Raw genomic sequence first — 72,089 nt, 5'->3', positions numbered from 1 at the left:
CCAAACATTGACTCAAGGGGGTGAATATTATGCAATCAATTATGTTCTGTTTTATATTTGTAATTAATTTAGAACAATTTGTAGATTTTATTTTTCACTTTGACATTAATTTGATTTGATATATATAATCAAATTGTGTGTCCAGGTAGTCCACTTCCCAAGTAACCAGCTGTGATTACACCGTGTAACAATTATTATTATTTATTTGTTTTTTGTTCCTGGGTAGTAAGTGTTATTTCCTAATTGCTTATGCCTCAAAAGTACAGAAAATGGCTATTATTCCCCACAAACTTTGCTTCTGTGACCAGGACAGGTACATTTCTAAATATCACTATTTCCAATGAGAAAATGGGCAAATTTGTGTCTTTTCGTTCACATAAAGTCAGAAAAAAACAACATATGAATCCAAATTAACATGTATTTATACTAAAGTAATACGAAAATGACTACAAAAGATTTAGAAGTGAGTAGTTTTTCAAGATTTACGATTATACTGTAAATTTACAATTACTCCAATGTGTGAGGAGTGGACTATTTCCATTATGCCTGATCTGAGTGAAGCTGGTATAAAAAAGCATTGGAAAAACATTGTTGCTTCTAGGGGTACTTGTTCTTTTGTGTCAGGCAACCACTGTAGGATCACTTTCTTTAATACCTGCAAGTCGATGTCTTGCTGTTGCTTTTTGTATGGCCTTCAACCTCTCGCTGGAGATAGGCAGGTAGTACACCATGTTAATGGACTCAAATTCAGTTTGTACTGGGCCTTTTTTGCTGCAGTCTGTGAGGTATGTCCTGTTTAGCCTATCTGCAAGTAATAAATGTCTTCCAGGGCAATATCTGAGTATTACATCATATCTTTGGGTGCACTCATTAGTGGCTTCTATATTATACTCTCTAGTGGCGTGTGATCTGACTATACCTCTACTGTGCGTCCATAGGTGAACTGATGGAATCTCTCCATTCCAAACAGCACTGCCACAGCTCTTTTTCTATCTGTGCATAACCCTTTCCTGCGTTTGTCAGGGCTCTGCTTGCAAATGCAATCGGTTGTCCAGAATGCATTACTGCTGCCCCCAATCCAGTTTCTGATGCATCACACTGTAGAACAAGCGACAATTTAATAGGAATAATTCAACAATTGATAATTTAAGAGTTTATTTGGGTTGATTAGTATATAAATATTTAATTGACGTGTTACAAAGATCAACGATTTACTATTAACACATACACACTGCATTCATGCGGCTAGCAGGGCAATTGAAATATGACATTGCCAATGTCCTCACACACAAAGCAGCAACTACAGCAGCCCAAGCAGGCTGTGACATAGCTAGTAACTTGCTCACACACACATACCTGCCCACCTACACACACAGCCTGAACTGAAATGATGCAATCAATCTTAGAATATATCACATTAAGCTTATTAATGGTATATAGATTAAGGATATGGCAAGTTTACAACAATATATACAACAATGTGAGTTAGATTAATTATAGTTACTTCATCAAGTTGCACTAAAAGTTATTTCATATGCAAAGTGTGCAAACTAAATAATTAACGGTTACATTCTATGTGAATGTGTTACAATTAATTAATTTAGTTCCATGAAATGCAACTGGAATTATACTCAATGGTTGGAAACGCAGTCTGTTGAAGTGTCCAGTACAAAAGGCTGTCCTCTCAGCAACAAAGTCTTCAATCCCACACTGGATCAAACTCTGCAACAATGCTTTCAATTCTTGATAGAATCAACAAACAGCTTAACAAAGTCTTCAGTCCTCTGTATAGGATCCACAACAGCACCCATCCACTCTGTCTTCTTCGCTGAATATTTTAGATACGCAGGTAACTTGGCACAGTTTCTTTTGTATACTGTGGTTTTAGGTGTACAGCAGACCCAAACTTATTTGTCTGATAACAGTTTTACGGCAGTCCTCCAATGGAGTCTCACTCTTGTTGCTTGTGGTATTGGCTTGCTTGTAGCTTCTTTTTTCTCTTCTTGGGCCTGTTTCCAGGCAGAGTCCAGTCTTGGGTCAATTTTTAGGTAGAGTCCTGTCTTGGGCCCAAAGTTTTGCTTGGATACTTATAGTCTTTTCTCTCTGCTGAGTAGCTACTTTCATGAGGTCACTTGTGTACCTCACCTTTTTATCTCACAGATCTTTGAGGTTTGTCTTTTGTCTGTCTTTTCTCAGCAGTTTCATTAATTAGTCCAGTTATATCCCTAATACACATTCAGGTATTAATACCATATTCAGGGAATATGTCCCACATATTTCAGCACTGGGGTTTCTACAATTGCCTCTTTAATTTTTTCAAAGGCCTCTTCATGTCTTTCAGTCCACTGCCACAGCACGTCTTTGTGTGTCAGCTGTCTCAGTGGTTCAAACATCTCTGACATGTGTTTACTTTCCCTGGATCCACTTTTAAACCTTTTGATGTCAAGAGATGCCCGATGCATGGAACTTCTTTCAGCCTGAGTTGAAATTTTACCGGGTTCAGCTTCACATTGTATTCTCTGCATCTTTCTAGGGACTTTCTAATTTTATCATCATGGCTGCGTGTAGCTGTTGAATCAATGTCTCCTTCCCCTACAATAAGTATATCATCTATATTGCTACATACAGCCTCTAATGGATATGCACTGCCTCTGTTGTGGTGTGTGTGTGTGTGTGTGTGTGTGTGTGTGTGTGTGTGTGTGTGTGTGTGTGTGTGTGTGTGTGTGTGTGTGTGTGTGTGTGTGTGTGTGTGTGTGTGTGTGTGTGTGTGTGAACTATTTACAGCCTCTAATGGATACGCACTGCCCCTGTTGTGGTGTTGGTGTGTGTGTGTGTGTGTGTGAACTATTTACAGCCTCTAATGGATATGCACTGTCCCCGTTCATAAGGAAAGTACGGTAAATAGCTGCAAATTACACTTTATATGACTTTTTTTAAGCCTTTTCAGTCATTTTGAGTGGTTCTAGGTTCAGTTGTTCCAAATTTGAGTTAGGGTTAGAAGTTCATTTTCACTTTTCGAAGCACTGTTTAAGAGACCAGCGTTTAAAGGTATGAAGTGAATTATCACTTTGCTTCACTACACTTCACGATGTTTAAACATGGTACAGGGGTAAATTGATTGGACTACTGCCAGCAGGTATACATCATCCAAATCACCTAAAACAGCAGGCCAGGATTATAAAAAAGAGAAGAGGTATGCATAAGATCCATGCAGGAGCTGTAGCTTACTAGAAATAGTTTCTAAAATAGCACATGATTGTTTAGTTGAGCATACTGTAGGTTGCTAATAGATCCTCCAGCTGGAAGAAAACCCAGTAAAGTGAATTCATATCTTACCCATAGGGGCTCCAAAAGTAGCACACAAGTTGGGGCACAGTTAGCTTGTGCTCCAGTTTTAGCATTCCCATTAGCAATGGATTCTAATTACATTGTACCACATGTATTTACCAAGGTCCTTAAAGTAGTGCAGGCCAATCCTTCAAATAAAATTTCAGACTTAGCTACAAAGAAATACTAAGAATGGTTCTTCCAGGCAATTCCTTTTATTTCAGCAGGGGAATAGAGATGTCGACCAGACAAGAGATCACTCAAACTGGTCTGTTCTCTTGAGTTTTTAACTCAATCCCACCTTGGTTCTGTATCCACGTTCCTAGTAACTATTACGACATAAAGTAAGTGACATTATGATGCAATGATATGCACAGTATGGTGGAACCCTTTTAGTCTGCACATCCATAACACCAGGTATGCTTGACTTCTACGTACAGTATAACACCAGGTATACTTGACTTCTACATAGAGTATAACACCAGGTATGCATAAGTTATAAACCCCCTACGGGCTGTGCGGTTCCCATGATATATAACACGCCTGGGGTTTCCTCAGCAACACAGTGTAACTGTACACAGGGAACATCCGAAAATAATGCCAGACAATATTTCAACATCAGATTTTTCGGAAACTGATAGGGAGATGGAATTTTTGTCCGAATCCGACTTTCCCACTCAACAGTGTGTAGATGATTGTGCATGCGTTGTGTCAGGAAATGCAAATGAAAACCAAATATGAGGGATGAAAAAATGCAGTGTTTATTTTTTTAGGTGGGATGATCCTCAAACATCTCATTCTGAAAGGAAATACATTGTTTCCGAATCTCATTTGCTAGTTTATTTGATACGTGTCCATTCTTCAAGTCTTTGGGGACATTCCCTTCATTAGTTGAAAATCAGAACAACTCTGTCTTTGTGTTATTTACCCCGCAACCACTTACACAGCACAGACGTTTTTTTTTTTTTTTTTTTTTATTGAATGCAACATTAATCATAATTATACATAAAAATACAGCATGTGAAGGAAACATGTATAGTGTGAAAGATGTCTACTACACAAAATGAAATCAGGTACAAGTTCCTTCCTTCTAGAAAATTATACGGACCATGTTTGTCACACACTAGTGTGTTTCCACACAGAGGTAATGTAGCTTATACAACGCTTCTTGGGCATGCGCTGGTACGTTTCAGAGCACATGTGAGGGTACATGAGGAAGTCATGTTTTTTGGCTCAGAAGAGATGCTCAAGAACAATGATTTTGGACATAGCAGTGGGCCATATGCAGATGTTTGGGTGCATACGGATTATTATACAATGACCAAATACATTTGGAAGAGCAAGGTGGGGTAGTTAATGTTTTACTTTTCATGTAGTGCTGATATACCCTTTAACCAATAAGAGGCTGTTATTTTTCCAAGCCGTGTATACATATAATAACCATTTTTATAGTGCTGAAAAATAATACATTTGTAACTAACCAGAGATTGTAAGAAAAAAAACAAAATTATGAATTGTTCAAAATTAACACTCAGCATCAAAAGGCCAGAATAAATTACACAACATACACGTTATGCAAAGAAATAAAGCAAGCCTGCGTTATTAAACAATCAACTAATTATCAGCACACTCCACCATATACAATTAGAAGAAGAATCTTTATTTTTTATAGCGCAATTCATACAGCACATCTCAAAGTGCTTTACAGTTTAAAACAATACACAGTGATATTAAAAATGGACATAAAGCAGGTTACACATTAAAACAAGGACACACAACAAGTTTAGCCCAGAAACAGAGGACACACAGCACCAGTACTGTACAACACATAAACAGCCAGCCCTACACAGACTCAAATAACATTTTAAAAAAATGTGTTTTTAGCTGCTTTTTAAAAATATCAACAGTATTTGAATCTTTTATTTTCTGTGGGAGAGCATTCCAGAGCTTGGGTGCATAGCAACTGAAGGCCCTCTCTCCCATAGACCGAAGCCTGGATTTTGGCACTGTTAATAGCCCAGCATCTGCAGATCTCAGATTTTGCACAGGAGAATATACAGTTAACAAATCAGAGATATAGCTAGAAGCCAGACCATTCAATTTCTTATATGTTAACAGTAGTAATTTAAACTCAATCCTGAACTTAACAAGAAGCCAATGCAGAGATGCCAGGACAGGTGTAATATGTACAAAAGATTTAGACCTAGTTAGAACTCGAGCAGCTGAGTTGTAAACATATTGTAGCCTATTAATAATACGTTTTAATAGGCTCCAGCAAACAATGCATTACAGTAGTCGAATCGGGAGGAGACAAAGGCATGCACGAGTCTCTCTGCATCAGGTAGAGAAAGAACAGGTCTTAAGCTGGTTATGTTATGCATTTCGAGCAATAGCTTCGAAAGTTAGACGAGGATCAAAAATAACACAGAGATTTCTCATTTCGGAACTTGCTCTAATTTCAAGCTTATCAATAACCCAGCTAAAGTTCCCCACATTACTCAATAAATTTGAGTGCCATCTGCATAAGAATGAAAAGTAACTCCATGGCCCCTGATTATCTGGCCAAGTGGCAGCATATAGATATTAAATAACAGAGGCCCTAAAATAGAGCCCTGTGGGACACCTGTGGAACCCGAACTGGAATAGGATGAGTATGTCCCAATCAAGACAGATTGCTTCCTGTCCGACAGATAAGACTTAAGCCACCACAGTGCAGTACCAGAGATACCAACAGAGGTCTCTAGGCGCCTAATAAAAATATCATGGCTGACTGTGTCAAATGCGGCACTAAGCTCAAGGAGTACCAAGATAAATAACGGTCCAGAATCTGCAGCAATGAACAGATCATTTACCACCTTGACCAACTGTTTCTGTACTGTGTAGTGATCTAAATCCAGATTGAAGGAGGTCATACAGAATATGTTGCAATAGGTGATTAGATAATTGGTTAGCCCCTGAACGTTCCAGAATGTTTGCCAAAAATGTCAGATTAGATATAGACCTATAATTACATAATATCTCTGGATCTAAGGTAGGCTTTTTTAGCAATGGTGTGACTGATGCAATGGTGTGACTGACTTAAACATAGAATTGTGCCAGTGCTTACAGACACATTGACGATCTTAGCCACAACGGAACTAACGGCTAGAAAATTAGCAGCAATAATAGATGTTGTAATAGGATCCAGAGAGCTGGTTGTAGGATTCATTTTAGTCATGGTTTTCATCAGGCATGGCATAACCTCAGCGAAGTCTGAGAAAAGAGGCCCCATAAATTCTGTTGTTACACACCAGGCATGGAAGAAGATACAAGCTCTTGTCTAATGTTGTCTATTTTAGTTTGGAAAAATTCCGGGAACTTATTACATTGCTCTATGGAGCCAGAGGGAGTGGACTGACAGTTTGGCTGCAGCATTCGATTTATTGTTGAAAAAAGATACCTAGGATTATCAGAGCCATCCTTGAGAAAGGCTGGAAAAAAGGATGATCATGCAGAATTTAAAGTAGCCTTATAACTGTGTTTATGCTGCCTCCAAGCCTACAGTTAAGCCAGTGTCCCTCCATCTGCGTTCAAGATTGCATCCTGCTGTTTTCATGGAACGTAACTGATCATTATACCAGGGGGAGCAGTGAGTATATGAGACCATGTGTGTTTTCTCTGGTGCTAAACTGTCAACAATGTTATGCATAGTAGTATTGTAAGAGGTTACGATGTCTTCCAATACGTCAGGTTGTTCAGTAAGCAGGGGAGTAATTAAAACAGCCTCAGTAAAGGCAGCTTGAGTGATTGACTTAATGTTAAGATACTTGACTGTACGCTTAGGTTTAATAAGACATTGGTAGCTCAAGTTCAAATAGTATAGCCTTATGGTCAGAAATAGCCAAATCAACAGCCTGCAGATTATCAACTAGCAGGCCAGAGGTAATGACCAGATCCAAGATATGACCCTGATTATGGGTTGGGACATTTACATGCTGAGTTAACCCAAAAAAATCCAAGAGAGACAATAACTCCCTGAACAAAGAACAGCTCTGGGAATCAACATGGATGTTGAAATCACCTAATATCAAAAGCTGGTTGTACTTTGAACACAGAAATGATAGTAAATCAAATAATGAATTGTATTTTTTGTATTGTATAACCACCACCACCAATGGTAATGTAGTAATTAACTGAACTCTCAAATTAGTTAAAATCTGGGAAGGATATGGAATTAACAGTAATATCCAATCGATGGACAATGGCCAGTCCACCACCACGACCTGACAAATGAGCCTTGTCTAAAAAGCCGTAGCCAGAAGAGATTACCTGGTTTAACCAGAACCAATCATTCTGTTGCTGCCACGTTTCTGTTAAGCATAAAAAATCAAGATTCTGATCTATGATAAGTTCACTCAATAGCAAAGGCTTATTTGCCATGGAGCGAGTATTAAATAATGCTACTTTGTCACCCGGTTACACTTAATGGCCGGTTATGTTCAAAATCACAAGTTGTTTTTGGGATACTACGTAGATTGTCATGATCGACACCGGAGCAACTAACAGGAGAACATCGCTTTTGGGACCAGATAGAGCATATGTTGTAATCAATGCAATCATTAACAGTAACTCCATGGCCGGAGCTCCTGTGTACATATTTTTGCCTAAGTAATATACCATAGTCCCAGCACATTTTACTTAGCCCATTCGACAGAGGAAAATGACTGTTACTTTGAAGGTGCAATAATTGAGAAATAGAGTAACGTAGAGGCATTACCGATAGTCCAAGAATAATCCAAAAAATAGTTCTCCTCCACCTCCAGCAGGTTAAAAAAGAGACCAATAGATGATCCTCACGGCGTTGATTTGGGTAGTCCCGCATAAACAACAGAAAGAATTCATGGCAATCAAGCCAGGTTGAACAGCACTCTGTGATATAACAAACCTGCAGGGACGCCTCACACAAGACCCGGTGTGCAGACCACAGTGGCACCTAACAAGACAGGCAGGAACCCCAGGAAGCATAGACCTCCAACAAGCACTCCCACAGTCGCAGACATCAGGCATAGGCCACGATGAGCTTCAGAAAGCAGACAGGTCAGAAGCCAGCGCAGTTGAAAAGGCAGTTGAATCCACGCATGGGCGGGAAAGCCCAGCAGCAAATAAGTCCGCTCGGAGACAGCAATAACTACATTGCCATATACTGGCAGGTAGTAAATCCACAGCGCTGCATAGACCAGCAGAAAACCCTCAGCTAACAGGCAGGTGAGTCCAACTACAGCAGGTCCGCACAAGACACAGCAGACAGCTGTATCGCCTTACAATGGCAGGTAGTACGTTCACAGATTAGCAACAGCAGATAAAGTTAATAGTGCATAAAACACATTTAGAGTAGTACAGTGGGCTACACATCCAAAAAACGACAGTATTTTAAAACTAATAAAAAGCAAACTAAAAATCAAATAAAAGCTGCTAGTAAAACAACAAACATACAATACATACAATAAACCCAACAAAATAAAGTCCAGAAAGTCTCTTATTAAACCCCCAGTTCAAACTCACAGCCCTTCTTTGCACCGTAACGATTTCCTGTAGACATCCAGAACTGTTCCAAGATAGAAAAGAAACAAAGTCCTCTCCATTGAATCAGAATCTATTATAACACCGTGTAACAGGGAGAGATCTGTGCTGACTCACTTCGTGTTCACGGGCTGCAGGAAGAGGGCGGCAGTCGTCCAACAACCGCCTGTGAGTCATGGCAGTGACACGGGGAGGTGGGAAAGTGGGTGTGTGGACTTTCCCCCTCTCTGAATGGCTGAGAGGCGCATCTTGGGAGATTGTTAGCCCTATAAATTAACGCTCTGTTGTTTCCTCAGATCTGCCCTTTTAAACGCATAGCGTGCGCGGAAACGCTGGTCCACGACTGAACGGAACGGAACGGAGGTTCAGAGTGAGACAGTGAGGGAGGGGAACCCTTGGGCAGACCCCTGAATAAGGATAGCCGAGTAGGCTAGGTAGCCGGCAGCGTAGGACGGTGATCCGGGTCGCGGCGACCAGGATATTGCTGCAGAGTGCAGCACCTTTTCTTTGTAGTTTTGTTACTGTTTTATTTTTCCTGTTTCTTTGTGACTTCGATTTTTATAGTATTGTTTTGAAGCACCTGCGAGTGTGCCTGAACTGTTTACCTTTGCTTGGTATTCCCGTGGTTCTGTTTACCATAGTTGGTAAGCAGACCATGGACCAACAGCGCTCTCTGCGGGCTAAAGAAACCCAACGCGCCCCTGAAATAAAACTGGGCACCTGTGTGGTGTTTTCAATTACACCTGTCTGTCTCCTGGTCAGTGAATTACACACACCCCTTCCACACACCGTGTAACAATTTTTTTTTTTTTTTTTTTTTTTTTTTTTTTTTTTTGGTTCCTGGGGTAGTAAGTGTTATTTCCTAACTGCTTATGCCTCAAAAGTGTAGAAAATGGCTATTATTCCCCACAAACTTTGCTTTTGTGACCAGGACAGTGATATTTTGAAATTTACCTATTTTCCAGAACATTCCAGATAGATTCAGTGCTGAGTAAACTTGGAGTAACTTCTAGAACTTTCCAGTAATATAAATAGTAGTATAAATACAGGGGCCTAAAGCCCACCAGTTCAGTTTAGTTCCAGCTGCCTAAGTGGATACATATCTGCATTTTTCTGAGATGGCATCAAGAGGCTGCAATGGTGGCATTCCTGATGGGTCTCCAAGGCGATTTTACCAAGTTTCCCAGCTATCTTTGCCTTTGGGACAGCAGGGACACCAAGGCGCACTACCACAGGTGGGACTGGCCACAGCGGACCGAGTTCTCTGTGGGGAGGAACAACGTCAAGTGGGAGCCACTGGTGGACCCCCGGAAGGTGCTGATGCCACCACTGCACATCAAATTGGACCTTATGAAACAATTTGTCAGAGCTCTAGATAAGGAGTCGGCAGCCTTCAAGTACCTTCAAGACTTCTTCCCTAAGCTGTCTGAGGCAAAGGTCAAAGCCGGTGTCTTCGTCAGACCACAGATAAAGAAGATTCTGGAGTGCAATGAATTCCCCAAGAAGCTCACTAGTAAGGAGAAAGTGGCTTGGAACAGCTTTGTCGCAGTGGTTCGGGGCTTCCTGGGCAATCACAAGGCCGAAAACTATGTGGAGCTGGTTGAGACTCTGGTGAAGAACTATGGCACAATGGGCTGTAGGATGTCCCTCAAAGTCCATATACTTGATGCTCATCTTGATAAATTCAAGGAGAACATGGGACCGTACTCGGAGGAGCAAGGCGAGCGCTTCCACCAGGATATACTGGACTTTGAACGCCACTACCAAGGACAGTATAACGAGAATATGATGGGAGACTACATTTGGGGGCTGATTTGTGAAAGTGATTTACAGTATAATCGTAAATCTCGAAAAACTACTCACTTCTAAATCTTTTGTAGTCATTTTTGTATTACTTTAGCAAAAATACATGTTAATTTGGATTCACATGTTGTTTTTTTCTGACTTTATGTGGACGAAAAGACACAAATTTGCCTGTTTTCTCATTGGAAATAGGTCAATTTAAAAATATCACTGTCCTGGTCACAAAAGCAAAGTTTGTGGGGAATAATAGCCATTTTCTATACTTTTGAGGCATAAGCAATTAGAAAATAACACTTACTACCCAGGAACAAAAATTGTGTTACATAGTGAAGGTTATCTTCACTCACTTCTGTTCTGTAACGTTCACTCTATTCTGTAACGTCCTCCTGATTCACCTAAAAGGGTTTGGTTTATAGACACCTGTTTTTGGTCATGTGCACCAATCCCGCCCGTGGTGAAGGGCGAAGATTAAACAAATCAGACTTGAGTGTGGGTGGTCTTTTAAATGTGGAGGGAAGTGAAATTGGGATGGCCGATCAGTGTTGCACACATGAGGGAGAGGATGTGTAACACAGCAGGGAGGGGGTTAATATCATCCCTGCATAAAACATGTGCATATGCACATTTTGGTTAATTATTTTATTGTTTAATTATCACCCGCACCTGGGGATCATTGCAAATTAGGACCAGGTGCAGGGTATAAATAGTCAGCAGCCAGTCTACTCAAGGAAACAGAAAGGGTGCTCTCTTTCCGAGCAGTCAGAAGGTAAGTTTTGTGTTTAACCTGTGTGGTTATTTTTATGTTGCAGGTAAACGGTGTAGCCATCCTGCGAGCTAGTCATGAACTTGCAACATATGTTTATTCAGTGCTTGTAAGAGCTAGGTGTTTGTTTTCGTTTGTTTCATTTTTGTTATTGTATATTAAATTAGCGTGCAAGCGCTTAAAAATCCATTTAGAGTGTCCTGGGTCTTGCATATTGGGCCAAACGAAAGGCCGTGAATGACGGTTGTTCTATTTATATATATATATATATATATATATATATATATATATATATATATATATATATATATATATATATATATATATGTGCAAATGTTTTAGGCAGGTGTGAAAAAATGCTGTAAAGTAAGAATGCTTTCAAAAATAGACATGTTAATAGATTATATTTATCAATTAACAAAATGCAAAGTGAGTGAACTGTAGAAAAATCTAAATCAAATCCATATTTGGTGTGACCACCCTTTGCCTTCAAAACAGCATCAATTCTTCTAGGTACACTTGCACACAGTTTCTGAAGGAATTTGGCAGGTAGGTTGGCCCAAACATGTTGGAGAACTAACCACAGTTCTTCTGTGGATTTAGGCAGCCCCAGTTGCTTCTCTCTCTTCATGTAATCCCAGACAGACTCGATGATATTGAGATCAGGGCTCTGTGGGGGCCATACCACAACACTTCCAGGACTTCTTGTTCTTCTTACACTGAAGATAGTTCTTAATGACTTTCGCTGTATGTTTGGGGTCGTTGTCATGCTGCAGAATAAATTTGGGGCCAATCAGATGCCTCCCTGATGGTATTGCATGATGGATAAGTGTCTGCCTGTACTTCTCAGCATTGAGGAGGCCATTAATTCTGACCAAATCCCCAACTCCATTTGCAGAAATGCAGCCCCAAACTTGCAAGGAACCTCCACCATGCTTCACTGTTGCCTGCAGACACTCATTCATGTACTGCTCTCCGGCCCTTCGGCGAACAAACTGCCTTCTGCTACAGCCAGATATTTCAAATTTTGACTCATCAGTCCAGAGCACCTGCTGCCATTTTTCTGCACCCCAGTTCCTGTATTGTTGTGCATAGTTGAGTCGCTTGGCTTTGTTTCCACGTCGGAGGTATGGCTTTTTGGCCACAAGTCTTCCATGAAGGCCACTTCTGATCAGACTTCTCCGGACAGTAGATGGGTGTACTAGGGTCCCACTGCTTTCTGCCAATTCTGAGCTGATGGTACTGCTGGACGTCTTCCGATTGTGAGGGAAAGTAAGCATGATGTGTCTTTCATCTGCTGCAGTAAGTTTCCTTGGCCGAGCACTGCGTCCACAGTCCTCAACGTTGCCCGTTTCTTTGTGCTTCTTCAAAAGAGCTTGGACAGCTTGAAATTTCTGCCTGGGAGAGACCTTGCTGAAACAGTATAACTACCTTGTGTCTTGTTGCTGTGCTCAGTCTTGCCATGGTGTATGACTATTGACAGTAAACTGTCTTCAGCAACCTCACCTTGTTAGCTGAGTTTGGCTGTTCCTCACCCAGTTTTATTCCTCCTACACAGCTGTTTCTGGTTCAGTTAATGATTGTGTTTCAACCTACATATTGAATTGATAATCACTACCACCTGTTTGGTATAATTGTTTAATCATACACCTGACTATATGCCTACTAAATCCCTGACTTTGTGCAAGTGTACCTAGAAGAATTGATGCTGTTTTGAAGGCAAAGGGTGGTCACACCAAATATGGATTTGATTTAGATTTTTCTTCTGTTCACTCACTTTGCATTTAGTTAATTGATAAATATAATCTATTAACATGTCTATTTTTGAAAGCATTCTTACTTTACAGCATTTTTTCACACCTGCCTAAAACTTTTGCACAGTACTGTATATATATATATATATATATATATATATATATATATATATATATATATATATATATATATATATATATATATAAAATATAACACGTGTGTTTGTGTGTGTGACTGTCTCCAATTAGTAAAAAATGTATCTATCTGCAGATGGTCGGATAGGTAAGTTTAACACCACCCATTTTGCCAAACAATTAACAATAATATAACAATAATACAACAAATAAATTATCTACCCTCTTCTACACAGTTATAGGGACTTGAAATTTTGTTTCTGAGCATGCTCAGTATAGCTCTTGCAGTCAGATATTTAATCTTGAGAAAAGGAATTGGTCTAATGACAAAAATTCCCATTTTCGTGAGGGTCTAATCTTATTTAGTCAGAAAAAAACTTTATTCATGAGGCGAATATTTTGTTTTCACTTTAAAAACAAACAAAAAAACTGTCTGGACATATCTTTAGTAAACCATGACATATCTGTATAAAATTGGGACTCCATACGATTGATTGTACCATTGTCTTTGCATTTTGTGAGTGGGAAATGTGTTTATTTTATCTTTTAAAATCTTTTTTCGCCACACATCTCAAAAAAAGGAATTGTTCTCACGAAAAAAGCAGCTGTCTCTTGTATTATCTGCAGAGCGTTGTATGTTGTTCATTTTAACTGATGATGACTGTGCGGTTGCTTGTGTTGCCCTGCCCCTTCCACTGCTTGTAAGGGGGTGGGAGGGAAAGCAGAGTTAGGGTTAAAAATACTAATATCATGTTTCCCTACTTTTGTCTTTTTAATATTAGCCCTAACTGATGCATTAAGTTTTTTGCAAAGTATATATATATATATTGTGGGCGGGTAGGTGCACACAAATCAAACAGGCAGTAGTTTCCAAAACAAAGCAAGTCTTTATTCCAGTATTCTATACAGCTGGCTCTTATATTGCAATGTCCAAAAGAAAATAAACAGTTCAAACAAGGTTTCAAACAAAAAAACCAAATCACCAAAGCAAAATTGCTGATGTAAACCAACCGGACCAATAACCCCGTCCAGTTGGTGAATAGGTAATTCCACCTGGGTTTTAGGTTTCTTCTTTAGGAACCCTTCTCCTACCCTTATTCCGCAGTCCAGTCCCTTTGCGAATCTCAGCAGCAGACAGGCCGTTCCTCATAGCCCCTGCAGAGAACAGGGAATTGCAGATGCAAAAGACCACCACGTTATCCCGTTCCGATCTTATTGTAGATAGTCCTCAGAAGTTCTCAGGCAGGCAAACCAAACAAACAACCCAACAGACTAGCGGCACATGCTCCCTTTTACCAGCCAGGCATTTGGCCGTTACAGGCTACAGGTGTGGGCCAATTAAGGCCAATGATAGTCTAACAATAGTCAAACCCTAATTGCCTACCTAACCACACCTGCAGCCTGTCGGTCCGTTAACTCCTTGACATCATGGCAGGCATGTATGCTGCCCACAGGTCCATCTGATCATTTCTGGCAACCTCTGTGGGCTCACACCAAACCTGCCATGAATGACTCCTGGTGGTAAACTTGTGAGCTGGCTCACATTCCCTCCCCCTATGCAGCTGCATATCCCTGGAAAAGAAAACAGAGTCATCATGCAGCCTTGATAGCACATCAGCATTTCCATGTTCCTTACCAGCCCGGTGTTTTACATCGAAACAGTAAGGCTGGAGGGTCAAGAACCAACGTGTAAGACGTGGGTTGCTATCCTTCTGGCTATACAGCCACTTAATAGGGGCATGGTCGGTGACAAGTGTGAAACGGCGGCCCCACAAGTAATACCTAAGACTTTCCACGGCCCATCTTATGGCCAAGCACTCTTTTTCAATAGTGGCGTAATTACGCTCTCGGGGAAGGAGCTTCCTACTCAAGTACATAATCGGATGCTCCTCACCCCCAACCTCTTGCGCTAAAACTGCACCCAACCCAACACCTGACGCATCAGTCTGTAAAACAAATGGTTTAGAAAAATCTGGGTTACGCAACACGGGGCGAGAGGACAAAGCCTGTTTTAGATCCTGAAACGCCGCTTCACATTGGTCTGACCAGAAAATAGGTTGATTCCTTCTCCCTTTTGTGAGCTCTGTGAGGGGTGTAGCACGAGTGGAGAACTGCGGGATAAATCTCCTATAATACCCCGCCAGTCCCAAAAATGCCCTAACCTGCTTCTGGGTTTTTGGACGAGGGTAATTGTGAAGGACCTCCACCTTTTTTTCCTGGGGCTTCAACCACCCCTGCCCCATAGTATACCCTAGATATTGTGTCTCGGAGAAGGCTAACCTGCACTTCTTTGGATTTGCAGTTAAACCTGCCTCCCTGATCGAGTCTAGCACTGCCTGCAGTCTTTGTAAGTGGGTCTGCCAGTCATCACTGAATATAACAACATCATCCAAATACGCCCCGGCATAGGAGGTGTGAGGACGTAGCACCTGATCCATTAACCTCTGAAAGGTTGCAGGTGCCCCGTGTAGACCAAAAGGCAGAACCACAAATTCAAACAAGCCATCTGGGGTGGCAAAAGCCGTCTTTTCGCAGGAGCTTGGGGTCAACGGCACCTGCCAGTATCCTTTAGTTAAATCCAGGGTGGAGATATACTTGGCAGTTCCCAACCGCTCCAGTAACTCATCCACCCTGGGCATGGGATAAGCATCAAACTTAGACACAGTATTTAATTTCCTGAAATCTATACAGAATCGAATTGACCCATCTGGTTTAGCCACCATAACCACCGGGCTACACCACTCACTGCGTGACTCCCGGATGACCCCCAACTCCAACATTTTACGTACCTCCTCACGCATGACCTCCCTTCTAGCCTCTGGCACCCTAATGTACCTTTGCTGTACTTTAACTCCTGGTTCGGTCTCGATATGGTGTTGTGTAAGGTGTGTGGACCCTGGGATGTCTGAGAAGACTGCTCCATTTTCCTGGACAAGTCGGTCTAACTCGGCTTGCTGTTGCTTATTCAGCTGACCGCCCATAGCTACTGTCAGGGAACCACCTGGTCGATTCTCCCTCCCTTCTAGATCTGGCTGCCTGAAAAAAAAACAATCCCGGTCTTTCCAGGGCTTCAACAAATTAATATGATAAATCTGGTGGGTCTTCCGCCTCCCTGGTTGATGTACCTTGTAGTTAACTGGGCCCACTTTCTCTATGACTTCCACGGGTCCTCTCCACTGGGCTAAAAACTTATGGGGGTCGGACGGGACAAGCACCATTACCCTATCCCCCACCTGAAACTCTCGGACTCGAGCCCCTTGGTTATACTGGCGCTGCTGCACTCCCTGTACCTCCTGGAGATTGCTGGACACCAGGTCCGCCATCTCTGCTAGCCTACTCTGGAGTAACGTAATGTACTCGGGAACTGCTCTGCCCCGGGCTGGTTCTGCCTCCCATGCTTCACGCAATACATCAAGAAGGCCCCGGGGTTGTCGTCCAAACAAAAGTTCAAATGGGCTAAACCCGGTGGACGCCTGTGGAACTTCGCGATATGCGAACATCAGGTACGGTAAAAACACATCCCACTCACGTGGCTGGTTAATAGTGACCCTTCGCAACATCTGTTTTAATGTTTTATTGAAACGCTCAACTAGGCCATCCGTCTGTGGATGGTAAATAGAAGTGCGCAGGGTTTTAACCTTCAGGAGCGCACAGAGCTCCTTGAAGATAAGTGACATAAAAGGGGTACCCTGGTCGGTCAAGACCTCCTTAGGTAACCCCACTCTACAAAAGATATGCAGCAATGACTGGGCTATAACTTTAGCCGAGGTATTCCTCAGAGCCACTACCTCTGGGTACCGAGTGGCATAATCTACCATCACTAACACATATTCAAATCCAGACTTAGTTTTTGGCAGGGGCCCCACTAAATCAATCCCAATCCTTTCAAACGGGACCTCTATAATGGGCATGGGAACAAGCGGGGCTTTAGGGGGCTTCTTACTGGTCACTCGCTGACACTCAGGACAGGACTCACAAAACTCAACCACATCGCGCCACACCCCTAACCAGTAAAACCTATGCAGAATCCTGGCCCTCGTTTTATCTGCCCCCAGATGTCCCCCAAGCAAGTGTACATGTGCTAGATTTAATACAGTCTTCCTCTGGGAGTGCGGTATTACCAACTGATGGATGTGTTCCCCCGGAATAACCCCCCGTATTACCCGATACAGTAACCCTTGGTTTAATAAAAAATGGGGTGTATGCCTTTCTTCTGCATTTTTCCAGTACTCCTCATCCGCCACCATTGCCTGTTCAAAAGCTGTTTTTAAGTTGCTGTCCTCAATTTGAGCTTGTTTAAAGTTTTCTCTGTCTAGCTCAACGGCCTGACTAAGAAAATCCTCTGGTTGGCTTAATTCTGGCAAGCTGAGGCTCCTCTGAGGTTTACTGGCCTGTGTGGGTGGTCTATCTGCGTGTTTCTGCTTAGCTAAAAACTTTCCCCCTTCCCTTTTTTTTTGAGATCTAGTTTTCTTTTCCCCCACAGAGGGCGCTATATCCTCATTATGAAAGGGAAACAGTTCTGTCTCAGCTTCCGGTTTCTGCAATGAGGTGGAAGGTTGGGATTCCTCCTCCCTCCCTACCTCTGTATTTGGATTGGAGGTGGACGGCTGCGTCCCCTCACCCTGTCCCCATAGGCCCACCCCTACTTTAACCAACTCTAAAAACTGTGGGCAGTTTTTCCCTATGATCATCGAAAAGGGCAGGGCAGGAACTACACCAACCTTTACAAAAAAATTATGACCCACTACCTCCACCTCGATCACTACTGTGGGATATGGTTTAATGTCCCCATGAATACATCGTATGTACACATCCTTACTATCTTGAGTATACTTCTCCAATGGTACCAAGTACCTGGTAACTAAAGTCTCTGAACTCCCCGAATCTATCAGAGCAACCACTTCTTGACCCTCCACCTTCACTTTAACAAAAAAAGGATCGGTACTCACCGAGCTGGTTTGGAGACATGGTATACTTTGGCTGTGTCCAACATCCATTCTCTCCGGTGAATGCCTCCTGCACTGCCTGGCAATATGCCCCCTAGTGCCACATCGAAAACACTGGATAGATTCCTGCTGATTGGTGGCAGCGGCAGGGGCCTCTTGCTTCCCTAGAAGGTGTCGGTGTGGTCCTCGTGGTTCGCTATGGCGATCGTCTCCAGGCGCCGGTTTTGGGTCCAAGCGGACAAGTGACTTGACTATAGTGGTCCCTCTCTTCTCCTGGACCTGCCGGTCCGCATGCCCCAGAACCTGTGCTGCGATGTAGCGTTCCAACGCAGCTATGGTGTCATCCAGGGTGCTGGGGTCTGTTTCTGCTACTCGCTCTCTGGCTGCCGTGGGAAGGCTCCGGATGAACCTGTCCATTACCATCAACTCGACCACCCGTCCGGGTGAATTGAGCTCGGGGTTAAGCCATTTCTTCGCCAGGTGTAGCAGGTCAAATAGCTGGGAACGCCCCGGCCGCTCAGGGTTGTACTGCCAGTCATAGAACCGCCGAGCTCGAACTACTGTAGTCACCCCCAGTCGGGCCAGGATCTCTGCTTTTAACTTTGGATAGTTGCAAGCCGCTTCTCTGTCTAGGTCAACATAGGCTTTCTGCGCCTCCCCACACAGGAACGGCGCTAGTATGATCGCCCACTCTGCTGGGGCCCATTTCTCACGCTCGGCGGTTCGCTCAAAGACCCTTAAGTAGCCTTCTATGTCGTCGTCGGGGGTCATCTTGGATAGCACCTGGCTGGGTCCAGTTTGTCGATGAGTCCCCAGGGTTTTCAAGACGAGTTCCTGGAACTGTAGCTGTTGATGCTGCATAGCTGTCAGCAACTGCTGCACTGTAGCGGTGAGCTCACTAGCGACTCCTGCCGCAGCTCCGTTGGCTCCCGCTGGCCAAGCAGCATCTTCCTTATCATGGGTGTTCACTGGAAACATCCTGACCACTGTGTGCAACAAAGGGCCCCACTTCTGGTACCACTTGTGGGCGGGTAGGTGCACACGAAGAAAACAGACAGTAGTTTCCAAAACAAAGCAAGTCTTTATTCCAGTATTCTATACAGCTGGCTCTTATATTGCAATGTCCAAAAGAAAATAAACAGTTCAAACAAGGTTTCAAACAAAAAAACCAAATCACCAAAGCAAAATTGCTGATGTAAACCAACCGGACCAATAACCCCGTCCAGTTGGTGAATAGGTAATTCCACCTGGGTTTTAGGTTTCTTCTTTAGGAACCCTTCTCCTACCCTTATTCCGCAGTCCAGTCCCTTTGCGAATCTCAGCAGCGGACAGGCCGTTCCTCATAGCCCCTGCAGAGAACAGGGAATTGCAGATGCAAAAGACCACCACGTTATCCCATTCCGATCTTATTGTAGATAGTCCTCAGAAGTTCTCAGGCAGGCAAACCAAACAAACAACCCAACAGACTAGCGGCACATGCTCCCTTTTACCAGCCAGGCATTTGGCCGTTACAGGCTACAGGTGTGGGCCAATTAAGGCCAATGATAGTCTAACAATAGTCAAACCCTAATTGCCTACCTAACCACACCTGCAGCCTGTCGGTCCGTTAACTCCTTGACATCATGGCAGGCATGTATGCTGCCCACAGGTCCATCTGATCATTTCTGGCAACCTCTGTGGGCTCACACCAAACCTGCCATGAATGACTCCTGGTGGTAAACTTGTGAGCTGGCTCACAATATATATATATATATATATATATATATATATATATATATATATATATATATATATATATATATATATATATAATACATGGATGGAGGCTATATTTGCATCCTGAGCCATTCGAAAAAAAAAAAGCATAATAGCACAATAATGACTTCAAAAAGTGATAATTCCTCTACAGGAAAATATATGTTAACTTTGACCCATTCGACTCCTCTAGACCACTTTCAATTCAAACACAAAATGCCTCATTTTCAATCACTCGACAACACCCACAGTACAGAAATGTTCCTTAATGAGAAACAAAATGAGAATGTGTTTTAAAAAAATTATGTAAAGTTGGTACATTCCTATGTCAGAGAAACTGGAGACCAACGGGAAATTAAAACAAGGTAAAGGCAATCATCCAAATATAGCTGGAGCACTAACGGATACCGACGTAGAACGTCTGTGCAGCACTGAAACACTACATTTAAAAAAACAGAATTGTACTGCTGAACCTCGTCGTCTTTAATATTAGCATCACAAGGGTATCCATGTATTATAACAAATAATAGATGGGCCTCTTCAGGGAGTTATAGGAAAGCAATTCCCCTTTCCCCTTGTCTATGCTGAAGTTGAAACTAAGCTAAAGAGGCAGCAAGCTGAGTCCCATCTGAAGGTTCCCCCTCTTGACAAAGGCAAAATAACAGCTGAGGCATCGTTCCCTACACCTTTCTCGTGGGCCACATGGCTACAGTAATGCTCCACACCTCTCTTTCGGTGCGCCCACCTGGCCCTAGTATTTTCAGTATATCCCAAACTCGTCAGAAACTAGTGCTCAAGAGAGGGACTAACACAGCCAACTATCTCTGTGGAAGGGTGGTGGGCAGTTCACTGACACACACGGCAGCAGAAGGTTTAGTTGAAAACACCACAAGTGCCCAGTTTTATTATTATTTTCTGTTTGATTTATTTTCACCAGCAGAGGGGGTTGTTGTCCATGGCCTGAATACCGACAATGGTAGAAAGGTCCACAGTAATGCCAATACAGGTAAACAGTCAAATGCTGGAGCACTCACAGGTGCTATGAAATAATAAATTACAAAAGGCGTAAGAAAAAGGGAAAATAAAACACAGTAATAAAACTACTAAATAAAAATGCTGCTTACGCAGTGCCCCCACTGCCACTAAGTCGGTCAGCTTGGGTCTCCGCCCTACGCCATGCACTATGGGGTGGCCAAGGTTCCCTTCTATTTCCACACATCCCCCTCAGGTACTTAACAATTTATTTAATTTATAATGTTCTTTATTTAAGGCTGTCTGTCTTCCTCAGCCGTGCTTCCCTGTTTCGTTCTTTCATTCCAATCACTGGCGTTTCTGTCTGGTGTTTTGTTTACACTCACTGCCTCAACTGGCATCTCTGGGTAATCCCTATCTTGGCCATCCAAATGCCTAACCAAGCACAGTACTTATGGGCCAAGCAATCCCCAAGGCCCGCCTCTCTGCCACGCAGAGAGAGGGAAAGCCAACACATCCATTCCACACCTCCCCATGACTGGCAGGCGGATCGTACGAGGCTGCTGCCCTCTTCCTGCAGAACCACGCATGCGCCAGACAGTCAGCACAGATCTCCCCTGTTACAACCACACTAAATGAGATGTTTATTTTTATAGGGATAAACCACTGTACTTATTACAAGAATATATAGGCAATTAATTTATTGGTCCTGGCTTGGTGATTCATGTCGTTATTTACTTTCAAGTGATTGTTATTTTGAAGAGTATTTGCAAATTGACAGCTGTTTGGTTTTCCTAGTCACATATCATGTTTTTTAGCACTAGGTACTAAATAAAGGAAAAAGGAGAACATTACTGATGATTGTTCCTGTTCTTCGGAGACTTCCTAACATACTTACTGTATTCCTGAAATGTGACAATTTAGAAAGAACTGGTATAGATACCTTTGGTTTAATTCTAAGTGGATACTCCTGTCTGAAATAACTCCTGTCTGTGAAGAGAAAACATTTTTGTTATTTTATATTGGGATATTTTATACGTTAGCTCAAACTAATCTATTTGAAGGTAATCAGCAGTCCTGTAAGTCCGGCACAACTGATAAGTTCCTCTGATGGGTGCCAATATATTCCTTTACAATACAGTGCTCCCCGTAAAGTAATTGTAATTAACAAAATATTCTCTGCCATGCACATCCATTCATTATGTAGGTATCAAACTGCACATTGGAGACCTATGTAGCTCAAGATGTCTATAATTATTTTGTTATCTACAATCCCTTTAATAACGCTGTAGCCAGTAGCTATAGTCAGAGGTCTGTGACATTTGTGTTTATCCTTATAACAATAATACAAGGGCTAGTTTAATGGCAGTATGGGGCAAATGGGAGCCATGACCATACTTTCCTTATAACCATTTTAGCAGTATAATGGGGTTGTGGCAAAGTGGTATGCAGTGCACAGGTGTAGTGATGTGATACGTAACAGAAGACAAACAACAGTTCACGGTCCAAACAGATCTTTATTTGTAATCCAGGTCGTTGCGACCATAAATAATAATCCCAGGTTAAAACACTGGTTACAGTCCCAAAATAATAAACACACACAATGACACAAACACGATCACAAGTCTAGAGTGAGTGCTAACATGCAAGTGGTGAAATACAATTTTTAGTGCACAGTGGTGAAGTCTTGTCCAGATTGGTGCTGGCCTTAAGTGACAGCTCCCGGTACATGTTATCCATCTAATAAGAACACACAAGTACAATTAGAAATGACAAAACAAACAAACAAGCACTAAACACTAATGGTTACTTTTTATTTTCCTTCAGCGGTTCTCTCTCAACCATAACAAACAGATCGCTTAGCCATGTCCCATTTTGTACCGTCAGTCACGCCCCCTTGGTTAGTGAGTCCAACCGTTTTATCTCCAATCCGCAGTTGCCACATCGCTTCCAATCTGGGTGATGACTTGGTGTAAAATGGCTTCGCCACCTTTCTAGATGGCCGACTTCCAGCTTTCCCCTATCAGACCATCCAGTCCGGAGCACACTGTTCCCTTGTCCTCACAGATCGAGAGGGAGATTTATAACCAAGATTCATTCTTTCTCTGTCACATGACCATGCCGCCTTTTAACCACTTCAGCAGCATAAAGTGCTGCCTTATAGCAAGGGAGCATAGTATATTATTGATTCTATAGATTTTATTTAATGGTAACGTGTATACTTCTTTTGAGTACTATAGAACAAATCATATTTAGGCAATATACAGTAGACTATTTTTGTTTTAGTCGACTTACCAAGCTTGTAGTTTTGATACAGCAACACATTATCTACCAGTGCAGTAGGTCACAAGGTTGCCCCTTTTAAAAATCTATTTTGGGACTTAGCAAATTTACCATAGTTTTTTTTTATTCTAAATACCACTGTTTTATGGCCAATGCTGGCTGACTTTCAGCAATTTTCATCTACTTCTGCCCTTATAAGTTTCCCAAAGTAAAGCACAGCGTAAAAAAGTGTAAAAAAGCATGGGGAAGTGTGGGTAAACGTTTTAAAGACCAGCAATGTATGGGAAAGCAATAAATAAGCATTGCAAATCAGGATAAACTATGGTAAATGCATAGTATAACCATGGAAAAAATGGGAAAAACTGCAAAAATATTGTGGTAAATTTTCATGATGCAAAAAAACATAATCAGACAAACAAGATGAGATGTTTTTACCTTGGAATACTCTTACCTAAATCCTTTGCTACATTTCTTTCCATTTCATGTTTTCAGTTATGTTTTAAAAAATGTTTGCAAGTAACCACCTAATTCAGTAGATTCCAAAATATTACAATGCAACACCTACACTGAAAGAAGTTTATTGTGTTATACCACATAAAGTGTGGAAAAGTAGTAAAAAAATAAATAACATTGTAAAAAATAGACAGGCGTATTAATTACTAATAAATCGTGACAAAATTATGTAAAAATGATGCACTAGGGGTGCTTTAATAAGCAGTGCCAGACACTGAAAAATTCAACGGCATTGTAATCATTTTGTCTGTCAAAGAATCTGCCAGAAAGCTCTCAACAGAGGTTCTGTTAATATCCTGCTTCCTCGAGTTATCTGATGGATCTTCCTGTTGTTACATGGCATCTCCCTTGGTTTTACTTGCACATGTCCTGCTCAAAACAATCTTTTGTAAAGTACTGTAGAGAGAATTTGTGATAATGCTGGTGTCTAAAAAAAGCTTTGAGGCATGTTTTGTCCGAAATCAATTAAGAAATTAGACAAAAGGTTTAAATAGGCTCTTGAACCAATAAAAGATGCAGTTCTAAGTACAGATAGTATCTTGGGTATTAAACCTATTCTGTCAGTTAGTGGTAGAACTAGTGCTAGTTTTACAGTTGAATAGTTGAATAGGTCCAGAAGTTGACACTGTATCATATATTTGATGTGTGGTGCTCTATTTAAGAATGTACTGCCTGGTAACCAGACCTGAGATAAATATAGTTATAAATATGGTTTGTGAAAAGTAACTATTGAAAATAATTAAATACATATTGCAGAAAGTAACTATTATTTGAAAATATTTAAATATGGTTTGTGAAAGCAATTATTATTTGAAAATATTTAAATATGAGTAAAGTAGTTGAAATGCATTGAAATACTTTAAACTCTTCATAAATATGTAACTGTAACACACATCAGCCCAATTATTATCCTGCATTCTAAGCAGGTTAAACCTTGTCCTTGTTAAGCACTCAATTATCTTTTGGAAACTGTTTTATTTCAATTACATTTAATTTGATCAATTAATTGAAATACTAATTTCAGTGGGTAAATATATGAAAACAACTCAGTATATTTAACCACTATGTGACAGGGTATATTTAAATATTTTCAAATAGTATTTGTTTTCTGCAAAAAAAAAAAAAAAAAAAAAAAAATATAATAATATTTGACTTTGTGTAATTAATATTTAAAAACAAAATGTGTTTATTTGAGCATGTATGCATAAGTAAGATCTGAACCCTAACTAGTCATACTTTCACTCCAACTACATAACCGCTATGCTACACAGATTCACATCTTAACAAGTACACAAGCCAAGTTTCAAGAAACCATTGGAGCAACCTTTCCCAGCGCAAAGCAAAGAGGCACAACTGTAAAACTGATGGGGGCCAACGTTGCCCCAATTGTTTCTACTAACTTGGCTTGTGTTTTTCAGGCACAATAAAAGCAGATCGAATGCATCAAAAACACAAACCAAGTTAGTAGAAACAATTGGGACAACCTTGACCCCCACCACTTTGACAGTTGTGCCTATTTGGTAAACATTTTGTAGTCTTTACTCTAAAGTGTCTGTGGAAGATAATTCCTCCTGAGACCGTCTTAAATGGTTGATCGTAGCCTACCATCCGAGTGGTAGGCTCAAAAAAAAAACTAATGGAAAACTGACAGAGCTAATTTGACATATGAGAGCTACTACATGCTCTCTTGATCCTATTCCTACAAAACAATTAAAATATGTTCTTGGTGTTATTAATAACCATATTTGAAAAAAATTGTACAATGGTTCACTTTCTTCCAGTACAGTTCCCTCAGCACTTAAGGTAGATTTGGTAAAGCCAATGCTATATATATATATATAGATAGATAGATAGATAGATAGATAGATAGATAGATAGATATACACCAACCGCCTTCAATATCACACACTAAGTTAAATGGCCTCCACCTGTGTTAAATTGGAGTGATTCACATGATTTCAGGATAAATTCAGCAGTTCCTGTAAGTTATCTCTGCTGGGTAGTGCATTTCAAAGCAAAGACAATGAGCACCAAGGCGCTTTCAAAGAACTCCGGAACAGTTGTTGAAAGGCACAGATCAGGGGATGGATATAAAAAAAATATCAAAGGCCTTTTAATATGCCTTGGAGCACGGTCAAGATGATTATTAAGAAGTGGAAGGTGTATGGCACCTCCAAGATCCTCCCTAGATCAGGCCGTCCCTCCAAACTGGATGACCGAGCAAGAAGGAGACTAATCAGAGAGGCTACCAAAAGGCCAATGGCAACTTTGCAAGAGCTGCAGGCTTTTATGGCCAAGACAGGTCAAAGTGTGCATGTGACAGTAATATCCCAAGCACTCCACAAATCTGGCGTGTATGGTAGGGTGACAAGAAGGAAACCATTACTCAAGAAAGCCCACTTTGAAACCCGTTTGAAGTATGCAAAAAACGCTCAGGAGATTCTGTAACCATCTGGCAAAATTCTTTGTGGTCTGACGAAACTAAAATTGAAATTTTTGGCCTAAATACAAAGTGTGTGTAAATACACTGGGACACTTGTCAGGATAGAAGGGAAAATGATTGGAGCAAAGTACAGAGAAGTCCTTGAAGAAAACCTGCTGCCCTCTGCAAGAAAGCTGAAACTGGGACGGAGGTTCACCTTTCAGCATGACAATGACACAAAGCACACAGCCAAAGCTACACGGGAGAGGCTAAGGAACAAAAAGGTAAATGTCCATGAGTGGCCCAATCAGAGCCCCAACCTAAATCCAACTGAAAATTTGTGGCATGACTTGAAGACTGCTGTCCATCAACGCTCCCCAAGGAACTTGACAGAGCTTGAACAGTTTTGTAAAGAAGAATGGTGAAATATTGTCAAGTTTAGGTGTGCAAAATTGTAGAGACAAAGTTTTTTTCCCCTCAACAGTGTAGAGTATGGTGTGTAGATAAGTGGAAAAAACCCTCATTAAATGCATAAAACTCTGAGGCACTGACACAACAAAATGTGAAAAAAGTTCAAGGGGGTGTAGACTTTCTATAGGCACTATATATATATATATATATATATATATATATATATATATATATATATATATATATATAGTAATAGATCTTGCAACTCACACGGTTCGTTGCCCGTTTAAAAGTAGACCCAGGACACTTAAATTGATTTTTTCAGCACTTGCACGCACTTTTTATAAACACAAAATCAAAATAAACAAACAGAAACAAAAACCTAACTCAGTTTTGGAGCTCTGACTTTACACTATTAGATCTCTGCCTAACCCACAGGACGGCTAAGCCTTTTACCTGTTACACACAAAAACTTACACACGTTTCACAAAATACCTTTCTTTGATCAGACACACAGACACAGACACAGACACAGACACACACACACACACACACACACACACACACACACACACACACACACACACACACACACACACACAGAGAGTCAGGCTCTTCACTCAGCAGCCTAGAACAGACTGGCTGCCTTTCTTAAATACCCTGCACCTGGCTCCAATTTACAATTAGCACCAGGTGCAGGGGATTATCTAAACAATAAAATAATTAACACCCTTAGCCCATTCACCCAAAACGTGCATTCTCACATGTTTTTATATATATATATATATATATATATATATATATATATATATATATATATATATATATAATAGAACAAAAATATAGATGCAACATGCAACAATTTCAAAGATTTTACTGAGTTACTGTTCATATAAGGAAATCAGTCAATTGAAATAAATTCATTAGGCCCTAATTTATGGATTTCACATGACTGGGAATACATTTTTAAGGTATCTGTAACCAAAAGGTAGGGGCGTAGATCAGAAAACCAGTCAGGATCTGGTGTGACCACCATTTGCCTCATGTGGCGCAACACATCTCCATTGCATAAAGTTGATCAGGCTGTTGATTGTGGCCTGTGGAATGTTGTCCCACTCCTCTTCAATGGCTGTGCAAAGTTGCTAGATATTGGCGGGAAATGTAACATGCTGTTGTACACGTCGATCCAGAGCATCCCAAACATACTCAATGGGTGACTATATATATATATATATATATATATATATATATATATATATATATATATATATATATATATAGACACACACACACAGTGGCTTGCAAAAGTATTCAGACCCCTGGCCAATTCTCTCATATTACCGAATTGCAAATGGTACATTGAAATTTCGTTCTGTTTGATATTTTATTTTTAAACACTGAAACTCAGAATCGATTATTGTAAGGTCACATTAGTTTTATGTTGGGAAATATTTTTAAGAAAAATAAAAAACTGAAATATCTTCCTTGCATAAGTATTCAACCCCTGTGCTGTCGAAGCTCCCAGTTTGTTTGAAATTGCCCTAACGAGGACACAATTAAATTACCATTGGCCTCCACCTGTGAACCATTAAAGTTCCTGTCACATTTTCTGGATAAAAACCCCACTGTTGAAGGATCATTGGTAAGGCTGTGAATCTGAAGGATGAAGACCAAAGAGCATTCTACAGAAGTTAGAGATAAAGTAATACAAATGCATAGATTAGGGAAAGGGTACAAAATAATATCCAAGCGTTTGGGTATCCCAATGAGTACAGTTGGATCAATAATCAGGAAGTGGAAGCTGCATCACACCACCCAGGCACTGCCAAGAAAAGGCCGTCCCTCAAAACTCAGCGCTCAAACAAGAAGGAGACTTGTGAGAGAAGCCACAGAGAGGCCAACAATCACTTTGAAGGAGCTACGGAGTTCAGTGGCTGGGAGTGGAGTAATGATGCACCAGTCAACCATATCAAGAGCTCTGCATAACACTGGCCTGTATGGGAGGGTGGCAAGAAAGAATCTGTTACTCAAAAAGTACCATCTGAAAGCATGTCTGTAGTTTGCCAGAAAGCATGAGAGTGACCGAACTGCGATGTGGGAAAAGGTTTTGTGGTCAGATGAGACCAAGATGGAGCTGTTTGGCCAAAACTCAAAGTGCTATGTGTGGCGCAAACCTAACACTGCCCATGCCTCAAATCTCACCATCCCTATAGTGAAGTATGGTGGTGGAAGCATCATGCTGTGGGGATGCTTCTGATCAGCAGGGACTGGGCATCTTGTTAAAATTGAAGGAAGAATGGATGGAGCAAGATACAAGAAAATACTGCAAGAGAATCTGGTTCAGTCTGCTAAAAAACTGAAGCTTGGGAAGAAATTCACCTTTCAGCAGGACAATGATCCCAAGCACAAGGCCAAAGCAACATTGGAGTGGCTCAAGAAGAAAAGGTGTCCTACGGTGGCCCAGTCAAAGTGCTGATCTCAAACCAATTGAGAATCTGTGGCACTATTTGAAAATTGTGGTCCACAAGCGTCATCCAACCAACCTGAACAACCTGGAGCAAATCTGCCAAGAAGAATGGGCCAAAATCATTCTGACACTGTGTGCAAAGCTGGTACATACTTACCCCAAAATACTTAAAGCTGTTATTGCAGTGAAAGGTGGCTCTCTGAAATATTAATGTGTGGGGGTTGAATACTTATGCAAGCAAGATATTTCAGTTTTTTATTTTTCTTAACAATATTCCCAACATAAAACCAATGTCACCTTACAATAATTGATTTGGAGTTTCAGTGTTTTAAAATAAAATATCGAACAGAATGAAATTTCAATGTACCATTTGTAATTCAGTAATATGAGAGAATTGGTCAGGGGTCTGAATACTTTTGCAAGGCACTGTATATATATATATATATATATATATATATATATATATATATATATATATATATATATATATATATATATATATATATATATATGTAATACATCTTCATTAGTGGGAATTACCAATAATGTCACATTTTGTTGAATTAGAAATGATCTATGCACAGTTTTTCAAACTGACTTTTTTTATTCAAAGCTGTAGTGGTTTGTATGAGGAGGAGGTTAAATGTCAACAAAACTTCCAAAGAAAATGTACAAAATGAAATGTACTGGTTGCAAAAATATTTAGCACCTGAAGTCAGTACTTGGTGGAAGCACCTTTTACAGCAATTACTGCTATAAGTCTTTTTGGATACATCTCTACTAGCTTTGCACAGTAGGATAGTGAAATTTTTGACCATTGTTCACAGGAAAATTGCTCCAGTTCTGAAGTTTGTTCGGGATTGTTGATGAATCTTCAAGTCTCGCCATAAATTTTCAATTGGATTCAAGTCAGGACTTTAACTGGGCCACTCAAGAACATTAATTCTCTTCTTGTTCAACCAGTCCAGTGTGGCTTTGGCTTTGTGCTTGGGGTCATTGTCCTGCTGAAATGTGAATTTCCTCCCCAGTTTCAGTGTCTTGGCTGACTCAAACAGGTTTTCTTCAAGGATTCGTCTGTACTTTGCGCCATCCATTCTCCCCTCTATCCAGACAAGCTTTCCAGTCCTTTCTTAAAAGAAGCATCCCCATAACATCATGCTGCCACTTGACAGTTGGGATGGTGTTGACCGGGTGATGGACAATGTTGGGATTGCGCCAGACGTAACGCTTGAAATTTAGACCAAAATGTTGAATTTTTGTGTCGGCTGACCACAAAACCTTTTTCCACATGTGTGCAGTATAATCTACATGCTTTAAGATGATGCTTTTTGAGTAATGGCTTTTTTTTTTGCCACCCGTCCATACAGGCCAGCTTTGTGTAAGGACTGGCTTATTGTTAATGCGTGAACACTGACTCCCATGTTGGACACGTAACTTTGCAGATCTCTCAAGGTCATTGTTGGTTTCAGAGTGACATCCCGAACCAGTTTCCTGCTTGCCCGGCTGCTCAGTTTGGGAGGGCGACCTGATCTGGGTAGTGTCTAGGTAGTCATCTTCCACTTCTTAATGATGGACTTCACTGTGCTGAGAGGTATAATCAGCTGTTGCCTGTTTCTTAATAGTCTACCACTAGCACAATCTGGACTTGTAGCAAAAGCCAGCATAAACCTGGACATCACTTTAACCCCTGCATTTTCATGGAGAACTGTAATACACCATGAGCACTTTTTTGAATGCACAGAGATAATGCATGGCCCCATGTCGCAAGGATCTGTACACAATTCCTGGAAGCTGAAAATGTCCAGTTCTTCCATGGCCTGCATACTCACCAGACATGCCACCCATTGAGCATGTTTGGGATGCTCTGGATCGACGTGTATGACAGCCTGTTCCAGTTCCCGCCAATATCCAGCAACTTCGCCCAGCCATTGAAGAGGAGTGGGACAACATTCGACAGGCCACAGTCAACAGCCTGATCAACTCTATGCGAAGGAGATGTGTTGCACTGCATGAGGCAAATGGTGGTCACACCAGATACTGACTGGTTTTCTGATCCATGCTCCTACCTTTTTTTTTTTTTTTTAAGGTATATGTGCCCAACAGATGCATATCTGTCTTCCTAGTCTTGTGAAATCCATAGATTAGGGCCTAATGAATTTATTTCAATTGACTGATTTCCTTATATGAACTGTAACTCAGTAAAATCTTTGAAATTGTTTATATTTTGTTCAGTGTATATATGTATGCTTTTTCAGTGTATGATTTTCCTAGTTTTTCAAGTAATTGATGATGATGAGTTTTAGAGACGGTTGTGTGGCAAAGCAGAGGCTCTGCACGTGTGCATGTGTAGGTGTGTGGGTGTGACAGTGTGAGTGTGTGGTTTGAGGCTAGCAGCCATCTTGGCTCACACATAGAGGAACAGCCTAGGGCCAAGATGGCTGCCAATAGGAATGGAATACTTAAAAGATTTTATCAACAACGTGGCACAAAAAACGCTCTGATCAACATTCAGTTATAACAAGTGACGATTATTCAAGTGATCTGAGACAATTAAGTAAAACCTCAACTATATCAAGCAGTAGTTTTTTAGACAGTCGCCACAATGCAGATACATATCGACATCAAGACAGCTTTAAAAAATGAGGTGAAGCAAGAGGTGAAACAACAGCTACACCCAGAGAATGGTCACCAGGAGCCAGCAGTAATAAATCTATTTAAATATGAACTTAGTCAAACACAATTGTCAGTATTAAATAAGGGTTTATCATTTGTTCCAAGTATCGGGGTTAATGCATTTAATTTAAGCGCATCTCCAGATGTAAAAATGAAATCCCTCCACAGGTACTAGATTTTGAAAATAATAATAATAATAATAATAATAATAATAATAATAATAATAATAATAATAATATTTTCAAACCTCTAATTGCCATAAAATGTTAACATATGATGAATAAAACTCAAATAAATGACCTAAACTGTGTTTTTCTTTAACCCTTTATGCCCTGTGTTGCTCGTTTGGTTGTTAGTAGCTTATTGATCCCAAAATCTCATCAAGCAGCTTCTTGAAGGATCCCAGGGTGTCAGCTTCAACAACATTACTGGGGAGTTGATTCCAGACCCTCACAATTCTCTGTGTAAAAAAGTGTCTCCTATTTTCTGTTCTGAATGCCCCTTTTTCTAAACTCCATTTGTGACCCCTGGTCCTTGTTTCTTTTTTCAGGCTGAAAAAGTCCTTTGGGTCGACACTGTCAATACCTTTTAGAATTTTGAATGCTTGAATTAGGTCGCCACGTAGTCTTCTTTGTTCAAGACTGAACAGATTCAATTCTTTTAGCCTGTCTGCATATGACATGCCTTTTAAGCCCGGAATAATTCTGGTCGCTCTTCTTTGCACTCTTTCTAGAGCAGCAATATCTTTTTTATAGCGAGGTGACCAGAACTGCACACAATATTCAAGATGAGGTCTTACTAGTGCATTGTAAAGTTTTAACATTACTTCCCTTGATTTAAATTCAACACTTTTCACAATGTATCCGAGCATCTTGTTAGCCTTTTTTTATAGCTTCCCCACATTGTCTAGATGAAGACATTTTTGAGTCAACAAAAACTCCTAGGTCTTTTTCATAGATTCCTTCTCCAATTTCAATATCTCCCATATGATATTTATAATGTACATTTTTATTTCCTGCGTGCAGTACCTTACACTTTTCTCTATTAAATGTCATTTGCCATGTGTCTGCCCAGTTCTGAATCTTGTCTAGATCATTTTGAATGACCTTTGCTGCTGCAACAGTGTTTGCCACTCCTCCTACTTTTGTGTTGTCTGCAAATTTAACAAGTTTGCTTACTATACCAGAATCTAAATCATTAATGTAGATTAGGAATAGCAGAGGACCTAATACTGATCCCTGTGGTACACCGCTGGTTACCACACTCCATTCTGAGGTTTTTCCTCTAATCAGTACTTTCTGTTTTCTACATGTTAACCACTCCCTAATCCATGTACATGTGTTTCCTTGAATCCCAACTGCGTTCAGTTTGAGAATTAATCTTTTGTGCGGGACTTTGTCAAAAGCTTTCTGGAAATCTAAATAAACCATGTCATATGCTTTGCAATTATCCATTATCGATGTTGCATCCTCAAAAAAAATCAAGCAAGTTAGTTAGACACGATCTCCCTTTCCTAAAACCATGTTGACTGTCTCCAAGGACCCTGTTACCATATAGGTAATTTTCCATTTTGGATCTTATTATAGTTTCCATAAGTTTGCATATAATAGAAGTCAGGCTTACTGGTCTGTAGTTACCTGGTTCAGTTTTGTTTCCCTTTTTGTGGATCGGTATTACGTTTGCAATTTTCCAGTCTGTCGGTACCACCCCTGTGTCAAGAGACTGCTGCATGATCTTGGTTAGCGGTTTGTAAATTACTTCTTTCATTTCTTTGAGTACTACTGGGAGGATCTCATCCGGCCCAGGGGATTTGTTTATTTTAAGAGCTCCTAGTCCCTTTAACACTTCTGCCTCAGTTATGCTAAAGTTATTTAAAACTGGATAGGAACTGGATGACATGTGGGGCATGTTGTCAGTATCTTCCTTTGTAAAAACTTGTGAAAAGTAATCATTTAACATATTTGCTATTTTTTTTTCTTCATCTACGATTTTGCCATTTGTATCTCTTAAACATTTAATCCCCTCTTTGAATGTTCTCTTGCTGTTGTAATATTGGAAAAACATTTTGGAATTGGTTTTAGCTCCCTTAGCAATGTTTATTTCTATTTCTCTCTTGGCCTTTCTAACTTCCTTTTTGACTTGCGTTTGCAGTTCTGTGTACTCTTTCTGCGTACTTTCTTTTTGGTCCTTTTTTAATGCTCTGTAAAGTGCCTTTTTTCGCTGAATATTTTTTTTAATTGATCTATTAAACCATTTTGGCAATTTAGTTTTACATTTAGATTTGTCTACTTTAGGGATATAATTGTTTTGTGCCTCTAGTACTACATTTTTGAAGAACAACCATCCTTCTTCTGTGGGTGTTTTCTCTATTTTACTCCAATCTACTTCTGTTAGTTTCTGTTTCATACCTTCATAGTTTGCTTTTCTAAAATTGTAAACCTTAGCTTTAGTCATTACTTTTGGGGATTTAAAAAACACTTCAAATGAGACCATGTTGTGGTCTGAGTTTGCCAGTGGTTCTCTGACCTCTGTTTTAGTTATTCTGTCTTCGTTATTTGAAAAGACTAAATCAAGGTATGCCTCCCCTCTAGTGGTTGCCTTGACAAGTTGTGTTAGGAAGCAGTCATTTGTCATTTCCACCATTTCTATTTCATCCTTCGCGCTACCCACCGGGTTTTCCCATTTTATTTGGGGGAAGTTGAAATCCCCCATTAGTATGGCTTCTCCTTTGCTACACACATTTCTAATGTCATTGTATAACAGATTATTGTGCTCACCGTCTGAATCTGGCGGTCTATAGCATGCTCCTATTATTATGCCTTTTGAATTTTTGTCCGTTATTCTGACCCATATTGATTCGGTTTTATTTTCTTTGTCCAGGTTTAACACCTGGGCTTCAAGACTGTTTCTTATGTATAGCGCTACCCCTCCTCCTCGTCTGTCCTGCCTGTCTTTCCTATACAGTGTATACCCACAAATATTAAATTCGTCCCCATCACTCTCAGATAACCACGTTTCTGTAACACCTATCACATCATAGTTACCTGTTAGTGCAGTAGCTTCAAGTTCTAGAATTTTGTTTCTGATACTTCTAGCATTTAGATAAATACATTTAATGGTTGTCTTACCTGAGTTGTTGTTCTTGTTTTGATGCGGTCTCCCTTCTGTTTTTTTGTTGATTTCTCCCCCCTTCCTTTCTAGTTTAAATGCTTCCGAGTAGTAGCTCCTCTAATCGTGGCAACTATGTGAAGTTAATACATATGTTTGCTAACAAAGATGAGAGGTTAGCCGATCATTTGCAGTCCCCCACCGTGTTTTCGGGTCGCTCTACAGAGTTCAAAATGATGTAGTAGAAGCGGTCAGTGAGGTAATAAGAAAAGACATAAACAAGGAGATGAATGCAGCACCATTTGTTGCAGTTGAAGTGGATGAATCGACTGATGTCACCAACAAAGCTCAGGTCTCTGTGGTTTTGCGATATGTGTTGAACAATGAAGTGAAGGTGGACTTTTTGGGATTTGATGATGTGAGCAATGACAGATGAGCAGTGGCTTTGTCAGAGTATGTTTTGAGGGCGTTGGGAAAATCTAACTGTGTTGAAAAGCTGGTAGCTCAAACTTACAACGGGGTGTCTGTAATGGCATCAGAGCTAAATGGGGTGTAGGCCAAAATTAAGGAAACAGACCGTGGCAGAGCAAAGCTCTGCCCTTTTAAATTGGCAGGGATGGGGTTAACTTCCCCTGCCTGCCTGGGTTTATTATATTTTTAAAAAAAAAAAAAAAAAAAACAACCTGCTTCCTCAGCTCCCTCTCCCCAAATGAGAAGCAGAGGCCTCCTTTTATATCAGGTGGCTGGGCGCTGATTGATCGTTAATCAACCTAATCAACTAATCAACCCCAGCCACCTGAACATAATAAACCCAGGCAGGCAGGGGAAGTTAACCCCATCCCTGCCAATTTAAAAGGGCAGAGCTTTGCTCTGCCACACAGACCCTGAAGCCACATTTACCCATTATTATGCCCACAGGTTGAACATAGTGCTCTCTCAGTCAGGGAAATTTATTCCTGAGTGCAAAATATTTTTCAAACAAATAATTTTTTAGCAAGATGAAGCTCAAATTCCAGACTGGAACAGACTATTTACCATTACCAATCTGATTTACGTGCAGTGTTTTGGATTATGAGTGACAACCCTGGTGAATGGAATGGCGAAACCCTGGTAATGGCCTACGGGTTTGACACTTGGCTGTCAAAACCACCCACTTGCTTTCTCCTAATGGTTTATGAGGGCATTTTCACTGAAACCTATATACTTTTTCGTGTGATGCAGATCAAAGTAATGGATGTTGGTTCCTGCTGTGAGCGGATCGGAGACACAATGCGTGCATTGGAACGCAAGAGACACGATTTTGACCATTTATACGAGCAATTCGTTCAGAAATGCCTTGACATGGACCTGATAGAGATCCGATCGACGTCCACTAGGCCTACCACACAGCCGATCAGAGCAGAGATGAGGAGAATTTTTTTCAACATTTTGGACAATATCAACACACAAATGAGAGGTCGGTTCGACCACTTTGACGAGTTGAATTTCCTGGCCTTGGTTGATTGCAAAAAATTTGAGGACAAGACAAATCAGTTTGATGACAACAAACTGGAAAGCCTGTCTAAATATTCTAAATACTTTGGTTTTGTTAGACTCAAGGCTGATCTTGTAGGATTGTACAGTTCTCACATGTTGAGGGACAAAACGCCTGGACAGCTCCTTAGCTTTTTGTCCCAGCACAATTTCATACATACGGTCCCCGAAACGACAAAGCTACTGCAGCTGGTCCTCACCATACCAGCCACAACATCATCAGTTGAACGGACGTTCTCCGCTTTGAAACGGATCAAAACCCACACACAGAATCGGACCAATCAAGGGCAGCTCTCATCCCTGGCGCTTATTTCCATTGAAAAGGAGAGACTTTTAAAACTTCAGGCCAAGAAAGAGCAATTCTACAATGATGTCACAGACACCTTCATCCAGAAGGAGAGAAGGATGGACTTCATATACAAGTAGCTATGTAAGTACAAGTATTTATTTTCATTTTAATTATTGGGTATTGGTGAGCAAAAGTTTAAAGAATGGTAACAGGTTACCTGTGGATTAGGGCATTTATATAAAAACACTAATAGTACAAATTAAATCAGTGTATATGCTTTACAGTACATTCTTTTGTGCACAATAATAACCATCAATTTGACATTGAGGTCAAATAATAATAAAGTAGGTTGAAATTCAGTGCCATCCGTCGGTTGAATTGTGTAATTACATCAGGGTTTTCATTGAGCTGCGTCAATAACAGTCTCGTTCCCAACCATGCATAATTATAATTCTGCTCTCTATAAGCCTGCCAGTTGAATCTAAATAAATTGGTGTGTGAGACTGGCCAGTGCCTACCCAACCACTGACCTCAGAGCATGTTACTGCTAATAACAGTAATCAATAAACAGTAATTATCAAATAAAAATCAAAACATGTACTATTATCGTCTTTTCTTTTAATTTCCGTAGCAGACCCTGTACCTTTGTTGCAGTCTCTGCTTCCCTTGTGTTAGAGGTTTAGTCACAAATACGTGTTCACAGCTACTTTGCGCAGGCATTGTGATGGATCTGGCTGCTGCATTGCCTTGTACCCAGTGTTGTGTTTTGATAGTATTTCATCACAGCACAGCCATTTCAAACCAAACAGCTTCCCGTTTGCAGCTGGTTTACCTGTAAAGCAGCTGCATGCTCTTTTGTTTGTACTGTACTTGGCACCAGATCCTCTTCATCGTTATCGCTGAGTGATAAGTCAGCATCACTGTCGCTGGTATCGAAATCCTCCGAACCAACTTCACTCCCGTTGCTTTTTATAGAGAGACCATGTACGTTGCCATGTTTAGCTTTCACTAAAAACTGTATCAACTACAACTAAACAAGTAAAACCAATAATAAAGCAAAAAATAATTTAAAACACTAATATATGTATGTATGTATGTATGTATATATGTATGTGTGTATGTGTATGTGTGTATGTATACATACAATAGTAATAGCTGCAATAGTGGCTTTAAGTCTTTTGGGGTAAGTATATACCAGCTTTGCACACAATATCGGAGTGATTTTGGCCCATTCTTCTTGGCAGATTTGCTCCAGGTTGTTCAGGTTGGATGGACAACGCTTGTGGACCGCAATTTTCAAATAGCACCACAGATTCTCAATGGGATTGAGATCAGGACTTTGACTGGGTCACCCTAGGACATTCACTTTTTTGTTCTTGCACCACTCCAATGTTGCGTTGGCTTTGTGCTTGGGATCATTGTCCTGCTGAAAGGTAAATTTCCTCCCAAGCTTCAGTTTTTTAGCAGACTGAAGCAGATTCTCTTGCAGTATTTTCCTGTATCTTGCTCCATCCATTCTTCCTTCAATTTTAACAAGATGCCCAGTCCCTGCTGATCAGAAGCATTCCCACAGCATGATGCCTCCACCACCATACTTCACTGTAGGGATGGTGTGTCTTGAGGCATGGGCAGTGTTAGGTTTGCGCCACACATAGCGCTTTGAGTTTTGGCCAAAAAGCTCTATCTTGGTCTCATCTGACCACAAAACCTTTTCCCACATCGCAGCTGGGTCACTCTCATGCTTTCTGGTAAACTCCAGACGTGCTTTCAGATGGTACTGAGTAACGGCTTCTTTTTTGCCACCCTCCCTGTGGGGCGAGAGTGTATTAAATGGAATGTCCAGACAGTAATTTATGTGTACAGAAATAAAATAATTTATTTTTATTCTCTATACACAACAAAATAATTAAATAACAAAAGAAAACAAAATGGTGTGAGGGAAGGAGTGCAGGGGTGAAATCCAAAACAAACCGTGATGACTCGTCTTTAATTGTCTTCGTGGCGACCCATACATAAACGAAAAAGACAAAAGAAATGTTAGTGTTTTTTTGTTTTAAAAATTCCGCTGCACCAAACCAGTCTCTCCCTCCACCCGTTACTCCTCCTATTTTACTTTCGGACCAACCGCGAACACAGTAGTACGTTCCCTTTAGTATGTAATGTCCCGCCTCTGTAGTCAGTGGAACACCAATCCTCAACTGACAAGTGTCCTTATCCTTCACTTGACTCCAGTGGCTGGAATTTACATACTCGTACTTCCGCCCCTCACCAAGGTGCCGCCCCTCAAAAGATGACTTTTGCCATGGTCACGAGATCTTGGTAAGGGAAGTCCCGAGTTGGTTTGATGCCATCTACTGTCGGGAGGCTGAATCACAGACCGAAAACCCTTTGACTCATCACACTCCCATACAGGCCAGTGTTATGCAGAGCTCTTGATATGGTTGACTGGTGCACCATTACTCCACTCCCAGCCATTGAACTCTGTAGCTCCTTCAAAGTGATTGTTGGCCTCTCTGTGGCTTCTCTCACAAGTCTCCTTCTTGTTTGAGCGTTGAGTTTTGAGGGACGGCCTTTTCTTGGCAGTGCCTGGGTGGTGTGATGCAGTTTCCACTTCCTGATTATTGATCCAACTGTGCTCATTGGGATATCCAAACACTTGGATATTATTTTGTACCCTTTCCCTAATCTATGCATTTGTATTACTTTATCTCTAACTTCTATAGAATGCTCTTTGGTCTTCATTTTCCTTCTGATTCACAGCCTTACCAATGATCCTTCAACAGTGGGGTTTTTATCCAGAAAATGTGACAGCAACTTTAATGGTTCACAGGTGGAGGCCAATGGTAAGGTAATTGTGTCCTTGTTAGGGCAATTTCTTTCATCTGTGCAAACTGGGAGCTTCCACAGCACAGGGGTGGAATACTTATGCAAGCAAGATATTTCAGTTTTATTTTTCTTAAAAATATTTCCCAACATAAAACCAATGTGACCTTACAATAATTGATTCTGAGTTTCAGTGTTTAAAAATGAAATATCAAACAGAACGAAATTTCAATGTACCATTTGAAATTCGGTAACATGAGAGAATTGGTCAGGGGTCTGAATACTTTTGCAAGGCACTGTATATACACACACACACACACACACACACACACACACACACATACATTACATGCTTGTAAAAGTTGAATGGCTTCCCGCAATATATGCCAGTCTTCTAAACGCCCACAGATAGATTGGAATCACTTCATGACACGCAATTGGATACAAATGTCACCTGACCCTCCCCGACTTTCAATGCACATTCGACAGTACTAGCACTGCCTTAGAGAATGAAACCTCAAACGCTAGACTGAGAAACCGATCATAGAATAGAATGGGAAACTGAGAAAAGGAGAAAGAAAATAGAAAAGGACATAGAATGTATTTTAAGGAAACATCCAGTACCCTAACATCATAACATAAGGGAACTAGAAAGAAAAACTATTAAGGAATTTAAAGATAATGATATCTGCAATAGTGGCTTTAAGTCTTTTGGGGTAAGTATATACCAGCTTTGCACACAATATCGGAGTATAATAATTCAAATCAGCAGATAAAGGTGAGTCTGTAGTTATCCAGAACTGTGAGGATTACATTTCTGAGGCACCAAGACAATTAAGCAATACACAGTTTCATAGACTTTTGACTAAAGATTCTATATTGGAACTTAAAACTGAGAGGAATGCAATACTAGAGAGAGCAAAGGAAAACAACTTGATCACAAAGCATCAATATCTTTTTATATGCTACCAAAAATACACAAAGATTCCCAACATTCCCCAGGAAGACCTATAGTAACTGGGAATGGTTCTATTTCAGAACCATTAAGTCAATTTATAGATACTTTTATTGTAGATATTGCTAAAGAAGAAGCTACCTTCTTATTTATTGTCTCTTTTGATGTGGAAAGCTTGTAGACTAATATACAGCATGAAGGTGGTCTGGAGGCACTGTTCTTCTATTCTGAAACCAGGCAACATGAATTACTATTGGATTTTTTGTTGGCGTTAACTACTTTTATTTTTAAATCTAACTATTTTTTTTTTTTTTAAATTACTATTTCGAAGTTGAAGGAACTGCAATGGGTTCATATTTTCATATTTGTATTGATGACATTGCCTTTACTCCACTTTTAAGAAATGTCTTAATTTTGTAAAAGATAATAGATGTATTTTTAGTATGGACTGGCTCAGAAATTGATTTATTCAAGTTTAAAGATTACATAAATAGTAGTTATCCAACTTTAAAGTTCACGATAGAGTGCAGTCAAACTGAAATACATTTCCTTGATCTGTTAACTACAAACAATACCATGGTAAACTTTCTACATCAATTTTTCATAAGCCTACGGACAGAAATACCATTCTGCTGATCAACCAAAACACATGGTTAAAACATTCCATATGGCCAATTTATATGCATGAAAAGAATATGTAGTCGTACACCAGATTATAAGATTCAAGCCAAAGACATGCAGAGTTATTTTCTGTCCAGAGGCTATAAAAGAAATACAATTCAAATGGCATATAAAAAAAATCTGAAAAAGTAGAACGTAATGAACTTATAAACAGTATTAAGATCAATAATGAACCAAGAGAAGAAAGACTTTCCTTTGTCACTGAATAGTTATATTTCTAATGATATCAAAAGGATAGTTTTGAAACATTAGGAAGTGTTGAAATGTGACCATCAACTCAAATCATTAACAGCCCCCCCCCCCCCCCCCCCCCCCCCCAAAGATTTTGTTTTAGACTGAGCATGAATATTAAAGATTTTGTAAGTTCGTTCATGTATAAAACACCAGCATTTAATGAAAATTGGTTAACAAACTCTTTACATGGTAATTTGCAATGTGGTAAATGTACACATTGTTCAAATACATTTTAATCATCTACACACAGGTAAAATATACACTTAAATAATTCATTAATTGCAATACTACTCATTTGATTTATATGGGACAAAAAAATATTTGAAAATATGTATTGGTGAACATAAAGCTGCAATTCAAAATAACAACATGGATTACACTATAGCACGACATTATAAAAAATTGAATCATGGCTCTGTATCAAGGTTAAAATATATAGTGATTGAAAAAGTAACAATCCCTGAAAGAGGAGGGAATATAATCAAACAGCTTTTGGAAATCTTTGGCTACTCTGTCATTATTAATTAAGAATTGAATTGGATTCAAGATTAAGTAAATATTCCTGATGATATGTTTATATAGGAGTGTTTAAGGCATAATTGTTACTTAATTGAAGTTGATTAATGTATAAATGAATATTTTGGTGTGTACGATTACTGATAATGTGAACTGTTCATGTATTTGGTAATCAGTGTTTTGTTTTGTTCTGATTAATAAAAGTGCACAAAGAGGTGCTGGACTGCAGTATCTGAGTCTGGGTTGACTATTTCAAGGGTGCAAACCAGCCTTGACTGGGGGACTAGACAGGTCAGGAAAGCAGTGGATTGTTTGTGAATGCAAACCATGTAAAGCTGGTGAAGTTAACCTGTAACCTACTTAATTTCAGCATGTTAAACAGACAACCCCATATTACACTAAAACATTTTTTATTTACACAATTGTAGCTACTGAATATAAAGTTCTGGATCTTCTTGGTTTAAATGAGTATGTTTACATGCCTGAACAGGATGAATTTTGGGTAAACAAATCAGTAAATACCCAATTAGATTTTTATTACATGAGAGTAGCTGTTATTTACTTCATGCTAATATTAGACTCAGTTATCGGCAAGATAAAATTAGATCATGGTACTTCCTATTCTACATTCTCCCATCTTATTCATTCTCCCTGCTTAACGTGGGACACTACATTGACACACCTCATCCTGTCCTCCTGCTTTGCACTCCTCCAATAACTTGTGCTTCCTCCTTTTAGCTGAAGCTGCTTTGTGTCATCTCGGGGTAGCCACTGAGGCCAGAGTCTCCTCCTACCTGCTGTATTTGCCCCATGATATCACTGACACGAAGGGCAGCTGTAAAAGAATCTGTAAGAATGGAGAATAAAGGGCTTTGATCATGGTATACAGACTATTATTACTACTGGGTACATAGTGCTCAGTGGTTGTTATAACCAGGTTTGGCTTGCTCTTTTGTGAATGCTGAGCGGACTTGGCCTGATCTTGTGCCCTGCGCTTTAGACAGCTGTATTGGGTTCCTAATGTACTTTCCCGTTAGTCAGTGCTTTGTAGATGGAGCTCACATTACTGGGTAATGTACAGTGGACTGCACTCTCGCTGTGATATCATTAACTACATCTCCCTGCACAGCTCTGAGGACAATGCCTAGCCACTTTTTTAAATGATGAACTTTCAAGGCACTTCAAACTGTGTGTCTTGAGTTTTTACGAGAACAAGGTTAGAGACCTCTTCTGTCATTAAAAGAAACACAAAGGTGCCTGAAGCCTCAAGAAAATCTGGACAATTGATAGCATATTTTTATAGTTAACCTACTATCAGTAAATGCAATGCAAATAGATAGATGTACGTGTCTGAATATATATAGTATATTATAAGAACATAAGCACATTTACAATCAAGATGAGGCCATTCAACCCAGCTATGCTCATCTGGTTCCTAGTAGCTGAATGATCGCAAAATTTTGTCAAGTAGGGCCTTAAAGGATCCAAGTGACTCACATCAACAACATTCCTAGGAAATCATTTCACACCCTCACCACTCTATGTGTCTGACTCCACTTAGTTTTCCAGCTGTGTCCTATGGTTCTGGTTTCTGTGCTCTGCTTAAAGTAGTGGTTGGGGTTAACTTTGTCAACTACTTTTAAGATTTTAAAGACTTCAATAAAAAAATGCTTCACTGTTCAAGGCTAAATAAATTCAGCCCTTTCAATCTATCTTAGCACAGTAGCTTGTTCCTTTAAGACCTAGATCAGGCTGATTGCTCTTCGGTGGACTCTATCCAGGACCACATCCCTTGGTACTGTGGTGAAGTGGGGTCCCACCAGTGCATGATACACTAATCATTTGGATATTTAACAGCAGTACAAACAAAGCAGGTCTACTTGGACACCACCCTAGGGAGTATTTCAAGTCTTTGATTTTTTTATCGATAAATGTCAGAGAGAAATAAGTCAAATAGATTTCCAACATCCCACTAAACATTTAAACTTGACTAAGAATGAAAATTACGCCTTACTGAACATAGAGATGTTGTGACATTATAATAAAACCTACTGACAAAAGAGGAGCTGTAGTAGTTTGGAGTAAAGATCTTTATATAGAAGAACATCCCACCCCTAACTTCTACATGAAAGTCCCAAATGATCTTACCCAGAAGCTTCAAACAACAATTACATCTAGCATTAGGACTGCCATCTGTGGAAAACCCATGTTGTAGCCGTTTTTATTTGCTTCCGAAAATGTGGCCTTACGTAGAAACAATGAAAATCCCATTCTCTTCACAATGGATATCAAAAGCCTACACAGTGATGATTTACAAGCACTTAAGCACTTTCTTGATAAATGAACAGTAAAAGAACCTACAACCAATATTCTTCTGAAACTTGCCAAACTTGTCCTTTCTTTGAATTGTTTTTCCCTTAATGGAGACAAGAAAGAGATGTTAGCATGGTAACTAAAACTAAAATATGCCTGTCTTTTTATAGAAACAGAGGAAATATACCTATTTTATATCTTAGATACACTGATGACATATTCGGCATCTCAAATAACACTAATGAAGAATGCAATGATTTCAGTCATTTTTTTGACCAGTTCCATCCAGCAATGGGGTATACCTGGAAGATCTCTAAAAATAATGTTTAGACATCACCATACTGTTTAATTCTACCATCAACCCCACTATTTTCTACAAAGAAACCAACTCTCGTTCATACCTGAGATATGACTCTTCACATCTGAAAGCTTGTCGTGACTCCATTCCATATTCCCAATTATTAAGATATTTGCAGTCATGATAGGGATTTTTTTAAACAAAACAACTGAAATGTGTGTATTTTTCAGAAACTGTGGTTTTCCAGACACAACCATTTGAGAATCACACTGTGATACTTGCAAATACGTCCACAACAACACAGTAATTAAATGGGCAAAATATCCATTCACTACTCATGAGACACTTACTTGCATCAGTAAAGTAGTAGTATACTGCATTGGTTGTGTGAAGTGTAACAAACTGTACATCAGAGAAACAAAACAGCATTTAGCTGACCACTTCGTGGAACATCTATGAAGTATACAAATTAACATATCTACATCTCATGTTGCCAGACATTTTAATATAAATTACCACACTGCAGAAGACATTACAATTTGTGTTGTAAATCACCAATGGACCAATGCAGCCAGGAAGCAGAAATAACATAAATTTGTTTTCAAATTAGGCAATAGGAACCTCTTGGAATGAACATCTGGAGATTTTCTTTTGAAAGACAACTTGTTTATAACAACTGCTTTTTCCATCCAGCTGAGGAAGGACGGATCGTCTGAAACATCCTGATATTATTGATTTTTTTTATCAATTATTCACATTTTTGTGTACCTACATTACCTTTTTCTTTTTGACTTTGCAGCATTCTGTTTGCCTTTTTGATTGCTTCCCCACACTGTCTGTTGTCTGGTTGCTGACAGCAATGAGTGTATGTGGCAAAGTGGTTGGTAAGGGGAACAGATGTCGCGGTGATGCGGTGCAGGAGTGATGAACAGACAACAGTGATTCAGTGAATAAGTGCTTTATTGCTCTTTTCCAGGTCTGGCGACCGTCAAATATAATAAATCCCCGGCAATACACAACAATGTGTAAAGCACGGGGATAATGAAAACAAGGGCACAGTCCCCAACAAAAAACAACGGTACGGTCACCAGTCCTGGGTGATCGAAAACGTGCAGGTGCTCAGTGCAGTGGTGCTCCGGATAGTGCTCTCCTTTCAACAGCTCCGGAGATGTGTGTTAACTGTCTATTAGTGCGACAAAGACAGACAATTACAGACAGACAGAAAATAACACACTCTTCACAAATACTCTGAGAGCTCCTCTCTCAGTCCTTCTCTCCTAACGTTAACCCAAACGAAGGAGAAGATCAGCTTTACCCTGGCCCCTATATGTAATCCCGCATGATATCGAGATAAACGGTTGCAGCTGCCTTATTACTTGCAGCTGCCTCTCGTTTACCTTTCAAATCAATACGGTCTTACAACAGAGTCGCGCTCCTCTCCAGGCTGACCCACTTCCCTGACCCGGAAACGAACTGTCAGGCCAGCCCTTCCAGATACTTCTCCTCCCGTTCTTTAGCGCCCTCACAGGTCGGGAGTAAGATTCATCGCCAGAACTCATCTTTCCGTCACAGTGTATTACAACATAATATCAGGGTTCGAAATTAGCATGTGCCTATCCGTCAAATGCAGATAAATTTGGTCTGTGGTGGGTAAATTTCACATACTTACACACCACAGTGGCGGATCAGTTTTGTTTTTTGCTTAGCTTGAGTTTAAATAATTTTTGCGTCCTCTAATGTTAATCTTCTATACAAATACTGTACTGTACACTTTGCCAAGCGATTTGTGGTAAATTGTGTCTGTACACAGCATGCTGAGCAATTTTGAACATATCAAAAAGCCCCCTGAAAGAAAACAGACGGACGAAGACCAATTATCTGAAACCAGAGAAAAAAAAGGGTTCACAAGTTCACCGAAAAGTAGAGAATTGATAACAATGGACAAACTCGGGAATGGATCATTTTCAACAACACTAACCAGAACATTATAAAACAAAAAAGTGAAGGGGACACAGTCAAGTTACACTTATACGATAGGGCTGTCTCCTATTAAATCCTCTCTGTTCGAGCCTTGGATGGAAGTTCCATTAACACCCCCCACCATCTGATCCCAGGTGGTGGGGTCCTCTAGTTTAAAGGGTGCTGAGTATTTCTGTAGATTCCATTCCACTCAGGACAATAGCAATTAGTTGGCAGCATTGTTTGCAAATGGGTCTTCCATGGGCGTCATATCGATTAAGTCCCCTATTCTCTAGGTACTGTGGCCACCTATAAAGAGGGTGTTCATGCTGGTCCGGAATACAAGAGTAGCCACTCGATGCTGATCTTGTGGGTACCTCTTTAGACTTGTTCAAGACTCCATTCTTAACTCTCCCAGCAAGACTCTAGACAGGATGGCAAGCTGCCCTCTAATCTCTTGAGTCAGTTTGTTATGAAGATCCTTCCATATCTGCTCATAATTGGTTGCAAGTGGCCATAGTGGTCATCTGACATTCTGACACTGGGACTGTTTTGTCCATCATAAGCCTGCAAACGTAGGGTGGCATCCTGTTTTACATCAGCAAATTCAGTTTTATCTTCTAGAAGGACTTGTGTTCAAAGCTCTCTATGAAGAATTGGGCTTCTCAGACCATCAACAAAATGCCATGCAACAGCATGTCCATATTGCCTATCCTTTGTGGGTCCTTGTGTCAAAGTGGGGAGTAGAAACAGGTGAGCCAGTGTACCATGCAGTCATAAAGTTTTTGCACAACCACCCTGGGGCATGTATTTGGGGACCTTTTATACTCCCTGAGCCTCACACGATGGATTTCCTCCGTTATTTTGAGACAGCGGAGAATGACCAGCTTTACCAGGTCATACTGAGCAGCATCATTATCAGCCATTCCCTGGTACACTGCCTGTGCTTCACTAGTAAATAATAGATGATGGAAGTGATACACCGGCGTGTATCACTTCTGTTTGTAAAATCCCACAGGTTTGAAAATCCACACCTTTACTAGCAATGGTATTGGGGGGTACACGGCGGGCTTGCAAACCCAAAAATAATAATAATAACAATAATAATGTTAGTCCCAATCCAAAGGACTTAATCTGTCCCACGTCCTTCATGCACAAAAGTGTGCGTGCTTGACTCCAAGAAAGTGTGGTGATTAGACATGGTGTTTGTGGAGTGCGGTGCTCAGGTGATTGCTGGTTTCTCAGCAACAGCTCTGCGGTGCTCAATCCTCCTCTATGAACACAGAACAGACATACACATAATACAAAACAAACAACACAGGCACCATCTGCTTGTTTACATTTCTCAGCGCAAAGCAGCGTACTGATGTAACTCCTTCCCCTTTCTACCCACAATCTGCTCCCTGCAATCGACCCGTCGCCATAGTTTCTCCAATAGAGGGGCGTCCCACAGCTGATTGCAATGGAGTCATTCCGGGTACGTGCAACTACTTCGGTTTCCTCCTACCATCAAGACAGTTCATCTAGGAGGCAGCATACCACCATCTTTACACAGCGCCCTTTCTAATCAGGAGGGAGATTTACAACATCAATCCTTTCTCTCTTTATCACAGACTCGCAACCAAAAGTCCAGTCTTTCCTCAACCACGCAAAACACAGATACAGTTCCTACGGTGCATGAATTAAGTGCTTGTGGTGAAAAGACAGTTCATTCTGGAAAGTGAAGTCCTGGTATCTGGGTTTGATGATGGGCTGCGGCTGCAGCTCCAGATTGTGCTAGTAATCTTGAACAGACAATACAAACAAACAGCGTTACATGACAGACTAAGAGAACACTCACTGTTTCTTTTCAAAGAATTGCAGGGACTCCTTCTAGATTGTTTCTTACCATTTACAAAGGAACAGATTACTTTGCTATGCTCCTATTTTATACCCTCACTCATGACCCCTTGGTTAATGAGCGCATCCAATCCGAGGGGCGGGAGTAACATCTGCCCTTAATGGCCCAGTAATCTCGCCCTCTCGATCACACTGCATTCCGACCCCCTTTCACTGGCATTTGTTACCATTATAACAGCTCCCACCACCCCCAAGCCTTGTTTCATTAATGCTCCTTCCCATTTCCACATCCTTCTCTCTTTATTTGTTTTTATCGGGCGGAACATAAGAAAAAACTTTTCAGTTTGAAGGGAAAAACATTACCAATCATTTCCCTTTTGGCTTTTTATGTTTACATGTGCGGTCGGGACTGCCATTAATTTCACCAATTCTTTTAGTTTGGCCAGTCTCAACCCAGAATTACTGGATGTGGTAGCCTTTCTGCCACACCAACTACCAGGTGATGTTTTATCGGACTGACTGAAAAGTATACTTTGACTGTGGGGTATGTTGCCGTGTCTCCATGGATACAGGAGATAGGCATCTGACCTTGTGGTTGCCACAACATACCTCTCAAGTCTGATCACATCCTGTGTCCACTAATGCATGGGTTTTCACATTTCCTAAAATCAAATTAACAATGCAAGGCCCCTCCCAACCATTTTACCCTCGCTTACCCGCTTCGGATGCCAGATTGCGTGCGGCCATGTCACACTCCACCACTGATGGGCATGACTTGGCCTGATGATCCGGCTGGTGGCATCTAAAACAGGTAGGGGGAAAGGAGGGCACAGGGGTTAGATATTTGTCCCGCTACTGGTAAGGCAACGGTAGCGAGGGAAGCACCTCTACCCCAGATGGACAACCTTGATCTCTATAGAAGGTAAACAAGGTTGCCCAATGCGGCCGGTGGTCTAGGACAGTGATGGCGAACCTATGGCACGCGTGCCCAGAGTGGCACGCAGAGTCGTATTTGTTGGCATGCTGAGTGAGCAGTTAGCTGCTTTTTTTTTTTTGCATGCCTTCTGACAGCTGAGTGGCACTTTGGAAAGCTAGTCAGTTTGATTTGCAAGGACGGCCCCGCCCCAAGTAATTGAGCAATACTTACTGTAGCCGTTACTATCTGCACGTTCATGGTTGGCTGTTTATGCTGATGAGCTGTTTTATTCAAACACCCTGAGAACAGAAAGCTGATCAAAAACAGTAAGTCTGTCCCATGGAGGATCAAATGTAATTGTGGTCAGCTATGGATATGTCAGCCAGACACACAGGGAGGGAGGGATCGTTAGTCTGATGCTTGTAGCATTTAACTGACTGTCATCTCCTATACTAAATGGAGAAATGGCCATAATCTTTCATACTTTACACTCTGGGTTGTGGGTCTGCGAGCCTAAAATAGGTTGAAATTACATAACCAAGCACTTTCAACTTACGTTTTTTCTAAAAAGATGGACAACTTTTCGCAAACATGTTAATGTGCAGTGCAAGGTCTTTTGCAAGTGTCAATGGCGGCAACATGTGTATTTGTGCATTGAACTTTAAAACAAATGTCCCACTCTGTTTTGATTGTCAAACCTTTCCCTTGTAATAAATACCGAAAATATATTTCACTATCACATACTCGTATCTCAAACTATGTATTCTTTGTTTGATGCACTGTTTTTTTAAATACTATTTTAATCTTCATACAGTGGGGAAAAGCAGGTCGTAAATTCTCAAAAAAACAAACATCTCAAAATAAATGATGCCTCTGACATGTAGAGTACATTTGTGGATACTCTTTTTTTTCAAGGTAGTCTGACACCACAGAAATATTTTCTAATAAGTATGTTGTGACAACCTCCCCATATGTGCTGCAATAAGCACAGCCTCTGCTTTATTCTTAAATGAATAGCAGTAAGCCTGGCCAGGTCAGTTCGATTTCTGATATTCAAATATTCATGTTTTCAAATTTGTTCTGTGATGTTTTTATTAAGATTGCCTAGTTTTTTAAAGAAACTCTCCAGGCATTGATTTAAATGCATAAAAGAATTCAATATTTTGAAACTGTGCCTTAACTGTTTTTTTATAGTGTGCTGGTTTGTAGAAGTTTTCTAGGTCTGCTATGCATTTTTTTCCTTGGTATGTTCTTCATTTTTGACCCTTTTGGCGGTCCGTAGTTGGGGGTGGGGCTTATTACCCTTTGTTCTTTGCCGGCCAGTTCAAAAAGAGAACCAGCTAGATAACGGAAGGCGCTTTTTCTCTGTCCGACTCTCTCTTGTCGTTCTTATTTTTATTGGTACTTTTGGTAGATGAGGAGTTTCATTTTGTTAGTTTGTGTTTTAAAGGCATTTCTATTCATTTGTTAAGCATTATTTTATTTTGCTATTCTAGTCAAAATCTTCTGCTGTGTTTAGATTTCGCTACGTGCACAGCCAAGCTAACTGTTTTTTTTTTTTTTTCTATATTGTTTTTTTCTTTTTTTTTTTCTTGGTTAATTTGTGACTTTTCTTGCGCTGTTTTGGATTCTTGTTTTTTTGCTGAGGAATACCATTTGTCTGGACTTAAAACTACATAGTTTAAAGGAATTTGAAGGAAAGACCTGTACACAATGGATTGCATTTGGGTGAGATAAAACCTTTTTTGTTTCATTTTTGTATTTGCAGTTTTTCTTGAATGGCCATTTTTGTTTTTTCACTGGATTCTTTATTTTTGGAGTATTTCATGAAACTTTTTTCTTTTTGGATTTGTTTTGTTTTTAATGAAGGAGACTGAACTGTGGTTAGATTATAATTAACCATTCTCTGCTACCAATTGAACTATGGTTAAATTATATTTTAATTAACCTTATCTACTTACCTTTTATTGGCAATTGCTGGTTAAACCAATTTACACTTTATGCATTGTGTGCTTCTGTTTTGCAAGTGTTGAGTGTTTGCTGTTATATTGTTTAATGTGTTCTGTGCTCATATGGTTCTTGTATCACTTTCATGTTCTAGGCTTACTTCCAATAAACGTTTTTTGGGCTAAGCATACTTCTCGGGTCCCCTTTAAATCCCTCTCTTACGCTGTAACTTATTACTTGCTGATTCCAAAAAAATTTGAATGTTTGCTTATGGATTCAGTATACGCATATGATCTGTGTCTAGTAGGAATACTAAGGAAGTTTGTTACAATGTTATCTGCTATTCATCTTTTAAATAGTTATTTTACAAAATGTGAAAGTAGTAGATATGTTTTATGTAAGTAAATAGTTGGAAAAAATGACAGTACACTGGTAATGGTTGTCACTGTGTGCAACTGCAAACAAAAAAATCAAAACAATTATGGCCAGGGTTACTGGTGCAGCACGCCAATTTAACAAACGTCTTATATTGTGTGATGCATTGCGATTGTTGCTTTTGTTTTGTTGATTCGTTTACTGTCGTTAAGCATTAGAATTCTCAACTTTAATGTGTCATTTTGCCCCGCCCCTGTATACATTTCGGTGTTGTGTGTAGTGTGTTAATGTTGGTGTATTGTAGTTGGTACACGGGATATAATATTGGTTATGCACACAAGTGTTTAAAATGTATATTTGTGTTTAGGCACGAGGATTGCACAGCACTTCACCTGCAGGTAAAATGTAATATGAGCATGGGAAATTGCACTCAATTAATTCATGTGCAGTTGTACTGAGACTCCAATTGAATGATTGATTAGCAATTGAGTCACGGTACAGCAGCATGTTTTCACTCACTTGGGATTGTGTGTTCAGTGAGTCATAATTTATTTTTTTGTCTGAATTTGATCTGTCTTGCTGCCTCACTTTGCTTCCCACTGGTCTGCAGCGAAGTAGTCTTCCACTGCCTTCTACCACAGCCACACTCCCTGGCCGCAGTCTCCTGCAAGAACAGCGTGTGAGTGTAGATTAGAATGTGCAGCGTACTTCGGGACAGGGAATGATGAATATAAGGGAATTGCTTAGAACAGATTACAAGTTCTCAGGAACGAGAGGAAACTATGGGAGGTTCTTCTTGCGTGTGCTGTTCTTGTGCAGACAAGCAACTGCTGAATCAACAGCTGTGTGTAAAGCACGGAGTCCACCCGGGAAACTTGTCAGCGGGCAGTCCTCCACAACGTGAAGCATTGTCTGTTTCTGCCCATGTGAGCAGAGTGGGCTGTCTAAGAAGCCCCAGTCATAAAGACAGGCTGCACATGACCGTGACCAGTACAATAGCGATTGAGTAAAGTCCAATCTTGTCGTGGCAGGTCAAAGCCGGGCAGGCGGTCTGTTGGGTCGGCAATGAGGAATTGGTTGCGAGTGTCGCTCTGGAACCACTCCTCTTGCCACTGGGACGTTGATGACCAGTCAGTCAGGAAGTGACAGCCAGACTGGATGTCTAGATTCCAGACGCACCTTTGGTGGATGGAGGATAGTCATGCAAGGGTAGTGCCGGGTTATCCTGGATCTTGTTGATGATTTTGACCACTGCTTCCTTGCGCCGAATGTGTGGAGGTGTGATGTTGCTCAGCACCGGTAGCCACTGGACCGGAGTTGAGCAAAAAGTGCCGGAAATGGTCCGCATTGCAGAGTTCAGCTGAGTGTTAATTTTCTTTGCATGCGAACTGCGACACCATACTGGGGCACAGTACTCTGCTGTTGGGTAGCAAAGAGCAAGGGCTATGGACCAAAGAACCGGTGAGGAGAGACCAGCATTAAGTGCCCAGCAAAGTATAAAAGGGGAACAGGAGTGGGATGGGGTTGAAGAAAGAGCATGTATGTTTGGTCTGGCAGGGGGGGGGGGGGGGGGGGTAGGGAGATAGTAAGACCACCTGTTTCAGCATGCTTCTGAAGAAAAAAATTCTTGTCAGTTAACTGTAAGGTGAAATGAAGATTTAAGAAAACGGGCACAATCAAAAAAGCTAAACTTCAGACAGATAGTGGTAGATCCTTCCAGGATGGTTGGACAGAAACATTTAAGAATGATTGACAGTAAAGGGAAAGCGCTGTTGCTTGTTATTTAGTAGCTTATTGTCCCAAAATCTCATCAAGCACGTGTAAAACATCCCATTTTGAGCTTCAACCAACCACAAAAATATTAAAGATCTTAATGAGAGTGAAAGGAAAGAATTCCTTCAAAGGGCAGTGAGGAGGTATCAAAACCAGACTCCTTGTTTTTAGTAATTATCTTAAAAAAACAAACCATTTGGTGGCTGCAAACTTCAAATGATCTCATTGCATGGCAAACCCTTGTTAGGTGGTGACTATATCAAGAGTGCCATGCTGGCTAGTGCTGGTTCTTTATTTCATGACTTCCTGTAATAAAGTGTTCTAGAAATGCGTTCGAGTTCATCTTTGCCCTAGCCCTATAATAACCCCATATCTTATATAACTTGTTTTGGTTAGAATGTTCTAGGAAAAGGAATGGTTTATTCAGAGGGCCGAGCCTCGAGGGAGTGATCTGGCCAATTACTCTCTCGCATGCAAAAGCCTAACTTGGTAAGTTATAAAGGACGGGGTTCTCCTCTGCTCTGAGTCAGCCGTGAGGATTAGCGCGCAGTCCTGCTCTGTAATTTCTTGGAGACAGCTGCTTTCTCTTACCAGGGTCGAAGGGCTCTCCCGATCCGCTTGGAAGGGTAAGAATTAGTTCAGTTGCGTCTCATGGATTGTATTGATCTGTGATTAATATAATCTTTGTATGTAACCTTGTTGGGTTGTGTCCCGTTGGGGATATCGTTATTCGCAGTATAGCATCTGTGTATGTAACTGTATGTGTGTGAAATAATAAAGGACTCTGAAGTAATTGTCTTATTTACTTCCACATCAACTTCCTTTTAAATTTAAAGTAATTAAATTTCACACAACACTTCCCTAACAAGGATACAATTGTGCAGCACATCACGGATATGCCACTCAGTAGAAATACTGTCAAAGACAGAATCCTGTGCATGGTTTGTCAGATGTTAGTCAGCCGCTCACCGCTTAGTTGCAAAAATCAGATTTTTATTCGCTCTGTCTGGATGAAAGTACTGATGTCAGTAACCATGCAAGGTTAACAGTAACTGTGCATTATGCAGCTGGTGAAAACATGCAGGAAGAATTGGTGAAACTTCTCTGGCAGGAAGGACAACAGGGAATTACATCTTTTAATGCTGTCAGAGGGGCATTTTTGGCTGAAAGTATCAGCTTGGAAAAAGTAGTTTTTTACAACTGATTATGCACCTAGCATGGCTGGTGCAACATCAGGTTTCATTCAGTAGCTTGTGCAGGAGGCTAAACATCCAGTTGTCCAGTTTCACTGTTTGATCCATCAGGAATCCTTGTCAGCTAGAGATAGCAGCAAGAAACTGGATGACATCCTCAAGATAGTCACTAAGATTGTAAATTACATCATGGTTCGAGCTCTACATTTCTGCCAAAATTCCAGATGTTTCTTGATGAGGTTCAGTCACAATACTCAATATTATTGTTGTATAATAATGTCAGCTGGTTAAGCCAAGGACAAGTGCTGGAGAGATTTGTGGCCTGTTTAGAAGAAGAATGGGAAAACTGTCCACAACTCACTGATATTTTGTAGCTTAACAACCTTATGTTTTTCACTGATTTCACCAAACGTTTTAATGACGTGAACCAAAAATTGCTAGGTTTTGGCAAAACTGCTGAAAGCATGTTTGGCGATATCGGGGCGCTTTTGTGAGCAACTTTTTTTCTAGCGTGAATTTGATCAAATCAGACATGGGCAATAGGCTGACAGATGACATGACTGCTGCATGTGTTGCTCTATAAATGACTGACTGAACCACGGGTGGGGAAAAAAGTGTCAGTGGATATTCAGCAGCAGAAGTTCCAGTAGTCATAGCAATTTAAATATTGTTCCCCCGTACCTGCTCTCCAGACAACGGAGGGGTTCAGGGTTTGGGGAGGTTGTGAGGGGATGAGGGCGGATGGAGATGTTCTATCCTAGTTCATGTTGTAATGATAACTCTGCACAACCGAGAAGCAGTTGTACTGTCCTCCCTAAGGAGATACTACTGGCCCAATAGCTAAGTCAGCAAGAGTGACAGACAGCAAAAACAGGGATGTCAGAGGTGTCAATTTCACAAACAAATGGTTTATTGTTGTAATCTATAATGTAATAAATGAAATAAGGGGGGAATAGCAATCGTAGAAAATGGTGAGTCTGTCGATCAGTAGTGGGTTGAATGGTGAACAGCAGTTTGGACAATATCAGGAGGATCAGGAACAAAATGGAGACTGAACACACTAACAAAAACAAACCTTTAACAGCAACTAAACTTAAACAAGTAACAGTGTAAACAAAGAAAGGTTTGTACAAAGTACAATATTTTAACAAGAGTAAATGGATGCACCTGTATTTATCCAAAAAAGTTGTTACACTGTAATTAAGTAATATGCTGCTATTTGTAAAATGGATTCCTCAAGAGAAAAGGGAGTTCTCTCCTGGCCTAGCCAGCCAGCTTTAATACCGGTACTGGCTTCCAAGGAGCTCTGAGATTGGAGGAGTGGATATCTGAATGAGACAATGGGAGGAGAGGATGAACAGAGGGTGATAACAAGGAACTATGGGAATTTGAGTTTTAACCTGGCCAGGCTACTGACCCTAATAAAAGGGACAGGTGGGTGAAACTTACACCCACTTTATGGAGTAAGTGAATTGCTGCAATGTAATGTTCTTGATTGTTTTGTTTATAGCTGTTTTTTTGGTATGTTTGCTTAATGAAAATTTAATTGCAAAAAAATGTAAATATTATTTTAAAAAGCAGTGTACCGCTTCTCTATCAGTCTCTCCTCAGACTCGCGTCTCCTGTCCAGCAGCGTCAACAGTGCTGCGTAGTCCATCCCTCTACTCGCAGCCAAGTGTTGCAAAGTGATGAGTAGATACATGTGAGTGCAGTACAGGTACAAATCACACAGACAATTACGAACGGGTGCAAGGGGGTTTATTGAAATGGTTTACAATGTCCAGCCTTATAACGAATAACTGTAAATAATAAATGATGGAAGCGATACAGCGGTGTGTATCACTTCAGTTTGTATAATTGCACAGGTTTGACCCGCAACCAAAAGTCCAGTTTTATCACCCTGTGACGGAAACATGAGTTCTGGTGATGAATCTTCCTCCCGACCTGTGAGGGTGCTAAAGAATTTAGAGGAGAAGTATCTGGAAGGGCTGGCCTGACAGAGGGTTTCCGGGTCAGGGAAGTGGGTCAGCCTGGGGCGGAAGCGAGACTCTGTTGTAAGACCGTATTGATTTGAAAGGTAAACGAGAGGCAGCTGCAACCGTTTACCTAGATATCATACTGGGATTACATATAGGGGCCAGGGTAACGCTGATCTTTTCCTTTGTTTGGGTAATGTGAGGAGAGAAGGTTTATTGTTGTAAACATAAGAACATAAGAAATAAAGAAAGTTTACAAACGAGAGGAGGCCATTCGGCCCATCTTGCTCGTTTGGTTGTTAGTAGCTTATTGATCCCAGAATCTCATCAAGCAGCTTCTTGAAGGATCCCAGGGTGTCAGCTTCAACAACATTACTGGGGAGTTGATTCCAGACCCTCACAATTCTCTGTGTAAAAAAGTGCCTCCTATTTTCTGTTCTGAATGCCCCTTTTATCTAAACTCCATTTGTGACCCCTGGTCCTTGTTAAAATTTTTTCAGGCTGAAAAAGTCCCTTGGGTCGACACTGTCAATACCTTTTAGAATTTTGAATGCTTGAATTAGGTCACCACGTAGTCTTCTTTGTTCAAGACTGAACAGATTCAATTTGAGTTTTAGCCTGTCTGCATATGACATGCCTTTTAAGCCCAGAATAATTCTGGTGACCTCTTCTTTGCACTCTTTCTAGAGCAGCAATATCTTTTTTATAGCGAGGTGACCAGAACTGCACACAATATTCAAGATGAGGTCTTACAAGTGCATTGTACAGTTTTAACATTACTTCCCTTGATTTAAATTCAACACTTTTCACAATGTATCCGAGCATCTTGTTAGCCTTTTTTATAGCTTCCCCACATTGTCTAGATGAAGACATTTCTGAGTCAACAAAAACTCCTAGGTCTTTTTCATAGATTCCTTCTCCAATTTCAATATCTCCCATATGATATTTATAATGTACATTTTTATTTCCTGCGTGCAGTACCTTACACTTTTCTCTATTAAATGTCATTTGCCATGTATCTGCCCAGTTCTGAATCTTGTCTAGATCATTTTGAATGACCTTTGCTGCTGCAACAGTGTTTGCCACTCCTCCTACTTTTGTGTCGTCTGCAAATTTAACAAGTTTGCTTACTATACCAGAATCTAAATCTCATTAATGTAGATTAGGAATAGCAGAGGACCTAATACTGATCCCTGTGGTACACCGCTGGTTACCACACTCCATTCTGAGGTTTTTCCTCTAATCAGTACTTTCTGTTTTCTACATGTTACGTGTTGACTTTGTTTAATTGTCTGTCTTTTTCGCACCGCTAGACAGTTAACGCACACCTCAGGAGCTGTCGCCACGTAAAGCACTATCCGGAGCACCACTGCACAGAGCACCTGCACGTTTGAATATCACCCAGGACTGGGGACTGGGCCTTTTGTTTTTGTGTGAGACTGCATGGTGTTCTTCACCATCCCCGCGCTTTACACATCGTTGTGTACTGCCGGGGATTTATTTGACGGTCGCCAGACCTGGAAACAGCACAAATAAACACTTGTTCACTGAATCGCCTGCACCTCATCACCGCTACATCTGTTCCCCTTACCAACCACTTTGCCACACACCCACACAACAAAGATACAAATACAGTTCCTACGGTGCATGAATTAAGTCCTTGTGATAAAAAGACAGTCCCTAGTGGAAAGTGAAGTGCTGGTGTCTGGGTTTAATGCTGGCTTGTGGCCGCAGCTCTGGATCATGCTAGTAATCTTGAAAACAGAACAAACAAACATTTACAAGACAAACTAACAGAACACTCACGTTTTTTTTTTTTTTTTTTTAAATGCAGGGACTAATTTTAGGTTGTTTTTCTAATCCTTTACAAAAGAGCAGATTACTTTTGCTACGTGCCTATTTTATACCTTTGCTCATGACCCCTTGGTTAACAAGCGCATCTACTTCTCTAATCCGTGGATGCCACACCTTTTCCCATTCGGGTACCGTAGCTCAGTCTCTTTTCTAGCCGGCAGACTTCCACCTACCCACGGGAACAAAGTGTCATGCCTTTTAGTCCAGGGTATTCTGCTCCCTTTATCTAATACCCTCTCAGGTTGGGAGGGAAATCTAACACAAAGCATCATTTGATCTCTGTCACTGTCCTTCTTGAGTCTTCTAAACAATTGTAACAGAGTGAACAATCAAGGCAGGCACTGTATCCCCATACAAATCGTCTAATACTGCAAATATTTGATCCACTGTACTATCTTTCCCTGGGAGAATTAATATTTGATCCACTGTAGTGATGGCTTTCTGCATGAGGTATTAGATGTTATTAATTGTAAGTTTTGCATTGTGTGTGTCTTTTATAGTGAAGTTGTTTTTAATCATGATGTTTAATTTGTGTGTGAATGTGTTTTTATAGTTGTTTTAATGTGCTTACTAATTTGGTTGCTTTAATATGCTTTTATATTAAGGTTACAGTGGCTTGCGAAAGTATTGACCCCCCCCGCCCCTTGGCATTTTTCCTATTTTGTTGCCTTACAACCTGGAATTAAAATTGATTTTTTGGGGGTTTGTATCATTTGATTTACACAACATGCCTACCACTTTGAAGATGCAAAATATTTTTTATTGTGAAACAAACAAGAAATAAAAAAAAAAAAAAAAAAAAACAGAAAACTTAAGCGTGCATAAGTACCCCAACCCCCCCTCCCCCAAGTCCATACTTTGTAGAGCCACCTTTTGCAGCAATTACAGCTGTAAGTCTCTTGGGGTATGTATCTATAAGCTTGGCACATCTAGCCATTGGGATTTTTTGCCCAGTTTTCAAGGCAAAACTGCTCCAGCTCCTTCAAGTTGGATGGGTTCCGCTGGTGTACAGCAATCTTTAAGTCATACCACAGATTCTCAGTTGGATTGACGTCTGGGCTTTGACTAGGCCATTCCAAGACATTTAAATGTTTCCCCTTAAACCACTCGAGTGTTGCTTTAGCAGTATGCTTAGGGTCATTGTCCTGCTGGAAGGTGAACCTCCGTCCCAGTCTCAAATCTCTGGAAGACTGAAACAGGTTTCCCTCAAGAATTTCCCTGTATTTAGCATCATCCATCATTCCTTCAATTCTGACCAGTTTCCCAGTCCCTGCTGATGAAAAACATCCCCACAGCATGATGCTACTACCCCATGCTTCACTGTGGGGATGGTGTTCTCAGGGTGATGAGAGGTGTTGTGTTTGCGCCAGACATAACGTTTTCCTTGATGGCCAAAAAGCTCAATTTTAGTCTCATCTGACCAGAGTACCTTCTTCCATATGTTTGGGGAGTCTCCCACATGCCTTTTGGCGAACACCAAACGTGTTTGCTTATTTTTTTTCTTTTAAGCAATGGCTTTTTTCTGACCACTCTTCAGTAAAGCCCAGCTCTGTGGAGTGTACAGCTTAAAGTGGTCCTATCGACAGATACTCCAATCTCTGCTGTGGAGCTTTGCAGCTCCTTCAGGGTTATCTTTGGTCTCTTTGTTGCCTCTCTGATTAATGCCCTCCTTGCCTGGTCTGTGAGTTTTGGTGGGCGGCCCTCTCTTGCCAGGTTTGTTGTGGTGCCATATTCTTTCCATTTTTTAGTAATGGCTTTAATGGTGCTCTGTGGGATGTTCAAAGTTTCTTGTTTTTTTTTTCTTTATAACCCAACCCTGATCTGTACTTCTCCACAACTTTGTCCTTGGTCTTTCATGGTGCCGCTTGCTTGGTGCTGCCCCTTGCTTAGTGGTGTTGCAGACTCTGGGGCCTTTCAGAACAGATGTGTGTAGATATACTGAGATCATGTGACACTTAGATTGCACACAGGTGGACTTTATTTAACTAATTATGTGACTTCTGAAGGTAATTGGTTGCACCAGATCTTATTTAGAGGCTTAATAGCAAAGGGGGTGAATACATATGCATGCACCACTTTTCTGTTATTTATTTTTTTAGAAGTTATTTTTTTCATTTCACTTCACCAATTTGGATTATTTTGTGTAGGTCTGTGGCAAAGTGGCTAGTGGAGGGGAACAGGTATAACGGTGATGCGATGCAGGAGTGACAGGCAGACAACAGTTTCCAGTGAAAAGGTGCTTTTATTTATAATCCAGGTCTGGTGACCGTTAAATAATAAATCCCTGGCTATACACAACAATGTGTAAAGCACGGGGATAGCAATAACACAGACACAGTCCCGAACAAAACGAACACACGGTCACCAGTCCTGGGCGAGTGCAGACGTGCTTGTGGTGGGTGAAGACACTGTATTTCGTGACGGTTCCGTGCAGTGGTGATCCGGATTGTGCTGACCCTGGTCGACAGCTCCGGATAGGTGAGTTAACTGTCTGGTGGTACAAAACGCAGACAATTACAAAACAAACACAACACGCAATTCCTCTTTACAACGAGAGCTCCTCTCTCGATCCTTCTCTCTCCAAGCGTTTAACCCAAACGAAGGAAAAGACCAGCGTTACCCTGGCCCCTATATGTAATCCCGCATGATATCGAGATAAACGGTTGCAGCTGCCTTATTACTTGCAGCTGCCTCTCGTTTATCTCTCAAATCAATACGGTCTTACAACAGAGTCGCGCTTCCATCCAGGCTGACCCACTTCCCTGACCCGGAAATGAACTGTCAGGCCAGCCCTTCCAGATGCTTCTCCTCCCGTTCTTTAGCGCCCTCACAGGTTGGGAGGAAGATTCATCACCAGAACTCATCTTTCCGTCACAAGGTCCATTACATGAAATCCAAATAAAAATCCAATTTAATTCCAGGTTGTAAGGCAACAAAATAGGAAAAATGCCAAGGAGGGGGGGGGGTCAATACTTTCTCAAGCCACTGTATATTGTAAGGTACCAGGGAGGGGGTTAAAATCCTTCCCTGCTAAAAACCTTGTGAGAATGCACATTTGGGTATTATGGGGTTTAATTGTGTAATGGTTTAATTGTTTAGTAATCCCCTGCACCTGATGGTAGTTGTAAATTAGAGCCAGGTGCAGGGTATTTAAGAGAGGCAGCCAGTCTGTTCCAGGCTGCTGTGCGTAGGGAGGCAGAAGGTGTGGTCCGCTTCCAAGCAGTCAAGGTAAAGTGCTGTGTTAAACCTTGTGAGTTGTGTTTGGGTTACAGGTAAACAGCTTAGCTGTCCTGGTTGAGTTAGGTTCCAGACTGTATAGTTAGTGCTCCAAGAAGGAGCTAGGTGTTTGTTTGTTTTGTTTAATTTATTTGATTGGTGTTTATTAAAAGTGTGCGTCAGCACTTAAATCAATTCCATTTCTGTGTCCTGGGTCTACTTTGAAAGGGGCAACGAACGTGAAAAGTGAAAGGATCGTTTACAATATATAGTATTGTAAGTTTTGAGTTTTTTCATTTACCATTTGGCAAAACCAGCTACGTGCAGTTTTGCATAGCCTAACACGACAAAGTCACAGATGGGTGTCTGAGCTAAATGCCAAAAGGCAGGAGATTAGCAGAGATAGTGCGAGATGGGGAAGGGGAACTGCAAGACAAGATGGATGCGCCCTGCTAGGTAGGGCGCCCCCCCCCCCCTTTCCCCCACAGAGGGAAGGTGCAATGATAGAGGTGAAACTTCTATCATTGGACAGAAATAAGACAAATGGGAGTGGAGTCAACAGTTGTTTACAAAGGTATAAATACCCAAAATGGTGAAGTGTTGTCACTCTTCATCTCTTTCAAATTGACTCCATGGATATCTGTGCTTTCTGATACAAACATATGCACTGAGCTGTACTGAGGCCTTGTCCGAAGTCAGTTTAAATCTCGTGCTTATATGATTGTATTGGAGGTATACCTTTCTTGTATATAAAGTGTTTTTGAATCATAAACCATTTGTCAGCTTAATCTTTTTTCTTTACACCACTGTACTCCTATCTTTCCCTGGGAGAATTGATATTTGCCATTTGCCTTCCCCTTCTAAATTATTACACTATGTAACACAATTTTTGTTCCTGGGTAGTAAGTGTTATTTTCTAATTGCTTATGCCTCAAAAGTATAGAAAATGGCTATTATTCCCCACAAACTTTGCTTTTGTAACCAGGACAGTGATATTTTGAAATGTACCTATTTCCAATGAGAAAATAACGAATCCAAATTAACATGTATTTATGCTAAAGTAATACAAAAATGACTACAAAAGATTTAGAAGTGAGTAGTTTTTCGAGATTTACGATTATACTGTAAATCGCTTTCACGAATCAGCCCCCAAATGTAGTCTCCCATCATGTTCTCGTTATACTGTCCTTGGTAGTGGCGTTCAAAGTCCAGTATATTCTGGTGGAAGCACTCGCCTTGCTCCTCCAAGTACGCTCCCATGTTCTCCTTGAATTTATCAAGATGAGCATCAAGGATATGGACTTTGAGGGACATCCTACAGCCCATTGTGCCGTAGTTCTTCACCAGAGTCTCAACCAGCTCCACATAGTTTTCGGCCTTGTGATTGCCCAGGAAGCCCCGAACCACTGCGACAAAGCTGTTCCAAGCCGCTTTCTCCTTACTAGTGAGCTTCTTGGGGAATTCATTGCACTCCAGGATCTTCATCTGTGGGCTGACAGACACTGGCTTTGACCTTTACCTCAGACAGCTTAGGGAAGAAGTCTTGAAGGTACTTGAAGGCAATTTGATGTGCAGTGGTGGCATCAGCACCTTCCGCGGCTCCCACTTGACGTTGTTCCTCCCCACAGAGAACTCTGTCCGCTGTGGCCAGTCCCGCCTGTGGTAGTGCGTCTTGGTGTCCCTGCTGTCCCAAAGGCAAAGATAGCTGGGAAACTTGGTAAAACCGCCTTGGAGACCTATCAGGAATGCCACCATTTTGAAGTCTCCTATGACCTCCCAGCTTTACTCGTCATACTTCAAGGCATCCAGCAAGGTCTTGATGCTGTTGTAATCCTCTTTTGAGGTGCACGAGTGAGCCAGGGGAAGAGACGGGTACTTGTTACCATTATGGAGCAGCATGGCTTTGAGGCTCCTGCATGAGCTGTCAATGAAGCGCCACTCATTCTGGTTACAGGCGATTCCGATTGACTCAAACAGACTGGTCACATTGTGGCAGAAGCAGAGCCCATCTTGATGGGTGAAGAAGCTGGAAAAAGGTTGGTGATTCTTCCTCTGATCTGTGACTTGCACACTTTCATCCAACAAGTTGCACTGCTTGAGCCTAGACGTCAAAAGCTCGGCATTGGACTTGGTGAGACCAAGATCTCTAATCAAGTCGTTGAGGTCTTTTTGATTGGGGTAGTATGGGTTTCTCTCCTCGGCTCCACCTCTGAAATTGTCATCTGGATTTACAACGTCTTCCTCGCTCTCTGACTTGCTGCTCTCTCTCTGGAGGAGTGGGTACGGGGAGCTCATGGCAGTGTGGCACCGGGGCAATGGATGAAGGAAGGTCCGGATACGTGGTAGCAGGTGCATTCTTGCCAGTCCAACGTTTTGGAAGGGTCCACTATGCAGAAGTAACAGTTGCTTGAGTGGTGAGTGGGTTCCCGCCAAATTCTTGGGATAGCGAACTTCACATTTTCCATATGATATATTTTTTCAATAACATTGAAAATTGTAAAACATTTTAAAATTAAAAACTTTTACAATTTTAAAAATGTTAACAAATTTATAACATAAAATTCCAAGCACCAATTGTCCATCTTACCTTCCAGAGTTTTTTTGCAGTGCTCGCAGGTGAAATGAGGTGCCTAGGGTTTGTCTCAATTCCAGACAGGCATGCCGAAATATGCCTTGTAGGCCTCACACATCTTAGCAGATGCTTCCACCGAGTACTTTTTCGCTCTTGTCTTGATAAATTGGCCGCAGACATAGCAAAATGCTTCTGCCGTATGCTTGCAGCCTCTTGATGCCATCTCGGGAGAAAAATGCAGATATGTATCCACTTAGGCAGCTGGAATTAAACTGAACTGGTGGGCTTAAGGCCCCTGTATTTATACTACTATTTATATTACTGGAAAGTTCTAGAAAGTTACTCCGTTTACTCAGCACTGAATCTTTCTGGAATGTTCTGGAAAATAGGTCAATTTCAAAATATCACTGTCCTGGTCACAAAAGCAAAGTCTGTGGGGAATAATAGCCATGTTCTATACTTTTGAGGCATAAGCAATTAGAAAATAACACTTACTACCCAGGAACCAAAAAAAAAGTTTGTTACACGATGTTATTAATCATGTCTATTTGACAACTCTCAGGTATGTAAAAGCAGCATAGACAGCAAGTTACTATTCCACTCTCCCAGTTTTACTTCAGAATTTCTCCTTTTAACTAATAAAAGCTGGACTATGAGCAATTTGTTTATGTAATTAAATTTACAGTGCAAAACAATTTTTTAAAATAAAACAATACATTTCTGTGCACATGTTGTTTTTGTTAAACTGCAATCGTGGTCAAATGTTTGCAATGGCATAAAGGGTAAATAATCTGATTGACATTGAACATCTATAAAGAAATTGTATTAAAATGAATATCACCATTTGTGTATAAGCAAATTTGTCAATAGTCACATTACATTTCTTTTTGTTAACAAAAGTTTGCATACCCACATCCTATAATTATGAAAACTTATCTTTCATAAACAAAGATAGTTTCCTCCTTTTTAATTTGTGCAAATTACATTGTTGACACTATTCCATGTTTGCAAACAAATGGCCACTACTGCACAAACATTTCTACGGTGGCTCATGAGGACATGAGAACAGTGGCAACCCTTTCTATAAACATGCAACTGCTTTCTGGCTGCCTTTTAAAATCAATGAAGACACTTATTAACTTGCATTTAGACTAAACCACCACATATTGATAAATTAAAAGTGTACAATAGTGCGGTTGTCCCAAACATTTGCACTGAACTGTTTTATATTTAAGGCACTATATGGCCCCAAGTTCAGTGGGACAGTTCAGGCTTTTTAACTCACAACTCATTGCATTGTGGTAAGTGTAGTACTGCTTCTCTTAAACAAGTAATGAGGTACCAGAGACAGGTAAAATATACCACAATGCATTGAGATGTGAGTTAAAAAGCATTAACTGTCCTAAACTGTCCAACTGCACATGGAGTTGGTAATAGTATGGAGGATTGCCTCATGGGCATCCAAAACCTGGAGAGTTGAGAATAGCAAAATCCATCTGCTTCTTAAATTGATCAAAGGACTTCAAAATGGGTAGCTTTAAAATATTGCAGCATGTGTTAGCTTCTGGAAAGTTAGAGATATATCCTTCATTATTCTCAGGTAGGAACTCTACAGACAGCTGTGGTTGAAAACCAAGAGGCGGCTCTTTATCTACTCCTGTAACAAATGCTAAAATCTGTCTTAAAGACATGTTAGACTCTGCATCTGAAAATAAAAATAGTGAAAAATAAAATGAAATAATTACATAAATGCATAAACATGTGTTGTGCATCAAAGTATTCTTTTGTAAAATCATTTTATACACACGTGGATTACATCATATTCTTTAAAATCATACATTTTACCACACTTTAAAAAGGGCTGTTAAGGTATTGGTGGTATTTTTATATTCCAACACTTGATCTGAATCGGCTTATGGTACTTATGCGAAAAAGTAGTTTCAGTATGGCTGTTTCAAGCATCCATTAATGTATACAAATATGAATTACTTTCATATTTTCATTTATGACTTTGTGCATCCAGCGACCCCCATTTTCTAAAACATTTGCTAAAGTTGTTAACAGGTTCCTATCACCTGCCGGTTTGTCTACTAAATCAATTACAGATTTCGCAGACTCCGCCATTACTGAAGACAACTTTGAAGTGACGATCACAAACAATGTGCGTGTGTTTGTTGCTGTGTCACGTGTCAATTCTTAAAAAAACAAAAAAGTTTGATGTATCCAGTTTGCTGTATATCCACAGAAGATTGTTTAAGAGAAGCAGTACTACCGATCCACAAAAAAGGAAACAAGACTGAACCAGGTAACTACAGACCAGTAAGCCTGACTTCTATTATATGCAAACTTATGGAAACTATAATAAGATCCAAATGGAAAATTACCTATATGGTAACAGTGTCCTGGGAGACAGTCAACATGGTTTTAGGAAAGGGAGATCGTGTCTAACTAACTTGCTTGATTTTTTTTGAGGATGCAACATCGATAATGGATAATTGCAAAGCATATGACATGGTTTATTTAGATTTCCAGAAAGCTTTTGACAAAGTCCTGCACAAAAGATTAATTCTCAAACTGAACGCAGTTGGGATTCAAGGAAACACATGTACATGGATTAGGGAGTGGTTAACATGTAGAAAACAGAAAGTACTGATTAGAGGAAAAACCTCAGAATGGAGTGTGGTAACCAGTGGTGTACCACAGGGATCAGTATTAGGTCCTCTGCTAATCCTAATCTACATTAATGATTTAGATTCTGGTATAGTAAACAAACTTGTTAAATTCTCAGACGACACAAAAATAGGAGGAGTGGCAAACACTTGCAACAGCAAAGGTCATTCAAAATGATCTAGACAAGATTCAGAACTGGGCAGACACATGGCAAATGACATTTAATAGAGAAAAGTGTAAGGTACTGCACGCAAGAAATAAAAATGTGCATTATAAATATCATATGGGAGATATTGAAATTGGAGAAGGAATCTATGAAAAAGACCTAGGAGTTTTTGTTGACTCAGAAATGTCTTCATCTAGACAATGTGGGGAAGCTATAAAAAAGGCTAACAAGATGCTCGGATACATTGTGAAAAGTGTTGAATTTAAATCAAGGGAAGTAATGTTAAAACTGTACAATGCACTAGTAAGACATCATCTTGAATATTGTGTTCAGTTCTGGTCACCTCGCTATAAAAAAGATATTGCTGCTCTAGAAAGAGTGCAAAGAAGAATGACCAGAATTATTCCAGGTTTAAAAGGCATGTCATATGCAGACAGGCTAAAAGAATTGAATCTGTTCAGTCTTGAACAAAGAAGACTATTCAGAACAGAAAATAGGAGGCACTTTTTTTTATACAGAGCATCGTAAAGGTCTGGAATCAACTCCCCAGTAATGTTGTTGAAGCTGACACCCTGGGATCCTTCAAGAAGCTGCTTGATGAGATTCTGGGATCAATAAGCTTCTAACAACCAAACGAGCAAGATGGGCCGAGTGGCCTCGTCTCATTTGTAAACTTTCTTATGTTCTTATATGTTATACCAATTCTGATATATGCTGTATCCTTTTTGTTATATGCTATATCCATTCTGATATATGTTATACTGTGGCAAAGTGCCCACCCCTGTGTGTATTTTGTGTTGTATGTTGTGTGTTAATTTTGGTGTATAGTCATTGGTACACGGGATATAAACGGGTCTGTGTAACACAAGTGTTTAAATTGTATATTTGTATTTAGGCACAAGGATTGCACAGCACTTTGTGTGCAAGTAAAAAGTAATAATATGTGAGCACAGGGAATTGCACTTTATTAATTCATGTGCAGTTGTACCATGACTCCAGTTGAATGATTGATTAGCAATCGAGTCTCGGTACAGCTGCATAAAAGCAGCATGTTTTCACTCACTCGGGGTTGTGTTTTCGGTGAGTGGAGAACGGGATTGGAGATGGAGGTAATTGTAATAATAATCGTTAAAAATAGAATCTCACCGTGTTTTGTCTATATAGTCCGTTTTGTTTGTCTTTTTGTTTTTGGTGATGAGTGCCATTTCCAGTGTCTTGTTTGTCTTTGCAACCTTTTATTTTCTGCTTGTATAAACTATTACATGCTGAGCAGTACCAATCACTCAGCCAGGGGTGAGTGATTGGTACTCCACCTCTCTGTCGTTTATTTTCCTGTTCTGACGTCCCCCACTCCAGTCACCCACTCCAGCCGTCTTTGTGACATATACCCATTCTGATATACGTTATACCCAGAAAGTTGAAATTTTGAATTGAACGGCCCCCCAATACATGTTAATTACTCTTCCATTGTAAATCGTATGTGTGTCCATTTCTGACTTTTCCTAAGTATATGAATTAAATATCCTGACAGCGTTTGATAGCCAGAATCTCAAAAATGATCAAGTTACAAACAGTTCTACTTAGAATCGCCACGTGGTCAATGTGATCCCTGCATTACATTACGTGTCTTTTTTTTCAATATAACGTAAGATATTCTCTTTTTTTTGCAAATGCAGCAAACAAGGTACGCCCCTCCTAGCACTCGTGTTTTTTTTTTTTATTCCAATCCTTTGTTTGTAGACTGACTACGTGACAGAGTTTGCTATGATTGTGGATTTGTTAAGATGCAAACTCAGTGAAAGCCTAGTTGTTTATTTTTCAATGTACCTGGGAGACAACAATCCTTTGTTTTGTTCCACAAATGCAACTGGGAATATATCAGCAGGAAAGATTTAATCTTGGAAATAGTCGTTTTGATTGGAATATGGCAAGCTGCACTCAGATGCATACAAGCAAACTGAAATGATAGGAAGGATAACAACTTATGTGCCTAATATGAAATGTATGTTATAAATCCTTTTTTTATATTACTTTTAGAAAAGAAAACATTTTGGATTTACAGGTTTGTTGTACCAGTTTACACAAGTTTACGCAATAGTGTTCAATGGAACTGCATGTGTGTTTACAACACAGCTCCTGGATGCAGGCACAGTCAGCTGGCAGACGCGTACGCTCCTCCATAGAGGACAATACAGCAGTCAAACTGGAAGTAGTGTTATATTTTATGTAGTATTAGAAACAATGATTTCAGTTTTATAGTTTTGTGTGTATATGCCTATTTACACCTGTACATGGGTATATGTACATACCCGTTTCTTTTGAAATGTGTATTTTACTATATTTTTTCACTGTTTGTAGTCGCCCTGTATATGTGCTCATTTTAAAAATAAAGCCTTTTATGTTTAATTTTCCATTTAAATAAAGTGTTTCTGCGACTCAAATGATAGATGATATTCATGTATAAACCTTTTCAGTTGTATCCGATAGTATGTCTTTCATTTTCATCACAAAGCAGTTTAAAAATGTATGGGTCAAAGTGACCTGCGTGGTGGGTCTAGGTTAAAAAAACTGGCAGTTCTAGTGTTAAAACAACAATACAATTCAATTAGGTTATTACAATTATTCTGGTCAGTTGAAAAAAACAGAGATCCAATAATACTAGATTATAGCAACCATGTAAACCATAATGCAGCCATGTTAGATAAAGTAAACCTGTATTTGGTATTTATGGTGAATGCTGGAATTTACTGTGACTATGAATCAAATTTATCTTGAACTGACACTTGTTTTAAAGCATGAAAAAAACAGTTAATGGTTAGCAGATCCTCAGTTACAGAGTGTGATCATATAAAATAGCATATCTTTTTAGAATGATTTGTTATTTTGGAATGATTCTCTCTTTTGGGTTGACGAAAGTAAATGGCTAAATCTAAGGAAGTACTTTCAGGAATTACAAGCAAGCAAACGTATTTATGCACTACATTGCTGTGATAGAAACAAGGCAGCTGCAAGAGAAAATAAAGGTGCAAAGTTCCTGTCAGTGATGTCAGGTGGATTTACACATTGTGCTGTCATGGAAGAGGAGCTAGTACATACTGATTGATTTGCAGTTTTTTGTTCCCTTATTTAATATGTTAAAACACACATTGCAGCACAAGTTAAAACTGCATTTTTAGTGACTATCAACAAACATTATCCTGGGCTGGTAACATGTCTGGTGAATTTTTCCATCCATTAACCATGGTGGCTAGTGCACAGAAACATTAATTTCAAGCAGTGTAATATAAAGTAATATTTGGCATCAACCTCCAGGGGATTGTTTGGGACCCCCTTTCTTCTGCTTCAGGACCTCCCCTCCACCAGTGGATTGGTCGTTTTTGTATCTGAGTTTTTTCTTTAACTCTATATTACACATCATAATATCTTATCTTAACATCCTAAGACAGAGCAAGAATAAATGGTTGGATCGGAAAACTGCCCAGATGGGGCACTAAAACAGTTTGAAATGTCTTCAAATCTACAGCTATGGCTCAAAGTTTGCATCATCTAGAAATTTAGGATTGAGACATCATTTAAAAAAAAAAAAAAAAAAAAAAAAAAAAACTGTGAACTGTGATGGGGTGTCCATGCTGGCATAATAAATAAAGATACTGGAGTCTTGCAGTTAAGGTTAAATTAACAGGGCTTTTATTTTTGTTACAGGATAGGGTTCCTTTTTCAGGTACAGAAAAATAAACAACTAACTCCTAACTCCATTTTGGAGTACTACCTTCACTGTTTCCTTTTTCCTGTTTAACGTCAGGACGGCTAAGCCATTTCCCTGATACAAAACCAAAAAAAAAAACAATTGATTTTTACCCCATTTCAGAATGTATTGTGTGTATTGCACTACACAGAACCGCCATTACACAAGCCATCTTCCACACACTCGACCCAGACTTCGAGTTATATTTTTTGTTTTATTTTTTACTTGCTCTCTTCTCTTACTTGTTTGTTTCCAAAGCTCTCCTACACAAGGCTGTCATTTAGGACCCATTTATTCAGGTGTACCAAATTGGTTAACAAGTTATAATCATGCATTTAACCTATAAACCGTTGTGACAAAGTGGCTGAGTGGATACAGGTGCAGGAGTGATGCAGTTTGTGAATGAAGCAGACAAGAGAATTGTATCTGGTTTGGAAAGGATTTTATTTATAATTTCCAGGCCTGGTGACCTAACAGTATTCTCCTGGCAATATACAACAATGCATAGTGCATGGGGTAAATAACAACGGGATTGCAGTCCCAAATAAACAATAATATCCGTCCCACAATAATACATGCACATACACGGTCACGTGTACGCAGTGCGTGCAGTAGTGCTCGTGGTGGGTGATAGTTTATTTTGTGACAGTACTGCAGTGTTGCTCCAGCTAGTGCTGGCCCAAGGTGACAGCTCCAGAATTGTGTTAGCCGTCTAGTGATTCATGAACAAGATGAATTACACAAAGTCAACTAAACAAAATACTGAAACAGTGGTTACAGTGTCTCACAGTCCTTCTCGGTTCATTCACACAAAACCAGTACGAAGGAACAGATTACGATTTTTGTCCCCTTTTATGCTGTCACACATAACCCCTTGGTAAACAAGTGCAACCACCTCTCCAATCTGTGGCTGCCATGCCTTTTCCCTTCCTGGTCAATGTAACATTTTAAAAATGTTATCAGTTTAAGTGTATGAGAAACTACAAAGCAGTATGAAATTAAATTTAGGAAAGCAGTGGTTCAGACATGAAACTGATTTTAAAATTAGATTAAAATCGTAAACGTCAATCATATTAGGCACCTCCATTTGCAGAACATTCGCCAGTCAAATTACTAGTATTGCATTTGTCATTCCATAAACGACACACCCAATGATCAGCTAGAAAGGGCTTTATATTTTACCTCAATCTATTTGTTACCTGTTTTAGTTCCCTCCTCTCCAGCCTCCACCTGTTTTTTCAGGGCAGATATCTTCCCTCCCTGCCCATGGCTGTCCCGCAGTTAGCCTCTCCAATATCATCAAACTCAATTATGGGCAGGAGTACCTCGAAGGGCAAGACCAAAGATGTAATGAA

This window comes from Polyodon spathula, chromosome 18 (genome assembly GCF_017654505.1).
Source record: "Polyodon spathula isolate WHYD16114869_AA chromosome 18, ASM1765450v1, whole genome shotgun sequence".
Taxonomy (NCBI): domain Eukaryota; kingdom Metazoa; phylum Chordata; class Actinopteri; order Acipenseriformes; family Polyodontidae; genus Polyodon; species Polyodon spathula.
The sequence above is the reverse complement of the archived record's forward strand: the minus strand, read 5'-3'. Positions refer to the sequence as shown.